General features: G+C 33.7%; 1 protein-coding gene across 1 annotated transcript; it reads left to right on the forward strand.

Moving 5' to 3' along the window:
• Positions 1-9,221: 9,221 nt before the first annotated feature.
• LOC144837931 (uncharacterized) lies at positions 9,222-13,765 on the forward strand. The gene is made up of 3 exons (XM_078693264.1): positions 9,222-9,364; positions 12,636-12,869; positions 13,448-13,765. The coding sequence occupies exons 2-3, from the start codon at positions 12,642-12,644 to the stop codon at positions 13,625-13,627; spliced, it is 408 nt and encodes a 135-aa protein (XP_078549390.1). The 5' UTR covers positions 9,222-9,364; positions 12,636-12,641; the 3' UTR covers positions 13,628-13,765.
• Positions 13,766-72,089: the final 58,324 nt, after the last annotated feature.

Here is a 72,089-nt window from a genome sequence, read left to right on the forward strand (position 1 = left end):
TGGGGCAAATCGTTGAACCTAAATTTGTTTTAATTGTCAATAACTAATTATCTAACTCAACTTATTTAGTAAACAGGGTTATGTTAGGTGGTTAAAATCAGTACCGAACGTATGAAGCAACTGTATATACCATCGAGTAAAAATACTATAAGTAACGCGCGATTTACCGAATTTTGCCCTTACGTAAATTTATATATAGATGTCTGTAATCGGATCGTAGTACTGAACACTGTGGTTTTTAGTTAGACCAATCGTTAAAACAAGTTGTCTTCAGTTAGAGCAATCGTTAAAACAAGTTGTCTTCAGTTAGACTAATCGTTAAAACAAGTTGTCTTCAGTTAGACCAAACGTTAAAACGAGTGGACTTTAGTTAGACTAATCGTTAAAACAATTTGTCTTCAGTTAGAGCAGGACGAATTCTGGTCGTTTAATACAATATTATCAATAACACCTTTCTTCTTTCTGAAATCAAAAATTAATTCTTTGGTCTTATCCGCGTTTAATATAAAAAATGTTTTCATACACCATGACTCAAACAACTTAAGTGTATTTCTATACTCATCTTCACAGTTATGCTGAATTATACCCGTAATAACAGAATCATCTGCATACTTAACTATACTAACATTTTTTATTTTTTTTTTATTTTTTTATTCAATTTCCAGGTATACAGACAGAAAGAAACCAACATTAACAAACAAAGTGTGGATGGAGTACCCTGTGGATTGCCAACAGTGCAAGCACTATCAAAGTGGCTCTCCAATACTCCAAACCACATACATAAATCACATAAAAATTGAAGACACACATAAACTTTAAAATATATAAAATACAGATCAAAAGATCATAAATATAAAAACTACAATATGACATAAAAGTAAAAATTCAAAACAAAAAAGGCAAAAACAAATTGAGCAATCAACAATTATAAGAAATAATTGTAATTACACAAAGAAATGTACAATTTAAAGTTCAGTTATAGTTGAATGAAGAGAATTTTTAAATTGACTGAAGCTAAATAATAATCGGTCTTTGATGGGGTCAGGGATATTTTGCCAAATACGTGGAAACTGATTGAATAACGAGAATTTTAGACAATTGGTTCTAGCAAATTTGTGTTTAAAAATAACTTTTTCAGGGTGTCTAGGGTTAAAATCAATATAATTGTGTATGTCAAAATCAATATGACCATAAAAACACTTAACTACAAAAATAATACTGAGATACTTTAATCTCTGGTCAATCGAAGGCAACTTTAACCTAAGTAATCGCTCCTCGTAACCACCAGGAACACATAACTTGGTGACTCGACGAAGGGATTTATTAATAGCAGTAATGTGCTGCTTTTGATGTGGAACCCAAACGGGGGCAGCATATTCCAGTAGAGGTCTACATAACCCATTAAAAAGACGAAGCATAATATCCGAGTCATTTACTGCAACAAAGCGTTTAATAAACCCAAGAATTTGGAGCGATTTAGTAGAGACGGTATTAAAATGCTTGGACCAAGAGAGGTCAGAAGAGAAATGGATACCAAGGTATTTGTGGGAGGAAACAGGAGAGAGTTCAACAGAACGGATACTATAAAAATTGTGGATGGGATTTCTCCTACGTGTAATATGAAGAACCTTGCACTTAGCGGCATTCAACTTCATGGCATTGTTTTCACACCACTCATCAATGCGATTTAAATCATTTTGGAGAGAAATTACATCATCATTAGAGCATATTGGCCGAAATATGACTGTATCGTCGGCATACTGCCTGAGTTTGGATGTGACAGACATTGGAAGGTCAAAAACAAACGCATTAAATAGGATGGGGCCCAAAACAGAGCCCTGTGGAACCCCGGAATTGACATCATTTCATTCGGACACCTGACCATTAATGAGGACATGTTGCCGCCGACCTGAAAGAATCACATTATTACATTATTACTTTCAATTTTAAAGTCATTTGTTTAAAGAGAGAAAAGAACAGGAGAAAGAACACATCCCTGAGGGACACCAGTGTTAGTGAAAAGAGTACTAGAAGAATGTACACCTATCCAAACCACCTGTGGTCTGTTTGATAGAAAATCACCAATCCACAAGATTATGTGTGAATTAATATTCATATCACAGAGTTTCCGGAGCAGAATATGTGATTGGATAGTATTAAAGGCTGAAGAGAAATCGAAGAACATAGAGCGAACATATGATCACGGTCTCTCGAGACCAGAATAAACAGAGTCAAGAAGAGTTAAGACTGCATCACTTACCCCTTTCTTACTCTTATACGCAAACTGACACGGATCACGTAACTCATTACATTCATTTAGCAGAAATGCTTAACATGGATTCTAGACACTTCATAATGATCGATGTCAAGGCAACGGGTCTATAGTCGTTGTTAATACTTGGTTTAGGTTTTTTAGGGAGTGGTGTTATTGAGGACTTTTTTCATATCACAGGTATAGTTAGACCAATCGTTAAAACAATTTGTCTTCAGTTAGACCAATCTTTAAAAGTTTTCCTCAGTTAGAATAATCGTTAAAACGAGTGAAGTTTAGTTAGACCGATCGGTAGAATAAGTGGTTTTAAGTTAGACCAATAATTAGAGCGAGTGTTTTTTAGTTAGACCAACCGTTAGAGCGAGTGGTTTTTAGTTGACCAACCAGTAGATTTAGTGGTCTTCAGTTAGACCAATCGTTAGAGCGAGTGTTTTTTTAGTTAGATCAACAGTTATAGCGTGTGGTTTTTAGTTGACCAACAAGTAGATTTAGTGGTCTTTAGTTAGATCAATCGTGAGAGTGAGTGTTTTTTAGTTAGACCAACCGTTAGAGCGAGTGGTTTTTATTTGACCAACCAGTAGATTTAGTGGTCTTTAGTTATACAAATCGTGAGAGCGAGTGTTTTATAGTTAGACCAACCGTTATAGCGAGTGGTTTTTAGTTGACCAACCAGTAGAGTTAGTGGTCTTTAGTTAGACCAATCATTAGAACGAGATTTTTTTAGTTAGAACAGCCGTTAGAGCGAGTGGTTTTTAGTTGACCAACCAGTAGAGTTAGTGGTCTGTAGTTAGAACGAGTGTTCTTTAGTTAGACTAATAATTAGAACGAGTGGAATATTACTTTCAGGAACTAGTTTGCTAAGCCGGAGATAAACACAGGTACCGTCTTATAACGTGACCTTTCTTTCTAATATTTGGTCAGTTGCCTTTGAGTTGTAAACAATGATCCCAATATTTGCCCCCAAAATAGTGCTAAATCTTATAAAATATCACTTTTGTTTTTATTGATATGCCTAATACAATAACGTTTAAAATAAAAAACGTTAAAGAAATGTAGCAATAAAACAATAACCAGCAGTATTATCAAGAAGTGGGTGACAAGGAATTATTCAGTGTTTGTAGTATATACAATGCGTTCACGACGTAATTACATTATTTTTTAGTATACTTACCTATTATTTACTCTTCCCTGTTGTTAAAACGTTTACAGGTCTATATTTTAAATAGAAGTTATGAACAATGCGTTAGCAATAGTGTTTTGAAAGTAATTTATTTTCTAAAAAAATGGCTTATGTGTACTGACACTACGGATCTGTATTGACAATGATGATTAAGTCGTGATTGTATTGTATCAACAATGTTGTGAACGATTCTATATACACATTGTATTTTTAGTATGTTCCACGAAAAACCTGTTAGCAAGGATACTGGTTCCTTTGTAACTAACGACAATATCCTGTATTGAGAATACCTACACAATTTTAACAAATCCATCTCTATTCAACTTTTTTGTAAATACATACTTTCAATTTTGAAAAATAATCCCCAAAGATATGCGAGTCAGTACCGTTATTCTAGTATCAGGGTTTAGAACGGCGCTTAACGGGTCGAATACAAGACTCGTCATATATTATTGAAAACTATAACGTTTTAAAAAGTATAGGCCTATCGTGTAAATATTTTGCTTCCAGTCAGCTAGTCTATTAAAAAAATGATTGTGTTTGCCACGTTTTGGGTATTTCCTAACAATGGGTAGGTTAGTAGGAATTTCTTTTCCAGACCAAAGTGGTGTTACCGGCAGAAAAAAAAAAATATACACACAAATGATGCAAAAAGTCTATATTTAAAAACACTTTTCATGTTTTCTTTTTATACCACCTAGGCTCACGCTAGCTATAAAAACTGTTTCGCAAAAAAGTGTAATAAATAAACATACGCCTAGGTTGTTTAGGCATATGCTACATAGGGCTGCTAGTAGCTGGCCTAGTGTAGCGAGTGTTTTTTTAGTTTGACCAATCGTTATAGCGAATGGCTTATGTAGCAGTCTGTGTACTAACACTACGGATCTGTATTGACAATGGTGATGATTAAGTCGTGATTGTATTGTATCAACAATGTTGTGAACGATTCTATATACACATTTTATTTTTAGTAAGTTCCACGAAGAACCTGTTAGCAAGGACACTGGTTCTTTTGTAACTAACGATAATATCCTGTATTGAGAATACTTACACAATGTTAGAAAATCCATCTCTATTCAATTTTTTTTTATAAATACATACTTTCAATTTTGAAAAATAATTTTAAAGATATGCGAGTCAGTACCATTATTCTAATTTTGTTATAACAAGATTAATATCTTAGCGTATCTGGGCTTAACGGGTCGAATACAATGCTCGTCATATATTATTGAACAGCTAAAACGATAATGTTATTGCCCACGATACCCAGCCATCAAACACGTCAAAAGTAAAAGTAAAACTTTGATGTTAAATAATAATAATTTAATACATTTCACACATTAAAGCATGTTATCAAAAACCTGACTTTCGTCTAAATGATCCAGTTATTGTGAACGTAGAAGCAAATTTGTGCCAAACAAGGCCAACAGCCATAAGTCGCGTGCTCTCAGAAAAAATAGCGAGTGGTTTTTAGTTGACCAACCAGTAGAGTTAGTGGTCTTTAGTTAGACCAATCATTAGAACGAGATTTTTTTAGTTAGAACAGCCGTTAGAGCGAGTGGTTTTTAGTTGACCAACCAGTAGAGTTAGTGGTCTGTAGTTAGAACGAGTGTTCTTTAGTTAGACTAATAATTAGAACGAGTGGAATATTACTTTCAGGAACTAGTTTGCTAAGCCGGAGATAAACACAGGTACCGTCTTATAACGTGACCTTTCTTTCTAATATTTGGTCAGTTGCCTTTGAGTTGTAAACAATGATCCCAATATTTGCCCCCAAAATAGTGCTAAATCTTATAAAATATCACTTTTGTTTTTATTGATATGCCTAATACAATAACGTTTAAAATAAAAAACGTTAAAGAAATGTAGCAATAAAACAATAACCAGCAGTATTATCAAGAAGTGGGTGACAAGGAATTATTCAGTGTTTGTAGTATATACAATGCGTTCACGACGTAATTACATTATTTTTTAGTATACTTACCTATTATTTACTCTTCCCTGTTGTTAAAACGTTTACAGGTCTATATTTTAAATAGAAGTTATGAACAATGCGTTAGCAATAGTGTTTTGAAAGTAATTTATTTTCTAAAAAAATGGCTTATGTGTACTGACACTACGGATCTGTATTGACAATGATGATTAAGTCGTGATTGTATTGTATCAACAATGTTGTGAACGATTCTATATACACATTGTATTTTTAGTATGTTCCACGAAAAACCTGTTAGCAAGGATACTGGTTCCTTTGTAACTAACGACAATATCCTGTATTGAGAATACCTACACAATTTTAACAAATCCATCTCTATTCAACTTTTTTGTAAATACATACTTTCAATTTTGAAAAATAATCCCCAAAGATATGCGAGTCAGTACCGTTATTCTAGTATCAGGGTTTAGAACGGCGCTTAACGGGTCGAATACAAGACTCGTCATATATTATTGAAAACTATAACGTTTTAAAAAGTATAGGCCTATCGTGTAAATATTTTGCTTCCAGTCAGCTAGTCTATTAAAAAAATGATTGTGTTTGCCACGTTTTGGGTATTTCCTAACAATGGGTAGGTTAGTAGGAATTTCTTTTCCAGACCAAAGTGGTGTTACCGGCAGAAAAAAAAAAATATACACACAAATGATGCAAAAAGTCTATATTTAAAAACACTTTTCATGTTTTCTTTTTATACCACCTAGGCTCACGCTAGCTATAAATACTGTTTCGCAAAAAAGTGTAATAAATAAACATACGCCTAGGTTGTTTAGGCATATGCTACATAGGGCTGCTAGTAGCTGGCCTAGTGTAGCGAGTGTTTTTTTAGTTTGACCAATCGTTATAGCGAATGGCTTATGTAGCAGTCTGTGTACTAACACTACGGATCTGTATTGACAATGGTGATGATTAAGTCGTGATTGTATTGTATCAACAATGTTGTGAACGATTCTATATACACATTTTATTTTTAGTAAGTTCCACGAAGAACCTGTTAGCAAGGACACTGGTTCTTTTGTAACTAACGATAATATCCTGTATTGAGAATACTTACACAATGTTAGAAAATCCATCTCTATTCAATTTTTTTTTATAAATACATACTTTCAATTTTGAAAAATAATTTTAAAGATATGCGAGTCAGTACCATTATTCTAATTTTGTTATAACAAGATTAATATCTTAGCGTATCTGGGCTTAACGGGTCGAATACAATGCTCGTCATATATTATTGAACAGCTAAAACGATAATGTTATTGCCCACGATACCCAGCCATCAAACACGTCAAAAGTAAAAGTAAAACTTTGATGTTAAATAATAATAATTTAATACATTTCACACATTAAAGCATGTTATCAAAAACCTGACTTTCGTCTAAATGATCCAGTTATTGTGAACGTAGAAGCAAATTTGTGCCAAACAAGGCCAACAGCCATAAGTCGCGTGCTCTCAGAAAAAATAGCGAGAGGTTTTTAGTTGACCAACCAGTAGAGTTAGTGGTCTTTAGTTAGACCAATCATTAGAACGAGATTTTTTTAGTTAGAACAGCCGTTAGAGCGAGTGGTTTTTAGTTGACCAACCAGTAGAGTTAGTGGTCTGTAGTTAGAACGAGTGTTCTTTAGTTAGACTAATAATTAGAACGAGTGGAATATTACTTTCAGGAACTAGTTTGCTAAGCCGGAGATAAACACAGGTACCGTCTTATAACGTGACCTTTCTTTCTAATATTTGGTCAGTTGCCTTTGAGTTGTAAACAATGATCCCAATATTTGCCCCCAAAATAGTGCTAAATCTTATAAAATATCACTTTTGTTTTTATTGATATGCCTAATACAATAACGTTTAAAATAAAAAACGTTAAAGAAATGTAGCAATAAAACAATAACCAGCAGTATTATCAAGAAGTGGGTGACAAGGAATTATTCAGTGTTTGTAGTATATACAATGCGTTCACGACGTAATTACATTATTTTTTAGTATACTTACCTATTATTTACTCTTCCCTGTTGTTAAAACGTTTACAGGTCTATATTTTAAATAGAAGTTATGAACAATGCGTTAGCAATAGTGTTTTGAAAGTAATTTATTTTCTAAAAAAATGGCTTATGTGTACTGACACTACGGATCTGTATTGACAATGATGATTAAGTCGTGATTGTATTGTATCAACAATGTTGTGAACGATTCTATATACACATTGTATTTTTAGTATGTTCCACGAAAAACCTGTTAGCAAGGATACTGGTTCCTTTGTAACTAACGACAATATCCTGTATTGAGAATACCTACACAATTTTAACAAATCCATCTCTATTCAACTTTTTTGTAAATACATACTTTCAATTTTGAAAAATAATCCCCAAAGATATGCGAGTCAGTACCGTTATTCTAGTATCAGGGTTTAGAACGGCGCTTAACGGGTCGAATACAAGACTCGTCATATATTATTGAAAACTATAACGTTTTAAAAAGTATAGGCCTATCGTGTAAATATTTTGCTTCCAGTCAGCTAGTCTATTAAAAAAATGATTGTGTTTGCCACGTTTTGGGTATTTCCTAACAATGGGTAGGTTAGTAGGAATTTCTTTTCCAGACCAAAGTGGTGTTACCGGCAGAAAAAAAAAAATATACACACAAATGATGCAAAAAGTCTATATTTAAAAACACTTTTCATGTTTTCTTTTTATACCACCTAGGCTCACGCTAGCTATAAATACTGTTTCGCAAAAAAGTGTAATAAATAAACATACGCCTAGGTTGTTTAGGCATATGCTACATAGGGCTGCTAGTAGCTGGCCTAGTGTAGCGAGTGTTTTTTTAGTTTGACCAATCGTTATAGCGAATGGCTTATGTAGCAGTCTGTGTACTAACACTACGGATCTGTATTGACAATGGTGATGATTAAGTCGTGATTGTATTGTATCAACAATGTTGTGAACGATTCTATATACACATTTTATTTTTAGTAAGTTCCACGAAGAACCTGTTAGCAAGGACACTGGTTCTTTTGTAACTAACGATAATATCCTGTATTGAGAATACTTACACAATGTTAGAAAATCCATCTCTATTCAATTTTTTTTTATAAATACATACTTTCAATTTTGAAAAATAATTTTAAAGATATGCGAGTCAGTACCATTATTCTAATTTTGTTATAACAAGATTAATATCTTAGCGTATCTGGGCTTAACGGGTCGAATACAATGCTCGTCATATATTATTGAACAGCTAAAACGATAATGTTATTGCCCACGATACCCAGCCATCAAACACGTCAAAAGTAAAAGTAAAACTTTGATGTTAAATAATAATAATTTAATACATTTCACACATTAAAGCATGTTATCAAAAACCTGACTTTCGTCTAAATGATCCAGTTATTGTGAACGTAGAAGCAAATTTGTGCCAAACAAGGCCAACAGCCATAAGTCGCGTGCTCTCAGAAAAAAAATGAACTTTCAAAAAGTAATGTGCGATAAAACGCATAGTGATACCGGACTGACAGACAGACCGACAGACCGACCGACCGACATAGTGAACTATTGAGTCGCGTCCAGCGACTAAAAATGTATTACGCCTTATGTCTTATGTCTTATTAATAAACAATTAATTGTGCCGTATTTTTAAATCAGACTGTTTTTTTAAATCTTTGTTGTGAAAACGAAATATTGATTTTAACGGAAATATGTTGGGATAATTATTTTCGATTAGGTCACATACCGCTCCAATTAACCAATCAACAGGTGAGAAATGATTCAAATGATCAACCAATTAGAAAACTAAGGGAGGGGCTATTTGATGTATATAAGCGTCGTTTTTCCATAGTTGTTGCTAACATTTGCTACTGACAATAAGTTCCAGACCACCAGTGAAAGCAAGACCTGACGATTTTATTCAATCATCTTTATCTTTATACAGGTGAGTACATGTAGCAGAATTAAGGTGTCAACGAATACGCGAGCAAGTAACAATATTTTAAATTCTTACGATAAAGACTTTTTATGTTAGGCCTATATTTCTATGTGCAGTAAGCCTATAGGCATATTTGTTTTTTATTGAATCTTCTCTTCAAAAGTTGTCATCGTCGTATAGTAATGTACTTGTTATTAATTTCTATTTGGAAAAGTTACAGTTCTTTATACATGTACATGAATAAGGCCGAGTTTATATTAATTTTTATTAATCTGTATATAAATTTACGTAGGGGCAAAATTCGGTAAATCGCGCGTTACTTCCTAACTTATGAGCCCTTGGGGAATAAACCTAAAATCTTTAGATATAGTATTGCACTACTTGGACAATCTATATATAAATTATGTTTAATTCTGACATAGGCGAGCACAATGGAAAAACTTCGGTACTAATCTCCGCCTTGGATACCTACCTTATGTATCTCTGATGTACCTAGAAACGTAGATTTGATAACATTAGTTTTCAGTACTACGCTATTGTTCCATATTTCTTTCTTAGGAAGATATTATAAAGGGTTTTATAAGAAATTTTCTGATTTCAATCGGTAAATTTTAACTCTACGCGCGGTAGAAGTAATTTCCGGGCTCATGGTAAGGTGTATCAATCACCTTGCAAGTTCGCTGCATGGTTGGTTTTCACCAGGGAGTTGTAAAAAACAACTTGCAAAACAACTCCCTGTTCAACTAAGTTGGCCGTTGGGCTTGGTGGCGATAGCAATTTTGGTTTTTGGTTTATTTTCGGACCGCGCGTGTGAAGGTTATAGTAGTACATAAAGATCAAACTAAATATATTCATAAAACATAAGAGTAAATTGTGGGAAATAATTATATAAAATTCCATCGAGAGAATTGATGATAAGAGCTTTTGTTTGAAATCGAATGAAACCCCGATAGCCGAGTTGTTGAGTAAGCTGCCAGGACTTTATGTATACTGTGCGCTATCTGTGTCCCGTCAGAACCCTGGGATACTTCTGCCCATGTTGCAAGCCGTCTAAAGCGTCTTCCTTCTTAGGCCAAAACGGCTCACTGTGTCGCGGAATAATGTATTAGGTATATCAATTAGGATGGTATTTATTTGAATAAACGCCCGGAACACCTCCACAATAAAACGTCAATTAAAATAATTATCGCCACCCCCCAACCCCATCCAAATACCATCTAATAAACGCCCATCCACATTTATACACACAATATTGTATTATATTTATAACACAATTATACTATTTTTAGTAGATTTCATCGAACTGTTATCTACAATTTACCAAGCATTTGTTATTCTTTTTTACCACTTTTCATATCTTCAATAAACACTATACGTAAAACGATATTAATCATCTAAGACACTGTGAAACAGGTTAGTGAGTAGGATTAGTTTTACGAATATCAAAAGCATTTAAATAATGGTAACCGACCGAAATCGTCAGGGCCAGAATGTCCTTCTAAACCTTTTTACCCGAGTCATTATCATTCCGAGAACCATCGTTTACACTTCCTAGAGGGGGAGCGAGCGAAGCGAGCTCACCCTCTAGTACTGTAAATACGTATTAACCATTTTTGGTCGCCATTTGAATTGAAAATTTCTTACTGTGAGTTTGGGTACTGTTAGATATATAAACACATGTATAAATACACTTATTAGTGTTACTGTTACTGTTAGATATATAAACGCATAATATACAATTAAACTTTATTACCGACAGTTGCTTCTCAACGTTTGTATTAATTAATAATTACAAAAAATATAAACGTCGTAGTGGTGTATCGTTACATGTACTATTTCAATCGACTATGACAGTTTTAACAAAGTATTAAATCGCAAATGTTTTACTGTATTTAGTGGTATATTATTTATAGGCCTATAAAACATGAAAAAAAACCCCGTTTCGTTACTGAGGGGATAAAGAATATATTTAAAAACTGTGTACCCATCCGCTTCCCCATCCCTCAATCCTAATGTTACATACAAAACACAAATTGGGTTTGTTTAAATGAGTCCAAATCAAAAACTCATTTTATGAAAAGTTTCTAATTAGTTTAGGCCTAATTCCCAGGGTGCTAATTTTAATTGACTACTTAAATCATCGTGTCTATTTATTCGTTTCTGTAAACGACAATGTATTATCGTGATGCGGTACGTACATTTTACGCTGAAATTACTGTGTATTCGAGAACCATCTAGTTAGGCCTATATGAAATTAATTAAAAATAAAATTACGTTGGTATTTGTGCGCGCGTGTGTATAGTCTTAGAAAAGACCAAATCGACGTCAGAATATGACGTATTGTGAGTCTGAAAACGGCTAATAAAGTGAATTTTCAGTGAAAACATGTTTCAATTTGTTATTTATTTATTTTATTATTGAATTTTTATTTTAAATTGATTTTTCCTACAAAGAAAAGTGGACGAACACATTGTGCATTGCAACGCAGAGAGATGTTTGTATCATTTGTGGATAACAATTGTGTTGTGTAACATCTGATTTGTATGTTAAATTTCGATTGAGCATAGTACAGGCATTTCTAAAATAAATTTGATTAAATACTTTCACTCATTATAACAAAAGATCAAACTTTATCACAAAATATAAACAAAAAATCCAAGTTTGCAAAAATAAATGGGTTATCCCAAATCAAGTTCGTAGAATTGGACTTCAAGAAAAAAACAATACGTCTCATCGAAATTAGGAACTAATAATTCCTTGTATGGCAAGCTTCCGTGTAATGACTTTTGCCGCAAACCCCGAAACTCCATTTATATGAAATTTAAATGTTCCATTGACAAGCTTTTTGTGCGTGTTTTACCAATAATTAAACCTGTTTTGAGTATAAACCCGTTAAATTGCATAATAGAAATACGTCAGTAACTTCAATTTGTGTGCAAAAGGATGTAGGCCTAAGCGGTAAAAATCTTTCTTTTACAAAAGAGGTCAAATGGACTTGCTGTGCTTTGCGCAAGAACTCTTCATATAGTGTATATGCTCATCCTGTTTACACACATGCCGGTGTAATAAAACTGAAAGTCTGCCATAACTGAGCGTCCGCCTGGGCATGCCTACCTTTTGTAATGGAATGAACGATGACCTTGTGGCAGAGCCACAATATTATTCATGTCGTACATTACACCTTTTGTGGTGTCAGATAGGCAGGCGGACAATCAGTTACATGGACGATCAGATTTATAACAGATAATAATCACATACATTTATTTCATATTTTCAGAGCACCATGGCTGCCATATCAGCTGCTTTTTCAGGGCAAACTGGTCAGTTTGATAGTGTTGTAGCTACCAAGACAATCCATTGGAAACAGGGTTCCGTGTTAGGGTTTGGGGGAGATCACTCCCAAACATACAGGGAGTGTCACTACAAGATGAGCAATAGAAAAATCATAGTTGTTTTCGTCCAATCGGATTGGGATATTCCGAAGCCTCTCCAGCTTGACAGCAAGCTCCAGGTAAGGACAGCTGTGTATTTCTCATCTCTTTCGTCTATACCTGTTCCTATGGTTCAATCTTAGCCAGTCATAATTATTTTCTTCCAGCCTTTCCAACCTACATCGCGTGACCATAACAGGCCGTTCTCTTCGTACAAAAAAATTGAAATCTAAATCTGTTTAATTTCAAACTAATTGGAGACCACTAACCTTAAAACTAGCAATGCCTGGCCGACTTGACTGCAATAATGCGATAGCTATCGTGGCTATGGCCATTTTTGCTCAACTCTCTTGCAATACGTGCAATTCATTTGGGCTGAAAAACTGTCAAAACTACCAAGTTAAAATATATCCTTCTTGAAATGTTGCTCCGGTTTTCAAAGAATTGCCGTGCTGTATTCACAAAACGAAGAGATGACTCGTATATACAGTTTTAATAGAAAGTTGGCTAGCCATCATAAAACAATATTTGCCATTGTGTATAATTTGCGGATAGTGTCGTGGCACAATAGAACAATGCCAGAACCATTGTATAGGTAATGGGGGACATTCTGTAGAAAAAAAAAATCATGCATTTATTTTCGTTTTAAATTTTTCAGTATGGATTGAACAATGGGAACATTTTCTTTGTGCTCCACGACAAAGACCAGACGCCCTATCAGCATCGTTTCCAGATGAATCCTATGCAGACTGGACTGTTCTATGCCAACGAAATTCTCAAGAAAATCAAGGGTTACGACGCGTCATGGATTGTCGGCGACTACCTCCACAACTTGTGAAGCAGCTAAATCACGGTTCGGCCGCGGTATCCGTGCTCCTTTTTCACCCTTAATTTGAATTTTAGATAAAAACATAATGTTTTAGCTTCATCACTTTTTAAATGTAATTTTTACAATTTTTAGTGTTTTACTCTTTTAGCACTTTAGTACTTGTTTTACTGATTTTCTTTTTTTACTCTATTTTAGCATTTTTATACTTTTTTAATATTTTGAACTGTATATTATAATAATGTCTTTGACCAAATAAATGAATGAATGAATGAATAATGTGAAGGCCTTAGACACTTTTCAGTTTGAATTTAGGGCACAATATTAAAATGATCTGACATTCTCAAACTTTTAAATCTTTTAATTGAATGTTCAAATGTTTTCGATTCATCAATCACATTAAATTTCATTCAAGGATTTTATTCAATATTCAATAAAACGAAGATTTTACATTGTAGCCAAAGGCTAGATTGTGTAAAATTTTACAAAATATTGCACACATTAAAAGTTATCACATTAAAAGAACATCTTATATAAAAATGGAATAAGATAAAGTACAGTAGAAAAACATTGAAAAATCAAAGAAATTGTTACAAATCATGGCCTAATAAAATATCTGTATTAAAACTTATGTATTGTTTGTTTATTATTTCACATTGGTTGATGACGGCAACGTTGGTTAAGTGTAATTATTCTTTATTATTCAACAGGTTAATTAGGTATGGCAAAGGGCTATTTTTATATCGTTTAGTTTTACATTTTATTTGTTGACATGGGTTGATCTTTCTTAAGTTGTACGGTTTATTTTTAGGCTGTAGCCATGATTGAAAATATGCTGACTTTTCGAGGTCTTCAGCAAACCTTAGACATAAGTTATTTCTTCTAGTAGCGAGGGTTTCTAAATTACATACACTGAGAGCATTTTCATAGCTTATATAATTTATACCAATAATTTTTCTTAATAATTATAAAGTACCTTTCATATCAGACACTTCAGTGATATATTTAGATCAAATACGGTACATTTTAAAAATACTTTATCGAAACTAAAAAATCGTACTGGTTTATGACCTGATAAATAATAGAAAACATATTTTGCAATAGTTCTCACCATTACTACACTCGGCAAAAATGTTCCTGCACTGTGAGTCAAGTATCTGCTATCCAAAAATTACTCAACCGAATCGCTTAGTTTAAAAATTCAGAACATACCATGACATACTAAATAAATTTAATAATAATGTAGTTATTGTTTATGATAATGCTTTTAGGCCTAGTTGACCAAAACGTATGAGGCAGAATAAAAGAAAATGTACATATTTGCCCTAATGTTTAAGACACGCAAGGGTATTTTTATCTTTTGTGGTTAACCACCACCTTTATTCATTCAATGTTTCATAACGACAATTACAGAATCTCTAAGCCTTTTCTACATTTTTTTTCTTATTTTTATCCTCTTTAATATTTATAATAATTTTAATATTTTGGCGTATACGTAGTACCCAAAGTTTTCTTAATGTATATATTTGTTTTGTCTACACGCAAGGGTATTAATATAATATTTTCGTTATGAATGTGAAATATTGCTAAAATGCATTATTGCTTATAAATTTTATTTACTACAATAACGTATGATTTTAGGCAGTCACTGCAACAAACGGTGTGTATGATTACCTCAAAATAAACTTTAAAAAGACAAATTATTGCAGTAAATATACAGTATAATGATTTTAACATGGTCATTTACATTTAAAGCTGATGCTTTTAACCGTACCGATGAACTGCATAATATTCTCTCCGATAACTAAACGATTAAAAAGAATAGATAGACAATGTATTGTTTCATGCAAGGGGCATTAAACTATCGATTTCACAAGCCTTCCCCTATTATCATAGTGTTTTTACGATAACTTCATGTTCACAGTGTCAGATGATTTTCAGAAATGTTGGTATAGATTTCTTAAATTTGCTGACAAATTTCAGCATTTTTTCCTGGAAGCTGAAAGCTCAATTATTATGGTAACATTGGATATGTTGTGTTAAAACTATATTTAGGGCAACATGTACTTATTTCAAGAGCTTGGCAATATTCGCCGAGTATATATGTTGTCTGACTCTCTCAACAATGGACATCCTAAAAACTGTAAATAGGCCTAACATTCGTCAGGATCCCGATCACGCTCTAAATAAATTCCTTAAGCTTAGCCAAACTGATAGACTGATCACTCTGAATCAAAATACTAAATGTTGCCAACAATAATTTGTCTATAATTCAATTCACGTATTTAATAGCAATTTTGTAATCTACTATTTGCTATGTACATCAATAATGTATATATAGTGTTTAGTGAGTAAACTCAAAATAGACAAATTGACTTACCAGTAATGTGTTTTCTATGTACGATCGTTTTCCAAGACAGAACAAAAGTTATTCATCTCAATTCAATTCCATTAAAAAAAACTAAGCTGCATTTATATTACAATGCGTTTATGATATTCTTCGTAATGACTACCCTCGCAAGGCACATAAGGCACACACACACAACAACTACCATGTAAGTAAGAAATGGTATACTCCACGCTCATCGGCGGCGCGAATGACTAAACAGATTGACAACTACACCTGTAATACACCTGCTAATTATGCATCAGGATGTTATGTGCCTAAAAAGCCGAATTTTAAATATGCATGAGAACGATTAAATGTGGATCCCAAACATTGTTGTGTATGGATAAAAAGAGGATAATCAACAGTATGCCTAATTGTAATCAGCAAATATAAAAATGAAAACACTCGGAAACTGAGTGAAGTACTTAGCGAAATATTTCCACAGAGGGCGCATGTTGATATTTCGGGCCATGTTAAGTTTAATGAACCGATTCCAGGCATGTTCTGTAAGTATATATAATTTACACCGAACAATTCAGAATAATAATTTAAAAATTTTAGGCGCTATACTTGGCAAAATAGAATTAACACTTAACAATTAAAAAAAAGATGCCATGTACAAAATGATTGTTCTCCTTCGATTTATTATATATAATTTACAGTGCGGTACTCAATATTAACAGTGACAATATTTGTGTATCGGTATGTCTCAAAAGACGGCATAACTTTAACTTTTTTACCTACTAGGCCCTCACACAACGTATTACTGACATTTGTTATACTAGAGGGTGAGCTCGCTTCGCTCGCTCCCCCTCTAGGAAGTGTAGACGATGGTTCGCGGAATGATAATGTTCTTCTTTTACGTTTTCTGTCGGTTACCATTACTGAAAATGCTTGACATTCGTAAAACTAAACTATTCTGTTTCACAGTGTCTTAGATGATTAATAACATTTTAAAGTATAGTCTTTATTATTTGGTAGGGCCCTTATATGGCGGAGGTGGGGAGGCGGAGTTCATTTGACTCGAGGGAGGGGCTTATTCGAGGGATATATGTTAATTTTTTTAGTTTTAATAATATGGTAACATTTATAATCAAATGAAATCCTCTATCTAATAGATATGAAAAGTGATAAAAAAGAGTAACAAATGCTTGGTAAATTGTAGATAACAGTGCGATGAATTCTACTACAAATAGTATAATTGTGTTATTATAAATGTGGATGGGATAGACGTTTATTAGATAGTTGGATTATTCAAAGTGATGTTTTATTGGAGAGGCGTTTATTCAAATAAATATCATCCTAATAAGTATTAATATATACGTTCCTAAAATAAACAAAAAACTAAAGTGGCTATGACTAATGGCCAACTTAAGCTCCAGTCCTACTATAGTATCTGTTTTTTTCTTCCGTCTTCCAAAGGGACACTGTATTGATTGATGGAAAGTGCCTGTTTCCAGTCACCTTTAGGGTCAAATCTATTATTTTAACTGCTCCCTTGTGTATAAAAGAGAGAAAATAGTTGAAACCAAGTTGCTGCAAGGTGAACTTATCATAAACCCGGAAATAACTTGACCGCCAAGAATTGAAATTGAGTAGAAAATCTACTGTTGAAATCATAAATGTTGTTAAAAAACTCTTTATAATATCTTGCTAAGATAGAAATATGGAAAAATAGCGTCGAACTGCACATTAATGTTATCAAATCTACGTTTCGCGGTACATCTGAGATAGATAAGGTAGGTATCCAAGGCGGAGATTTGTACCGAAGTTTTTGCATTGTGCTCGCCTATGTCAGAATTAACCATAATTTATATATAGATTGTTATGTCATATGGCAAATTCTCCTCATCAGCCTCTTTTCAACCTACTGAAAATATTTAGTTGCAATAAACTATGTTGTTTTGGTTCAGATGCAAGAAAAATTATATCAACTTCGTTTAATCTAAATAATATTTCGAACAGAGATTACATCCTTTAGGTTTGAAAGAAAACAATTTTAAATGCAAGAAAAAAGCAACTAAATTAACCTAAACATATGTAGTAAGATAGATTCTTTGAAGTACATTCGTATACAAATATTATTTGTTTTAGTTAAATTAACAGTCCTCGATGTCTCCTTCAAATGGTATTTCAAGTTCACTTCCAACTGATATTAACGATTCAATAATTGTATCTTCAGCAGTTGGTGGCTTCGTATTTTTTAAATTATCTACAATCTTTTGTATTTCATCAGCAGCTTTTTCTAGATTACCCTTATGTATGTCAATTGATGTTTTGACGATTGTGTATATATCAACTCCAATTGCCAATGCACTAAACGCTATTCCAACTATTTTGAATGACATACCAACTATCCTCAATCCGATTTCATCAAGATTTTGTCCGACTAAATAAATTGAATAATAATGTAATTATTGATTTAACTTAATTAAACATTATTTTGAATTTATATGGTTTAATAATTATAGAGCGATACGATACTGACTTTAGTTTTTTAGTTCAGATAGTGCAATAGAAATCTTACCAGATGATACGGTCGTTTTTAGTATTCCAGTGAAGACCTTGCCGCTTTCGGTTACTATCTCGAAAACCTTTTGACGACCACATTCAACGACTAAAATAAAAATAGATATTCAATTTAGTGTTTTACTAACCCATCATTTGGAAACACAAGTAATCGAGAACAAGTCCGATCGTATACTGTACCTGAATTAAATTCACTTTCGTCGGATTATATCTATTTAAAAATATCCGAAATCGTCATACCAGTATTACCGGGGAGAACTAGAGATTACTATCTTGCTTCTAAAAGCAATGTTTGGGATCAAGTCAGAATTATTCTGCTAAAATGTTTTATTGCCTCCATCGAATAAAGAACGTCTCCCTCGAATAAAGAACGCCTCCCTCGAATAAAGAACGCCTCCCTCGAATAAAGAACGCCTCCCTCGAATAAAGAACGCTTCCCTCGAATAAATGACGCCTCCCTCGAATAAAGAACAACTCTCTCGAGTAAAGAACGCCTCCCTCAAATAAAGAACGCCTCCCTCGAATAAAGAACGCCTCCCTCGAGTAAAGAACGCCTCCCTCGAATAAAGAACGTCTCCCTCGAATAAAGAACGCCTCCTTCAAATAACGAACTCCTCCCTCGAATAAAGAACGCCTCCTTCAAATAACGAACTCCTCCCTCGAATAAAGAACGTCTCCCTCGAATAAATGACGCCTCCCTCGAATAAAGAACGTCTCCCTCGAATAAATGACGCCTCCCTCGAATAAAGAACGCTTCCCTCGAATAAATGACGCTTCCCTCGAATAAAGAACAACTCTCTCGAGTAAAGAACGCCTCCCTCAAATAAAGAACGCCTCCCTCGAATAAAGAACGCCTCCCTCGAGTAAAGAACGCCTCCCTCGAATAAAGAACGCCTCCCTCGAATAAAGAACGTCTCCCTCGAATAAAGAACGTCTCCCTCGAATAAAGAACGCCTCCCTCGAATAAAGAACGCCTCCCTCGAATAAAGAACGTCTCCCTCGAATAAAGAACGCCTCCCTCGAATAAAGAACGCCTCCCTCGAATAAAGAACGCCTCCCTCGAATAAAGAACGCCTCCCTCGAATAAAGAACGTCTCCCTCGAATAAAGAACGCCTCCCTCGAATAAAGAACGTCTCCTTCAAATAACGAACTCCTCCCTCGAATAAAGAACGCCTCCCTCGAATAAAGAACGCCTCCCTCGAATAAGGAACGTCTCCCTCGAGTAAAGAACGCCTCCCTCGAATAAAGAACGTCTCCCTCGAATAAAGAACGCCTCCCTCGAATAAAGAACGTCTCCCTCGAATAAAGAACGCCTCCCTCGAGTAAAGAAAGCCTCCCTCGAATAAAGAACGTCTCCCTCGAGTAAAGAACGCCTCCCTCGAGTAAAGAACGCCTCCCTCGAATAAAGAACGTCTCCCTCGAATAAAGAACGCCTCCCTCGAATAAAGAACGTCTCCCTCGAGTAAAGAACGCCTCCCTCGAGTAAAGAACGCCTCCCTCGAATAAAGAACGTCTCCCTCGAGTAAAGAACGCCTCCCTCGAATAAAGAACGCCTCCCTCGAGTAAAGAACGCCTCCCTCGAATAAAGAACGCCTCCCTCGAATAAAGAAAGCCTCCCTCGAATAAAGAATGCCTCCCTCGAATGAAGAACGCCACCCCCCCCCCCCCCCCCCCTTAAAACCTTCGGAACAATAAACGCCCTAAAATCATGCCGACATCAGGATCAGCATGTTGAGGTGATGTCTTTAATAGTAAACTTCTTAAAAAATTGATCGTTTCACATACCACACAGCAGAGGGTCGATGTCAAACTTTTTTCGCGCTATTTTCGACACATTGCTGCTTTTCTCACGATGGCTCTAAAAGATAGAGGCACAACAAGCCAAACATTGTGTCAAACTAGATAGGCCTATCTGGTGTTTTAAACATATTAATAAAGATCATCATCTAGACACCTCCGCAACGGCCCAGCAGATCCAGATAATGAAATCTATGCGAGAGTTTTTAAAAGTTTTTTGTTGTAATTCTCTTAAGGTTTCATAAAGCATGAATTTCGATCTCTAAGATAGTCTTCGTTTTGCCGTATGCCTTATCGGCATTTTTTGCCGACATAGAAGATCTAGACCTAGATTGCGTGATCACGCGCTATTGGATTTTTTTTTGCTTTTCAAGCAAACAACGCAATTAAAGTTAAGGGATCGTCTAAATTGGACTTTAATTGACTATATGGTGTGGGTGTGGTGAACACCACATGGAATTTATGATCCCTGAAGTTCACTCTTCTTCCCTAGGCAAACAAAGATAGATGGCCCTATAGCGTTTATGATAATCGAAAGTACCACCTTCATCGGGGACTTCCCCTCTGACGTTCGCATTAAACGCAAACAAGGCCATATTCATGGCTGCAGTCGAGTGTGCTAATTTGATTTGAGTCGAGTATAAATCTTCCAATAGTAACCCACACTCTAAAAGTAACTCCCCTTCTAATAGTAACCCACCTTATAAGTCAAATCTATAACAATAACCCACTACTCTAATAGTAACCCATGGGAGTTACAATTAGAGTCACAAAAACAATTAAAAAAAAAATAACTAGTCGTTTATGATGCAGCCGTATTTTGAAAACAAAGAGATAACGCATGTTGATCTCAGGAGTGGAGGAGGATTGAGTGTTTTTGAGTTTATAAAATAAAGTTCAACGAAATTTGTTTATTTGTATTGTTTTATTATTTTGCTATGAGTTGCTGACCGGAAACGTTGGGGATGGGCTACTATTTTCAGGTTCCTAATTTAAGATTAGTAATAGTAACCCACTACTCTAATAGTAACCCTCCTTCTAATAGTAACCCACCCTAAAAAACAATCAAAGAACAATAACCCAGGGTTACAATTAGAAGATTTACGGTAGTGTTTACCGACCGACCGCCGACATAAGCTATGCTCGTTTTGCTATTAGTATTAGCTATAAGGAAGTGTAAGTTCCGGCGAACTGTTTATCATAATTTATTTAATTTTACGTGAGAGAGTACCATTTCCGGCCGGCCATCTAGAAGGGATGTCCTTTTAATGAATAAAATGAAAAAAAAAATTAAAAAAAATTGTGTTATTTAATAATAATAATAATAATAATAATAATAATATTTATTCGGTCATTTTTATACTATATTTCGATATCTGTTTTTGTGATAAGTGAGCAGTGCAATTTTCAGTTTATTTGGACAATAAAAGTTATCTGTATCTGTAAAAATTCGTTTTACCACATACCCCACAATTTTCATTTTTTTAATCACGTATTCACACTACTACCACTACTTTGTTTATGTTTCATGGCAACAATTTCGTACTACGCGCGTATCTGCTACTTGGTTCTACGTCCTCGGTCACCGAATCATTCCAGTAGCACAATACATTTGATAACACGCCTCAATAATATAAATTATTAACAATAGTAAAAATTACTAGAATTAAATGGAATGAGTTATACTTATGATATATACTAATACTACAGAATTTGAATTAATTGATTAATACGATAATCAATATAGTTTTTTTGTAAAGCAAACAATTGTTTTATGACGTCGACAGTAACGCGTATTTAGAACATAAATCCGCCGGACACGCGATATTGTTTTTATGACGTATAAGTGTGGCACGCACACTGAAATGTATAAAAGGCACCGAGAGAACAGCGGAGCTCCTCATCATCAGTCGTCAGAATTGTTTTTTTCTGGTTTTAAATACGACGAATTAATTTACCTTTACGCATCCTAAATATTTGTATTTATACGTCTAAGCTAGAAATATGAATTCTAGCATCAATCTGCTTCCTTTTTGGCGCCGTTCACGACGGTAAAGTTTTAACCACCAGCCTCTAGCTTTTTACTTTTAGGGCCTAGCCTACCCGCTAGGCCTAGCTAGGCCTAGCCTAGCTAGGCTAGGTAGGCCTAGGTTAGGCTAGCTAGGCCCTAGTAGGCTAGGCCTAGCTAGGCTACTACTAGGCTAAGCTAGCTAGCCTAGGCTATTATGCCTAGGCCTAGTAGGCTAACTACCTCTAGTAGGCTATAGGGCCTACCTACTAGGCCGGCTAGGCCTAGGCCTAGTAGCTAGGGCCTAGGCCCCTCTAGACTTCTAGGCCTAGCCTTTTGGTAGGCCTACTAGGCCCTACCTATAAGGTAAGCCCAGAGGTTTTTAGCCTTCTTTAGTTAGGCCTAGCCTACCTACTAGGCCTAGGCTAGGCCTATAGGCCTACTACTAGCCTAGTACTGTAGTAGTAGGCCTACCTAGCCTACTAGGCCTAAGCCCTAACTTAGCCTAACTAACTAAAATGCCTACCTAATACTAAAATAGTAATAAGGGCCTCTACTACCAGCTAGGAGGCTAGGCTAGGCAATATTATAAATAAAAAAGTATTCCTCTATATGTATGAATATGGACATGGACTAGCCTAGGCCTAGGCTTAGCTAGTACTAGGCCTACTGCCTCTATGTAGCATTGTTGCTAGACTAGGGCCTGGCCTGGTTAGGCTAGACTAAGCCTACCTCTAGGTAGGCCTACCTAGCCTAGATATTAGGGCTAGGGCCTAATTTTCTGCTCTTCCTACACATGCCTTTCCTGACCCAGCATAGGCCTGGGTTATTTTTTTATTTCCATTAGCTTTACATCTAGTAGGCTGCTAGGCCCTACCTAGGCCTAGGCCTACTTAATACTATACTATAGTAATTACTTAGTAATAGAAGCCCATGTAATTTATTTTCAAATTTGTTGAATTTGATCAAATAAAACAATGTCTGGATTTATTCTATTTGTACTGTAGCTTTGATCCGCAACTGCATACAACAGGAATGAATCTGTTGAAGAAGCCAGTAACCGGATCATTCCAACCAGATGCCAATCCACTTTCAGCATCAAAAAGAAATACTGTTAATCCAGGTGATTTGGTATTTATGCGGACAATGGAAGACAAGAAGGTAGGAAAAGACTCCTTACACGTCTTGCAAGTTTCACATTATTATTATCACTATTAATTAACTTTCTTTCAACAACATTTTATTTTATCTAACACATATTAATTCAATTTGTTATTAAATAATTGTTTTAAGATCATAAGTACATTCCTGTGTCAAGTTGAATGTGCTTCAACTAAGAGAAACGATATGGAAGCTATTGAAATGGAAGCAGAGAAATTAAGAGAAAAGTATGAACAAAATAAAAACAACTAAAAGGAACAATTATATTATACAATATTGTGTCCTTATTTTTATAATAGTATCAAAATGTAATGTGTTAATTGTTATATACCTGAATGTTTTATATTATTATTATTATGTTTATAGAAAAAAGGCAAGTGAAAGGCTAGTAAAAGAGTTTAAGAAAAGAAACGGAGAGCTGAAGAAAGTATTAAATGAGAAGAAAGCCAGAATGATGGAAGTGTTTACAAACAAAGATGAGGAAATAAAGAAAGTTGGAAATGAAAAGAAAGATTTACAGAAAGAGTTGGAAGCTGTAAATTCCAAGTAAATATTGAAAAGTTCATCTTTGTAACAAATTTGAATAGTAAAAATGGAGCTACAGTTATGCTACCTATATTTTTGAATTGATAATTTGTCAACACTTCGTTGATTTTTATTTTTTTAGAATGATGGAAGAGTTTAAAAACAAAGATGATGAAATAAAAAGTTTGTTAAGTGAAAAGAAAGATTTACAGAAAGAGTTGGAAGCTGTAAATGCCAAGTAAGTATTGATCAGTTCTTTGTAACATATTTATTTGAATAGTAATGAAGCTACAATAACAATTTATTAAGTTCGCCCTATATCATTTTTCAATACTACACTAAGAACATTTTATTATATTTTCAGAATGATGGAAGAGTTTAAAAACAAAGATGATGAAGTAAACAAAGTATTAAGTGAAAAGAAAGATTTACAGAAAGAGTTGGAAGCTGTAAATGCCATGTAAATATTATTGAAATGTTTATTTTTGTATCTAAGTTTAATATTAATAGAGCTACAGTTTATTAAGCTAACCCTATGTTTGATAACATTGCAACACATCCAAAATGTTTATTGTAATTTCAGAAAGATGGAAGATTCTAGAAACAATAGTGAGGAAATAAAGAAATTGTCAAATGACAAGAAAAAACTACAGAAAGAGTTAGAAGCTGTAAATGCCAAGTAAGTATTGAACAGTTTTATCTTAACTTTTGCAATTATTTATTAAGCTAACCTTATTTATTATTTGATAATTAATAATAATTAATAAATACATTCAAACATTTTTATCTTAATTTTAGAATGATGGAAGATTCTAGTATCAATAATGAGGAAATAAAGATATTGTCAAAAGAAAAGAAAGAGTTGAAAGCTGTAAATACCAAGTAAGTATTAAAAGTATATCAGTTCATCTTTGTAACAAATTTGAATAATAATGAAGCTACAATAACCATTTATTAAGCTAGCCCTATATCATTTTCAATACCTCAAACATTTCTATCTCAGAATGATGGAAGAGTTAAAAAATAAAGATGATGAAGTAAAGAAAGTTGGACATGAAAAGAAAGAGTTAGAAGCTGTAAATACCCAGTAAGTATTGATCACTTCATCTTTGTAACATAATTATTTGAAATAATAATGGAGCTACAATAACCATTTATTAAGCTAACACTATATCATTTTCAATACCTTGAACATTTCTATTTTAGGATGAAGGAAGACTTGAAAAATAAAGATGATGAAGTAAAGAAAGTTATACATGAAAAGAAAGAGTTAGAAGCTGTAAATACCCAGTAAGTATTGATCACTTCATCTTTGTAACCTAATTATTTGAATAGTAATGGAGCTACAATAACAATTTATTAAGCTAACACTATATCATTTTTCAACACATTTTCATTTCAGAATGATGGAAGAGTTTAAAAACAAAGGTGATGAAATAAAGAAAGTTGGAAATGAAAGGAAAGAGTTACAGAAAGATTTAGAATGTCTAGAAGCTGTAAATGCCAAGTAAATATTATTGAAATGTTTGCTTTTGTATCTAGGTTTAATAGTAATGAAGCTACAGTTTATTAAGCTAACCATATTTTTGATTTGATAATATTGCAACACCAACATTTTTATCTTAATTTCAGAATGATGGAAGATTCTAGAAACAATAGTGAGGAAATAGAGAAATTGTCAAATGAAAAGAAAAAAGTACAGAAAGAGTTAAAAGCTGTAAATGCCAAGTAAGTATTGAACAGTTTTATCTTTGACAACTTTTACAGTTACTTATTAAGCTAAACCTATTTGTTATTTGATAATTTTTCAACTCATTCAAACATTTTTATTTTTAATTCAGAATGATGGAAGAGTTTAAAAACAAAGATGATGAAGTAAAGAAAGTGTTAAGTGAAAGGAAAGACTTGCAGAAAGAGTTTGAATGTCTAGAAGCTGTACATGCCAAGTAAATATTCAAAAGTTAAATACTAGGAGCTACAGTAACCATCAATTAAGCTAATGCTATTTTCAACACATCTAACATTATGTGCAATTGTCAATTCAGGCTGAATGAGAAATATTGCCAACAGAGCAAAGAGAAAAAAGGAATTGAAAAGCTTGTAGAGGAGTTAGAGAAAAAAATGAGCAGTTGAAGAAAGTTTTGAAAAAGAGAACAGAATTACTTAATGCTACAAACACTAAGTAAGTATAATGTTTTTATTGAAAAAGCTAACCCCATGTTGTGATAATTCACCACATCCAACATGCAAAGGATTTGTTAGCTAAATCAATTGATACCATTGAATAAAAAGCTAACCTGGTATTTATTGATTATATCATTATTATCACAACTTGTTTCCACTATTATTATCGTTATGATTATCTTCAACACCAACAATTTCATCATCATCTTCTCATCATAGTCTTCATTATCAACATTCAATAATAATCATAAATACAACAATATTGTTCACATCTTTTTCTCAAAGTTTTTGAAATTACATGTTGTAAAAATAAAAAATATATCTTATAACTTATTAAAATATAATTCAAAACAGATATGAAAGTAAATATAAGGAAGCAAAGGAACAACTAAACGAAGCCAAGAAGATGTTAAAGAGTAAACAACGTACAGAAAGTGCAAGAAAACAAGGGTATGTGTAGGGTCCGTACAATAATAACCAAAATAGATCTAACCCCCCAGTCGGAGGGTCAACTAATGAATTTAAAATATTATATTTATAACGATGAGCTGAATTTTTTTAAAAAACTATAGATAAAATGCAAAGGAAATTAGAATAATAACAATTACACGTTAATTACAAGCTAATTCAAAGCAAATCATTCAGGTATTTATGTTTATTCAGTTTATTTTTTTAGCTGTGTTGATTGCGATCAAAAAGAAAGAGAATTAGAAAAGCTCAAGAAACTTTTAAAGAATGAAGAGAATAAGGTTATGGAATTGTTTGAAGAAGTTCAAAGGTAGGATTATCTTATATCATCACAAGCCCATAAATAGGATTCTGATGTTGACTTTTTTAAAAACTGAGAATGCTATTGCTTGGCTTCTTCAAGTGTTAGGAAAAAGTCTCCTCATTATTTGTTATTGTAGGCCTAACAATTTATATAAGCAGGCAATATATTATCAAAATGGTAAATTATTTAACTTCTTTACTTAAAAAAATAGAATTCAGCTATCAGCTCAAACAGATTCAAACCAAGGAAAAGACAAGACAGATGTATTACTGAGTCTCCTGCCAACCGTGAACGTGATCAACCAGAAGGATCTAAAACCAGTCGACAAGACGAAAACACCTGTGGTGATCGGTCAAGGCGCTTTCGGTGAAGTGTCTCTCATGAGACACAATCCAACCAACTCACTGGTTGCTGTCAAAACCATCTTGAATGGCAGTGCAGATAACATCAACCTAGAGGCTCGCACAATGCAACTATGTTCTGCTCACCCATCATTTCCGTTCATGTTTGGCGTAGTAAGAGATGATAATAACATCATTCAAATTGTCTCTTCATTTGTTGGAGTTGACAGTTCATCTCTTACTCTTAGAAAAGCAATAAAGAGTAAATTCGCCAACATGAATAGGAGGTCAATTCTTAACATCCTATTGACAGTATCTGATGGTGTGAAGTTTCTCCACCGGAACAAAATTGCACACAATGACATAAAGGCAGAAAACATTCTCCTTTCACATGAAAGTGAAGAATGGATGGGCAAGATTATTGACATGGGTGGAATAACATCACCACTTGTGGAACCACCTGCTGCTGAAGTAACATCAAGCGACATCTTTGCCCTCTGCTTTGTTATTTGTGAAGTAGCCCAGGCATGCCATTGGCAGCAACTTAATGAGTTGGCTGTGAGATGCAAGAAAACTCGACCACCGATTGACGATCTCATCTCTCTTCTATCCAAACTTAATATCTAAAAGTAAAACTCTTACCAGTATAACACATTCATTATGTTCAAATTCAATAATCAATATTACATTTTATACTGAATCTCTGTTTTAATCATATTTGCAACTTTCAAAATGTGCAATATTTGGATTGTAATAATTATTTATAGATTTTTATACAAAGAAATGTATTAAAACAATACGGTATATATATTTTTATGGCAAATAAATATTTTGGTGAAACTTTACTATCAAAATGATATCTAAAATGTGTTTGTTGTTTGTTTAGACAATATTGGTAGGCCTACAGTAAATCGTTTCGTTGTAAAAACAGAAAGGGTTGCTTTCCATGACAGATCCTAGCTACAGAGACAGCGGTGGCAATGACTGGAGCGGTAATAACGCAAGCTGTTTAAAAAAAAAATAACCGTAGTTACATTGACAAAAAAAGTTGCGCCGTTCAGCGGAATCACCCAGGTTTTTTGAGTACATAAAACAAATTGTAATTGAAAATTCTTTAGCAAACAGAAACTAATCTAAACAGTTGATGCCAAGCCATCGTTTTACCATGCAGGATATCCATTTCCGTTTTTTTCCTAAAACAATATCTATGTACACATAGTCATATATTATACAAATAATGAATGTTTATGAGTGTAATGGTACAAATAATGGCATGAGGTGAATGATGAAAGGTTATATATCAATGAGGCATTGATATTTAACCTTTCATCATTCACCAAATATCATTATTGTACCATTACACGAATATAAAACATTCATTATTTGTTTTATATAACATCTAAATAGATTCCTGTCATTTGAATCAAATAAAGGGCATACATTTCATTCACATTGATTAAAACAGTAACATTTGGTTTTTAATAATATTATATTAAATGTTATATTTATATGGATTTTATAAACACACCTACTTTAGTGTTAATTATGTCAACAAACGACCAAACAATTCTAGGCCTAGCAAGGCTAAAACGCCTAGAAATTTCCTTTCCTAGATTCTGTAAACTTTGGAATGGTCTTCCCTCAGATTTAAGAGACCTTGCTCTCCTTGGCAGGTTTCGAGAATTTGTGACTAGTCTTCGCCAACACTATTTCCATTCCTGATTTCTCCTCTCCTTGCCTCTCTTCCTTTTGATTTTCCCTGGTCCCTGCTGTTTTTTTTTTGTTTTTTTTGTTTTTTTTGCGTTCTTAACTTTAATTTTTTTAACCATTTTTTTTTCTTTATTTTGATTTTTTTTACTTTTAATTCAACCGTCATTTTGCCTATATTATATTTATATTATATTTTATTTCTGTTAAAGGAAAGTCTTTAAACAGTGATTGGGTTCGCTTTTGACAATCCTGGCTTTTTGTTTCATTTTGTATTTTTATGTATTCTGTTGTAATTGTTATGAGCCGATATTGAATAAATCAAATCAAATAGGCTAGGCCGAGCCTGATACTAACCGGCCTAGGCTAGACCTAGTACTAGCTTGGCTTAAAGGCAAAACTTAGACAGTCTTGTAGAGATGATCCAATTAATTAATAAAATCCTACACACGATCTAAAGCTAATTTAAATGCCTTTTTATCTAAATTAGTACATATATCTCTCCAGAAATGTACTACTTCCATCGCGAAAATATAACAAAACATTCAAATCGCTGCTAAAATACAAAATAGGTGGCGCTGTTGTATTTCAAAAGCCAGAGAGCCATAATAAAGAGTTACGACATTGGATTATAGTCACGTGATATGCAGATCAATTTGTGTCAAACTTGTCTCCGTTAATGCATGTAAAGTATAGCAGCAAGAAAATACTTTAAACTTTTTTTTATATTTAAAAAAATGTAATTGCACATTTTACGGTGAAATATCGATGTGCACAGCGTACAGAAGTACTTGCGGCAAAGAATATTGCGCGCGCGTGCGCTAGTACATTATAAAGTTCGATTGATTGATTTTGGAACGAAACATCCCATAACTACGTCCTATTAATAACAATTATGTAATATTTTCAATTTATAATGCATGCTTTGATGACTAAATAAAATAATAAAGTGTCGTGGATATATTTTTTAATATATTGAATAGGGTATGAACAATATTAAAATAATAAAGGCAAATTATTACAAATCAAATGATGAACGAGTCTCTGAAAGTTTGTGTCAAAAACACACAGAGAGCCATATACTGTATACAAAGAGGGGTGAATTTGTGTGTTTTTTGTATTGGTTCATGCTTTGATGTATCCTGACTTGCATGTAGGCCCTAGCATTTATTCTTTTGTTATTTTAGACACAATATATATATGTTGCCAAATTAATACCATTAATAAAATTAATTACTAAAATAAAAACGGAATATAAGCGTTATTTCAAAGACAAAAAAATCTAAAAATAATGCATGAACTATAGGAAAACGCTATACAAAAGAGACGCGCGCGCCCTCAGCGTGCGAATTCTTTGACACAAAAATGGCTTCTAATTTTCAATGTCGTAACTCTTTATATATATGGCTCTGTCAAAAGCAATAGTATAAACAAAATATTTTCCAAAGGCGAAAAGATTTTTTTTTGTAGACGATGGTTTAATAGTGCGTACTATTTCACGCCATGTGGCCGACATTCGTCCAATCAAATGACAGGAATTTATTTAGGTGTTATATAATATAAATTATGTGAAGTATGGGTTAAGTTATCTTTTCTTTTCTGCCTTCTTTTCGTTTCACCTCCTTTTTGTTGTCCGATATAACATTTAATAACAATATTGTTGAGACAATGAAATTTCAATTAATTAATTATTTGTAGTTCATGCGTCGCTTAATATAGAAAATAGAGAACTATTGAATGGATAGAAATAAATATATAAATTTCGCAAAAAGTAATGTAAAAGATAGAACATCGAATTAAGCTCAGCTCTTCACCATTTTTAGGTCCCCCTATTTCACAATCCTGGATTCGCCACTGTCATCCTGCCATCAATTTTCTTTCTCAAGTAGATTTAATGACGCATTCAATTGATATGTCATATATGAACATGCATTAAGTATGATAATCTCTAATTTTTAGTTTGATTACTAAAATATTGTTTAAAAAAAAAAAAAAAGATTTCTAGACCGGAAGGAATAACAACGGGACGCGAGTCTTTCTATCATATGCATGATAAATTACGAAGGCCTCGAGACATGGAAAGGTCACATGAACAAAGAAAGGTTTGAAAACATTTTATTTTTATTTATTCAATGTAAATCCTAACCTTAACGCAATGCATGTCACATTCACATCTGTCTACACTATCATTTATCAAAATAGTTTTACAAAAAAGTGTGATGTGCCCAAATAATGGTAGTGATATGACATCATCCATGTCCATATGGGCACATCACAGTTATTTGTCACGTAAAGTGTAGAAAGAGCTTTAAGCTATCAAACTTCGTGACAAAAAATGTGATGTGTCCATATAATGGACACGATTATGTCATCTAACATATTTGGGCAAATCACACATTTTTTTTGTAAAAGCAGAGCGTAAATAGTATATTTATCCTCTCCACCTTGGCCAAACTTAGCTGCAGATAATATTAAGAAATATATTAAGATTTGCTTTTTTTTTTGTTTTCTTTCAGGACTCATTTAAGCGAGACCGTCTAACTGGTTTGGACACCTTACAATATGAACTTATTCGTACGCATAAGCTGAAAATAGAGGGCGCTTCATGTACAATATATCCAGAGCCATATATAGAGAGAGTTACGACTTCGAATGGATTAGAAGCCATGTTTGTGTCCAACTATTCCTATGTAGCGTATGGAGTTAAGTCTTTTGTTTTGAAAATGTATAACGTTCGAAAGGCTTTAATTATCGAATTTAATATCAAAACAATCAATTTGATTAAAGGTTTTTGTTAAAATAATAAAAAAATTATAAAGTTACTGCGAACATGATTTAAAACAACAAAAATAGCAATTTCGGAACGGCTCTGGTTGTGCGCTCCATGCACGCTCTACGCGTGCGCGTTTAGTTTGTACAGCGATTCTCTATAGTAATGCATTGTTTTTACATTTTGTTGTTTAAAATCATGTTCGCAGTAACTTTATGATTTCGTTATTATCTTACCAAAAACCTTTAAACAAATTGATTGTTTTGATATTAAATTCGATTTTTAAAGCCTTGTGAATGTTATACAATTTTTAAGCAAATGACTCGACTCCATACGCTACATAGGCATAGTTGGACACAAACATGGCCGGCGTGCACACCACGTGACTTTCTAAAATCTGTGAACGCAATGCCGTAACTCTCTCTATATATGGCTCTGAATATATCCAGAGCCATATATATAAAGAGTTACGACATTGAAAATTAGAAGCCATTTTTGTGTCAAAGAATTCGCACGCTGAGGGCGCGCGTGTCTCTTTTGTATCAGAGCCATATATATAAAGAGTTACGACATTGGATTATAGTCACGTGATATGCAGATCAATTTGTGTCAAACTTGTCTTCGTTAATGCATGTAAAGTATAGGAGCAAGAAAATACTTTAAACTTTTTCTTATATTTAAAAAAATGTAGTTGCACATTTTACGGTGAAATATCGATGTGCACAGCGTACAGAAGTACTTGCGGCAAAGAATATTGCGCGCGCGTGCGCTAGTACATTACAAAGTTCGATTGATTGATTTTGGAACGAAACATCCCATAACTACGTCCTATTAATAACAATTATGTAATATTTTCAATTCATAATGCATGCTTTGATGACTAAATAAAATAATATAGTGTCGTGGATATATTTGTTAATATATTGAATAGGGTATGAACAATATTAAAATAATAAAGGCAAATTATTACAAATGAAATGATGAACGAGTCTCTGAAAGTTTGTGTCAAAAACACACAGAGAGCCATATACTGTATAAAAAGAGGGATGAATTTGTGTGTTTTTTGTATTGATTCTTGCTTTGATGTATCCTGACTTGTATGTAGGCCCTAGCATTTATTCTTTTGTTATTATAGACACAATATATATATGTTACCAAATTAATACCATTAATAAAATTAATTACTAAAATAAAAACGGAATATAAGCGTTATTTCATAGACAAAAAAATCTAAAAATAATGCATTAACTACAGGAAAACGCTATACAAAATAGACGCGCGCGCCCTCAGCGTGCGAATTCTTTGACACAAAAATGGCTTCTAATTTTCAATGTCGTAACTCTTTATATATATGGCTCTGTTTTGTATCAGAGCCATATATAGAAAACGCTATACAAAAGAGACGCGCGCGCCCTCAGCGTGCGAATTCTTTGACACAAAAATGGCTTCTAATTTTCAATGTCGTAACTCTTTATATATATGGCTCTGAATATATCCAGAGCCATATATAGAGAGAGTTACGACTTCGAATGGATTAGAAGCCATGTTTGTGTCCAACTATTCCTATGTAGCGTATGGAGTTGAGTCTTTTGTTTTGAAAATGTATAACGTTCAAAAGGCTTTAATTATCGAATTTAATATCAAAACAATCAATTTGATTAAAGGTTTTTGTTAAAATAATAAAAAAATTATAAAGTTACTGCGAACATGATTAAAAACAACAAAAATAGCAATTTCGGAACGGCTCTGGTTGTGCGCTCCATGCACGCTCTACGCGTGCGCGTTTAGTTTGTACAGCGATTCTCTATAGTAATGCATTGTTTTTACATTTTGTTGTTTAAAAATCATGTTCGCAGTAACTTTATGATTTCGTTATTATCTTAACAAAAACCTTTAAACAAATTGATTGTTTTGATATTAAATTCGATATTTAAAGCCTTGTGAATGTTATACATTTCTGGGGCGGATCCAGAGGGGGGGGGGGGGGGGGGGGGGGTCCACGGGGTCCGGACCCCCCCCTAAATTTTAAGGGTGCCCTTTTTTTAGAGGTTCAATATTTTATTTGTGTGACATATTTGTGTGTATATTAGTATGCACAGAGTAGGCTACACTAACCCCAAAAATAAAAACAGAAATTTATCACAATGAGCGCGATGTTAAGTTACGGCGGCCGATCAAAGAGCATCGTGAGAGGTGGTGACGCGTGATGATCTCTACTTAAACTTCTAAAAATAGATCGTTTCACATACTACAGAGGGCGCATGTAAACTTTTTACGATTCAACACCGCGTACGTTACCATGCGCGCTATGTCATTGACTCGATTATTTGTCCATTGGTAAACACATTTTTATGTATTATTATTCTGAAAATAATTGAACTGTAAACATAATTCTTTTGAGTATTTGTTTATTTACATATCATTCCATCAGATCAACTATTTTTTATTTCCATTACATCCAACCAAACATGTAAAAAATGTAGTTAAAATATCGTACTATCTAGCGCGTACGACCATACGCGGTAGATTGTTTACTAAAAAATCATCGAAATTAGACTATTCAACCTTGTTTTTGTAGTTGAGCCTCTCATGACCTGGGATTTGTTTGTCTTCCTATGCCAAGATAATATAGTTCTACAAGTTGAAGCCATGTGCTTTTTTCTCTGAGAAATATTTATTATAAGTGCCAAAAAAAATGTTTTTTTCTCGATATGAAGCCTTTATTATTCAAATCTTTTAAAGAAAAATCACACATACCATAAAGAAGGTTCATTTATTTCATTTTTGAAACAATATTTGTGAAAATTACGTGAGGCTCAACTACAAAACCACCATTTTGTGATATGATGTCATCGTAAGCCAATCAAAGCTGAGCTTTCCCGCGATCGGCAGAGCTCACGGTTGAATGATTTTGGATTCTGGCTATTTGATTGGTGGACGCGAATCACCCACAGCGGAATGTTTTCTCTCGCGTGTACCAAGAAGTCACGTGATCTCTCTGTACTGAACGGTACTACACAAATTTAGAGCAATGAATTTGTACGAATTCCGTTAAATAAACAACTCTATATATTTTATAAACATTTAATAACATATTTTATTGATATTTCCAATGTTGATATATAAAAGAAATTACTATAAAACGTAATTATATGTAATTATTTCAGCGTGCGAATTCTTTGACACAAAAATGGCTTCTAATTTTCAATGTCGTAACTCTTTATATATAATAATGGCTCTGAATATATCCAGAGCCATATATAGAGAGAGTTACGACTTCGAATGGATTAGAAGCCATGTTTGTGTCCAACTATTCCTATGTAGCGTATGGAGTTGAGTCTTTTGTTTTGAAAATGTATAACGTTCAAAAGGCTTTAATTATCGAATTTAATATCAAAACAATCAATTTGATTAAAGGTTTTTGTTAAAATAATAAAAAAATTATAAAGTTACTGCGAACATGATTAAAAACAACAAAAATAGCAATTTCGGAACGGCTCTGGTTGTGCGCTCCATGCACGCTCTACGCGTGCGCGTTTAGTTTGTACAGCGATTCTCTATAGTAATGCATTGTTTTTACATTTTGTTGTTTAAAACAGTCGGAGAGCCGCGTTGGGAAATATGACCGTTATCGCTGAATTTTCGACTTCGCATGACGTCATAAATTTTAGAAGCCCTCTCTCGGCACAGAAGCATCAACGTTTCGCGCGAAAACATTAGCATAAAGTATACGTCATTTAATAGCTGTTTAATAAACATTAGTAGGCGAAAAATTAACCATATATGGTAAGATCAGTTCCTTATATGTTTAAGATGTCGCAGGTCACCTAATTTTCTGAATAATTTGTTGGATTTGTTGTCAGCGACAATTTCTTTCCAAAGTTCGTGTGCGTCCGTCAAAACTGAAGTTTTCTAACAGGTGTTTGTTTACAAATTTTCCATTAGTGGGATTTGCATCCCATACAGTGAATTACCAAAAAACCGACGTATATGGATAGAGTAAGTATCAATAGTCTGTTTTACGTTAAAATTGGCTTGAAACCCTATTTAAGCTTCCTATAGCGAACATTTTAAAAAAGGTCCTCATGTCATATATTGTTACGTCTCGCGGCACTAGTTCCGTCGTGTGTGGTGCATGGTGTGTTGATTGTGGTTGTTGTAGGTGAGTATATGCACGACCTGGTGGATCGTTGTCGTATTATATCGGCCTAGGCCTAGTAACATGTTCTGTTAATAATTTAAATACTTTAGTTACAATTTAGTATTATTAAAGTATCGTTACAATCCTACTCTATATTGAAGATCCATTGGGAAGTTTTAAAAAGATAATTAAGCAAATCGCAGCCTGATACAGGTATAGGCCTACCTATTCTATAGTTAAATATTTATTTATAGTAAAATTATGGACAACTGAGGGGTACAATTTATTTATAATATTAATAATTATTATTACAATAAACAGACATAAGGAAATTTTGTATTTGCTGCTTTTTCATGGTAGGCCTATATCTGAAAATGTTTTCAGGTTGTTGAATAATTATACTGTATAACGATGCAATGTTTTGTTCATATCATAGTGACAATTATTTAAATAGTTTCATTCATTACATTTCAGCTATTCATTTTCATTTTAGGTTTTTTGTTGGTATCAAGACTCGACGATTTTCTGTCTCGTTCTTCAATATGAGGTTGGACGGTGGAAGCTGTAATGGTTTTCTCGATTTCAATATCATTGCTGCAGCTGATAGTTTTTCATTTTATTCGCTAATAATAATATAACATATACATTCATACGCATTCAAGTTTTAGAAGCGTTTCAGATCAGTCAATGATAAGATATAAATTAAGTTGCAATTGATTGATTGATTTACTTTATTAACCAGAGTCACACAGATACATACAATATAAACATATAAAACAATCATAAAATCAGTACAACCGTAAGATGCACGTAAGTTAATATGATATAGGCCTAGCTAGTTTGTTATGTTTGATGAACAAGGTGCTATTTAAATAAAAGCAAGTTTTTATATACAGTAGTAGTATTTACTATTTATATCAGTATTGTTTGAAAGATATTTGTATTAAAAACTGCTTTTTCACATTCTGTATACGTAAAAAAAAAATTGGTTGCTTGTGTGAAATGCAAGTTGTATCTAATAAAGTAATATTTATATACAAGTGTGACATTTACTGCCAGATACTGAAATACTGAGTACCAACCAATCACTGTAACAATACTCAAGTAAATGATGGACTTATATTTTTATATCTTGGTTTCAGCTGGGCCCATAATTATCTTTTTTAAAAACATGACCATATAAAAATACACGTTTGAGTCTCTGAAACAAACATGCCCGATTTTATAAAACATTCCCCATATATAAATTGAAAATGGGTTATTTTTTTTTTTTTCCATTTATTGTTTTTTTAACAGTTTTTTATTTGTTCTGGGCCTAGTTTCTCCTTCAGGCTTCTTCTTGCTTGGTATATGAGCAGAGCTGGGATAGACCTACCACCAGCCTAGACTATAGAATACCCAGCTACTATTATTAACACTCACTAGGGTAGGCCTACCTATCTAATATTAGTATTATATCAGAATTACTCAGCCTAGCTAGGCCTAGAAAATACTATTTTTAGGCCTAGCTAGGCTAGAAATCAAGTAAGTAATTATAGTAGGTAGCCTTTCCTAGCTCAGAAACCAAATAGAACAATAATCGGGGAGCAAATTGAAATCTTAGGCCTATGACGTAATACACCTGCATGAAAACCGTATTGAACACAGACACGATTCGGTCCGGGACGATTCGTACCAGCTTCGTAAAACGTAAACAAAGTTTCAAAATGGCGATTTTTCGATCGAAACAGAACAGAAATGTAGTAGGTTTGGTTTGATTAGTGGGAGTTGCATCCCAAGAAAGCTTAAAATTAGATTTTTATTTTAATAGATAGCTTAATAGTTTATCTTGAAAGGATTTTAAATTCGCTTTGAAACCTTATCTAGAAAATATGAAATTTAATGATTTTTTACCATCATTTAAAAAAAAATTAAAGTAAAAAAGTTTATACATAAAATAATGATATTTCTTGAAACAAAAAATCTGTGGAATTTAGATCACAGTTTTTATCATTATTTACGCTTGTAGTTCAACTATTGAAATACGTTTATTGATTTCATTTAATATCAAAATTATACCATTTTCTAAGTGTACTAAAATAGCAAAAATTCCAACATTTTCCACGAAGCGCGCCCTCACAATGAATGAAATCAGTGATGCGTTACCAACGCGGCTTTCCGACTGAAAAATCATGTTCGCAGTAACTTTATGATTTCGTTATTATCTTAACAAAAACCTTTAAACAAATTGATTGTTTTGATATTAAATTCGATATTTAAAGCCTTGTGAATGTTATACATTTCTGGGGCGGATCCAGAGGGGGGGGGGGGGGGGGGGTCCACGGGGTCCGGACCCCCACTAAATTTTAAGGGTGCCCTTTTTTTAGAGGTTCAATATTTTATTTGTGTGACATATTTGTGTGTATATTAGTATGCACAGAGTAGGCTACACTAACCCCAAAAATAAAAACAGAAATTTATCACAATGAGCGCGATGTTAAGTTACGGCGGCCGATCAAAGAGCATCGTGAGAGGTGGTGACGCGTGATGATCTCTACTTAAACTTCTAAAAATAGATCGTTTCACATACTACAGAGGGCGCATGTAAACTTTTTACGATTCAACACCGCGTACGTTACCATGCGCGCTATGTCATTGACTCGATTATTTGTCCATTGGTAAACACATTTTTATGTATTATTATTCTGAAAATAATTGAACTGTAAACATAATTCTTTTGAGTATTTGTTTATTTACATATCATTCCATCAGATCAACTATTTTTTATTTCCATTACATCCAACCAAACATGTAAAAAATGTAGTTAAAATATCGTACTATCTAGCGCGTACGACCATACGCGGTAGATTGTTTACTAAAAAATCATCGAAATTAGACTATTCAACCTTGTTTTTGTAGTTGAGCCTCTCATGACCTGGGATTTGTTTGTCTTCCTATGCCAAGATAATATAGTTCTACAAGTTGAAGCCATGTGCTTTTTTCTCTGAGAAATATTTATTATAAGTGCCAAAAAAAATGTTTTTTTCTCGATATGAAGCCTTTATTATTCAAATCTTTTAAAGAAAAATCACACATACCATAAAGAAGGTTCATTTATTTCATTTTTGAAACAATATTTGTGAAAATTACGTGAGGCTCAACTACAAAACCACCATTTTGTGATATGATGTCATCGTAAGCCAATCAAAGCTGAGCTTTCCCGCGATCGGCAGAGCTCACGGTTGAATGATTTTGGATTCTGGCTATTTGATTGGTGGACGCGAATCACCCACAGCGGAATGTTTTCTCTCGCGTGTACCAAGAAGTCACGTGATCTCTCTGTACTGAACGGTACTACACAAATTTAGAGCAATGAATTTGTACGAATTCCGTTAAATAAACAACTCTATATATTTTATAAACATTTAATAACATATTTTATTGATATTTCCAATGTTGATATATAAAAGAAATTACTATAAAACGTAATTATATGTAATTATTTTAGCGAAAAATGGCGCAATTTGTTTACAACGTTCGTGGCTAAAAACGATCATTTTCGGCAATGTTTTAGACCCTATATTTCGAAAACTACAAGTCAGATTTTCGTAATTCTTTCTTTATTGGAATATTGAAACAAAATACCAACAGATAATGTTTAAATTGATTGAAAAATAACAACTTTTAATTTTGCATCGTTATACCCTGCTGCTAATAAGTGTCATTTCCGGCGAACTAGAAAGGTGCCATTTATCATGGATTTTGCGTGCGAGAGTGCCATTTCCGGCCATCTAAGTGTGTCCTGTAACAAAATTCGCTTCGCCACAACCCCCACCATGGGGGGGGGGGGGGGGGGGGGGGCTGTGGCTCAAATACTCAATATCTGATGTGCCCTTTTTATCGGCGGACCCCCCCCCCCCCCCTCTCAAAAATGTCTGGATCCGCCCCAGCATTTTTTAAGCAAATGACTCGACTCCATACGCTACATAGGCATAGTTGGACACAAACATGGCCGGTGTGCACACCACGTGACTTTCTAAAATCCGTGAACGCAAAGTCGTAACTCTCTCTATATATGGCTCTGAATATATCCAGAGCCATATATAGAGAGAGTTACGACTTCGAATGGATTAGAAGCCGTGTTTGTGTCCAACTATTCCTATGTAGCGTATGGAGTTGAGTCTTTTGTTTTGAAAATGTATAACGTTCAAAAGGCTTTAATTATCGAATTTAATATCAAAACAATCAATTTGTTTAAAGGTTTTTGTTAAAATAATAAAAAAATTATAAAGTTACTGCGAACATGATTTTAAACAACAAAAATAGCAATTTCGAAACGGTTCTGGTTGTGCGCTCCATGCACGCTCTACGCGTCGTGCATGTTTAGTTTGTACAGCGATTCTCTATAGTAATGCATTGTTTTTACATTTTGTTGTTTAAAATCATGTTCGCAGTAACTTTATGATTTCGTTATTATCTTAACAAAAACCTTTAAACAAATTGATTGTTTTGATATTAAATTCGATATTTAAAGCCTTGTGAATGTTATACATTTTTTAAGCAAATGACTCGACTCCATACGCTACATAGGCATAGTTGGACACAAACATGGCCGGCGTGCACACCACGTGACTTTCTAAAATCCGTGAACGCAATGCCGTAACTCTCTCTATATATGGCTCTGAATATATCCAGAGCCATATATATAAATTCTAATTTTCAATGTCGTAACTCTTTATATATATGGCTCTGAATATTATCATGTCAAATTAATATGTGATGAGAACCTCACCCCATAGTGTGTATCGACCCCAAAAAGGTGACAATAGCCAAGCTGTACATTTAATTGTTAAAAGTTGTTTTATTTTGTACAAATCATTTACCTCATTTTGTATTGTCTTCTGTTTTACAGTAAATTCCACCGATCCTTTATAAAAATAAATGTTCGTTTTTTAAGTATAAGAATAATAATAGGGCTAGAAATTTACGTTTGCTAGTTGTAAACAAATATAACTGGCAAAATCCATTGAACCAAATTAATTCTGAACAGATGAAAATGGAAATAACATCCAATATGGTATGTGTCGGTGTCTAGTATCAGTGTCTAATGTTTTTATTAGATTGGGCTTGCAATCTCTTTTCTGAAAAATGAAAAATATTATCAGTTACTGTAATTTATTTAGGCAATTAACAAATATTAGTTATTTGTCATTGTAATTGTTTTGTCTTTTCAGAATGATCAGAAATTAAATATTAATATATGATAATTGTATATTATGGTACAAAGGTATTGTGAACACTAGGACCTTCAACATGCCATTGTTTTAATGATAATGTATGTGCCATAATATTAATATCTGAATAACTTATTGGCTTAGCAGAAATAAAGCTTACTGTTAATACAATTCCTGTCACAATAATTAACACTAAAACAATGATTGGATAAAAATCAATTTATCGTCATAGGTATAATTACGTACGTAACCATATAATAATAATAACTATATAATAGTAAACCTAGATTTATTTTAATTGGTGCTTGCATGTTTGTAATTTAGAAAATATTTTCTGATTATTTAAGATAAATGTACTTTTATAAATAGAAAAAATGTAAGGAAAGTTACTAGAAATTATTTCTTTCAAATAAAAAACTTCTCCCTCAAATAAACAACGCCTCCCTCAAATAGAGAATGCCTCCCTCGAATAAAGAACGCCTTCCTCAAATAAAAAACGCGTCCCTCGAATACAGAACGCCTCCCTCGAATAATGAACGTCTCCCTCGAATAAAGAACGCCTCCCTCGATTAAAGAACGCCTCCCTCGAAGAAAGAAAGCCTCCCTAGAATAAAGAACGCCTCCCTCGATTAAAGAACGCCTCCCTCGATTAAAGAACGCCTTCCTCGAATAAAGAAAGCCTCCCTCGAATAAAAAACGCCTCCCTCGAATAAAGAACAACTTCCTCGAATAAAGAACGCCTCTCTCGAATAAAGAACGCCTCCCTCGAATAAAGAACGCCTTCCTCAAATAACGAACTCCTCCCTCGAATAAAGAACGCCTCCCTCGAATAAAAAACTTCTCCCTCAAATAAAGAACGCCTCCCTCGAATAAAGAACGCCTTTCTCGAATAAAGAACGCGTCCCTCGAATAAGGAACGCGTCCCTCAAATAAAGAACGCCTTCCTCGAATAAAGAACGCCTCCCTCGAATAACGAACTCCTCCCTCGAATAAAGAACGTCTCCCTCGAATAAAAAACTTCTCCCTAGAATAAAGAACGCCTCCCTCGAATAAGGAACGCCTCCCTCAAATAAAGAACGCGTCCCTCGAATAAGGAACGCCTCCCTCAAATAAAGAACGCCTCCCTCGAATAAAGAACGCCTCCCTCGAATAAAGAACGTCTCCCTCGAATAAAGAACGTCTCCCTCGAATAAAGAACGCCTTCCTCGATTAAAGAACGTTTCCTTCGATTAAAGAACGCCTCCCTCGAATAAAGAACGCCTCTCTCGAATATAGAAAGCCTCCCTCGAATAAAGAACACCTCTCTCGAATATAGAAAGCCTCCCTCGAATAAAGAACGCCTCCCTCGAATAAAGAACAACTTCCTCGAATAAAGAACGCCTTCCTCGAATAAAGAACGCGTCCCTCGAGTAAAGAACGCGTCCGTCGAATAAAGAACGTCTCCCTCGAATAAAGAACGCCTCCCTCGAATAAAGAACAACTCCCTCGAATAAAGAACGCCTCCCTCGAATAAAGAACGCCTTCCTCGAATAAAGAACAACTCCCTCGAATAAAGAACGCCTCCCTCGAATAAAGAAAGCCTCCCTCGAATAAAGAACGCCTCCCTTAAAACCTCCGGAACAATAAACGCCCTAAAATCATGCCGACATCAGGATCAGCATGTTGAGGTGATGTCTTTAATAGTAAACTTCTTAAAAAATTGATCGTTTCACATACTACACAGCAGAGGGTCGATGTCAAATTTTTTTCGCGCTATTTTCGACACATTGCTGCTTTTCTCACGATGGCTCTAAAACGTAAACAAAAAGATAGAGGCACAACAAGCCAAACATTGTGTCAAACTAGATAGGCCTCCTATCCGGTGTTTTAAACATATTATTAATAAAGATCATCATCTAGACACCTCCGCAACGGCCCAGCAGATCCAGATAATGAAATCTATGCGAGAGTTTTTAAAAGTTTTTTGTTGTAATTCTCTTAAGGTTTCATAAAGCATGAATTTCGATCTCTAAGATAGTCTTCGGTTTGCCGTATGCCTTATCGGCATTTTTTGCCGACATAGAAGATCTAGACCTAGATCGCGTGATCGCGCGCTATTGGATTGTTTTATCTTTTCAAGCAAACAACGCAATTAAAGTTAAGGGATCGTCTAAATTGGACTTTAATTGACTATATGGTGTGGGTGTGGTGAACACCACATGGAATTTATGATCCCTGAAGTTCACTCTTCTTTCCTAGGCAAACAAAGATAGATGACCCTATAGCGTTTATGATAATCGAAAGTACCACCTTCATCGGGGACTTCCCCTGACGTTCGCATTAAACGCAAACAAGGCCATATTCATGGCTGCAGTCGAGTGTGCTAATTTGATTTGAGTCGAGTATAAATCTTCCAATAGTAACCCACACTCTAATAGTAACTTCCCTTCTAATAGTAACCCACCTTATAAGTCAAATCTATAATAATAACCCACTACTCTAATAGTAACCCATGGGAGTTACAATTAGAGTCACAAAAACAATTGAAAAAATGACTAGTCGTTTATGATGCAGCCGTATTTTGAAAACAAAGAGATAACGCATGTTGATCTCAGGAGTGGGGGAGGATTGAGTGTTTTTGAGTTTATAAAATAAAGTTCAACGAAATTTGTTTATTTGTATTGTTTTATTATTTTGCTATGAGTTGCTGACCGGAAACGTTGGGGATGGGCTACTATTTTCAGGTTCCTAATTTAAGATTAGTAATAGTAACCCACTACTCTAATAGTAACCCACTACTCTAATAGTAACCCTCCTTCTAATAGTAACCCACCCTAAAAAACAATCAAAGAACAATAACCCAGGGTTACAATTAGAAGATTTACGGTAGTGTTTACCGATCGACCGCCGACATAAGCTATGCTCGTTTTTCTATTAGTATTAGCTATAAGGAAGTGTAATTTCCGGCGAACTGTTTATCATAATTTATTTAATTTTACGTGAGAGAGTACCATTTCCGGCCGGCCATCTAGAAGGGATGTCCTTTTAATGAATGAAATGAAAAAAAAAATTTAAAAAAAATTGTGTTATTTAATAATAATAATAATAATAATAATAATATTTATTCGGTCATTTTTATACTATATTTCGATATCTGTTTTTGTGATAAGTGAGCAGTGCAATTTTCAGTTTATTTGGACAATAAAAGTTATCTGTATCTGTAAAAATTCGTTTTACCACATACCCCACAATTTTCATTTTTTTAATCACGTATTCACACTACTACCACTACTTTGTTTATGTTTCATGGCAACAATTTCGTACTACGCGCGTATCTGCTTCTTGGTTCTACGTCCTCTGTCACCGAATCATTCCAGTAGCACAATACATTTGATAACACGCCTCAATAATATAAATTAATAACAATAGTAAAAATTACTAGAATTAATGGAATGAGTTATACTTATGATATATACTAATACTACAGAATTTGAATTAATTGATTAATACGATAATCAATATAGTTTTTTTGTGAAGCAAACAATTGTTTTATGACGTCGACAGTAACGCGTATTTAGAACATAAATCCGGACACGCGATATTGTTTTTATGACGTACAAGTGTGGCACGCACACTGAAATGTATAAAAGGCACCGAGAACAGCGGAGCTCCTCATCATCAGTCGTCAGAATTGTTTTTTCTGGTTTTAAATACGACGAATTAATTTACCTTTACGCATCCTAAATATTTGTATTTATACGTCTAAGCTAGAAATATGAATTCTAGCATCAATCTACTTCCTTTTTGGCGCCGTTCACGACGGTAAGTTTTAACCACCAGCCTGTAGCTTTTTACTTTTAGGGCCTACCCGCTAGGCCTAGCCTCTAGGCTAGGTAGGCTTAGGTTAGGCTAGCTAGGCCCTAGCTAGTAGGCTAGGCCTAGCTAGGCTACTACTAGGCTAAGCTAGCTAGCCTAGGCTATTATGCCCAGAGGTTTTTAGCCTTCTTTAGTTAGGCCTAGCCTACCTACTAGTAGGCCTAGGCCTAGGAGGCTAGGCCTATAGGCCTACTACTAGCCTAGTACTGTAGTAGTAGGCCTACCTAGCCTAGGCCTAGGCCCTAACTTAGCCTAACTAACTAAAATGCCTACCTAATACTAAAATAGTAATAAGGGCCTCTACTACTAGCTAGGAGGCTAGGCTAGGCAATATTATAAATAAAAAAGTATATTCCTCTATATGTATGAATATGGACATGGACTAGCCTAGGCCTAGGCTTAGCTAGTACTAGGCCTACTGCCTCTATGTAGCATTGTAGCTAGACTAGGGCCTGGCCTGGTTAGGCTAGACTAAGCCTACCTCTAGGTAGGCCTACCTAGCCTATAGGCCTAGATATTAGGGCTAGGGCCTAATTTTCCGCTCTTCCTACACATGCCTTTCCTGACCCAGCATAGGCCTGGGTTATTTTTTTATTTCCATTAGCTTTACATCTAGTAGGCTGCTAGGCCCTACCTAGGCCTAGGCCTACTTAATACTATACTATAGTAATTACTTAGTAATAGAAGCCCATGTAATTTATTTTCAAATTTGTTGAATTTGATCAAATAAAACAATGTCTGGATTTATTCTATTTGTACTGTAGCTTTGATCCGCAACTGCATACAACAGGAATGAATCTGTTGAAGAAGCCAGTAACCGGATCATTCCAACCAGATGCCGATCCACTTTCAGCATCAAAAAGAAATACTGTTAATCCAGGTGATTTGGTATTTATGCGGACAATGGAAGACAAGAAGGTAGGAAAAGACTCCTTACACGTCTTGCAAGTTTCACATTATTATTATCACTATTAATTAACTTTCTTTCAACAACATTTTATTTTATCTAACACATATTAATTCAATTTGTTATTAAATAATTGTTTTAAGATCATAAGTACATTCCTGTGTCAAGTTGAATGTGCTTCAACTAAGAGAAACGATATGGAAGCTATTGAAATGGAAGCAGAGAAATTAAGAGAAAAGTATGAACAAAATAAAAACAACTAAAAGGAACAATTATATTATACAATATTGTGTCCTTATTTTTATAATAGTATCAAAATGTAATGTGTTAATTGTTATATACCTGAATGTTTTATATTATTATTATTATGTTTATAGAAAAAAAGCAAGTGAAAGGCTAGTAAAAGAGTTTAAGAAAAGAAACGGAGAGCTGAAGAAAGTATTAAATGAGAAGAAAGCCAGAATGATGGAAGTGTTTACAAACAAAGATGAGGAAATAAAGAAAGTTGGAAATGAAAAGAAAGATTTACAGAAAGAGTTGGAAGCTGTAAATTCCAAGTAAATATTGAAAAGTTCATCTTTGTAACAAATTTGAATAGTAAAAATGGAGCTACAGTTAACCTATATTTTTGAATTGATAATTTGTAAACACTTCGTTGATTTTTATTTTTTTAGAATGATGGAAGAGTTTAAAAACAAAGATGATGAAATAAAAAGTTTGTTATGTGAAAAAAAAGATTTACAGAAAGGGTTGGAAGCTGTAAATGCCAAGTAAGTATTGATCAGTTCTTTGTAACATATTTATTTGAATAGTAATGAAGCTACAATAACAATTTATTAAGTTCACCCTATATCATTTTTCAATACTACACTAAGAACATTTTATTATAATTTCAGAATGATGGAAGAGTTGAAAAACAAAGATGATGAAGTAAACAAAGTATTAAGTGAAAAGAAAGATTTACAGAAAGAGTTGGAAGCTGTAAATGCCATGTAAATATTATTGAAATGTTTATTTTTGTATCTAAGTTTAATATTAATAGAGCTACAGTTTATTAAGCTAACCCTATGCAACACATCCAAAATGTTTATTGTAATTTCAGAATGATGGAAGATTCTAGAAACAATAGTGAGGAAATAAAGAAATTGTCAAATGACAAGAAAGAACTACAGAAAGAGTTAGAAGCTGTAAATGCCAAGTAAGTATTGAACAGTTTTATCTTAACTTTTGCAATTATTTATTAAGCTAACCTTATTTATTATTTGACAATTAATAATAATTAATAAATACATTAAAACATTTTTCTCTTAATTATAGAATGATGGAAGATTCTAGTATCAATAATGAGGAAATAAAGATATTGTCAAAAGAAAAGAAAGAGTTGAAAGCTGTAAATACCAAGTAAGTATTCAAAGTATATCAATTCATTTTTGTAACAAATTTGAATAATAATGGAGCTACAATAACCATTTATTAAGCTAGCCCTATTTCATTTTCAATACCTCAAACATTTCTATTTCAGAATGATGGAAGAGTTAAAAAATAAAGATGATGAAGTAAAGAAAGTTGGAAATGAAAAGAAAGAGTTAGAAGCTGTAAATGCCCAGTAAGTATTGATCAGTTCATCTCTGTAACATAATTATTTGAAATAATAATGGAGCTACAATAACCATTTATTAAGCTAACACTATATCATTTTCAATACCTTGAACATTTCTATTTCAGGATGATGGAAGACTTGAAAAATAAAGATGATGAAGTAAAGAAAGTTGGAAATGAAAGGAAAGAGTTACAGAAAGATTTAGAATGTCTAGAAGCTGTAAATGCCAAGTAAATATTATTGAAATGTTTGCTTTTGTATCTAGGTTTAATAGTAATGAAGCTACAGTTTATTAAGCTAACCATATTTTTGATTTGATAATATTGCAACACCAACATTTTTATCTTAATTTCAGAATGATGGAAGATTCTAGAAACAATAGTGAGGAAATAGAGAAATTGTCAAATGAAAAGAAAAAAGTACAGAAAGAGTTAAAAGCTGTAAATGCCAAGTAAGTATTGAACAGTTTTATCTTTGACAACTTTTACAGTTACTTATTAAGCTAAACCTATTTGTTATTTGATAATTTTTCAACTCATTCAAACATTTTTATTTTTATTTCAGAATGATGGAAGAGTTTAAAAACAAAGATGATGAAGTAAAGAAAGTGTTAAGTGAAAGGAAAGACTTGCAGAAAGAGTTTGAATGTCTAGAAGCTGTACAGGCCAAGTAAATATTCAAAAGTTAAATACTAGGAGCTACAGTAACCATCAATTAAGCTAATGCTATTTTCAACACATCTAAAATTATGTGCAATTGTCAATTCAGGCTGAATGAGAAATATTGCCAACAGAGCAAAGAGAAAAAAGGAATTGAAAAGCTTGTAGAGGAGTTAGAGAAAAAAAATGAGCAGTTGAAGAAAGTTTTGAAAAAGAGAACAGAATTACTTAATGCTACAAACACTAAGTAAGTATAATGTTTTTATTGAAAAAGCTAACCCCATGTTGTGATAATTCACCACATCCAACATGCAAAGGATTTGTTAGCTAAATCAATTGATACCATTGAATAAAAAGCTAACCTGATATTTATTGATTATATCATTATTGTCACAACTTGTTTCCACTATTATTATCGTTATGATTATCTTCAACACCAACAATTTCATCATCATCTTCTCATCATAGTCTTCATTATCAACATTCAATACTAATCATAAATGCAACAATATTGTTGACATCTTTTTCTCAAAGTTTTTGAAATTACATGTTGTAAAAATAAAAAATATATCTTATAACTTATTAAAATATAATTCAAAACAGATATGAAAGTAAATATAAGGAAGCAAAGGAACAACTAAACGAAGCCAAGAAGATGTTAAAGAGTAAACAACGTACAGAAAGTGCAAGAAAACAAGGGTATGTGTAGGGTCCGTACAATAATAACCAAAATAGATCTAACCCCCCAGTCGGAGGGTCAACTAATGAATTTAAAATATTATATTTATAACGATGAGCTGAATTTTGTTTAAAAACTATAGATAAAATGCAAAGGAAATTAGAATAATAACAATTACATGTTAATTACAAGCTAATTCAAAGCAAATCATTCAGGTATTGTTTATTTTTTTAGCTGTGTTGATTGCGATCAAAAAGAAAGAGAATTAGAAAAGCTCAAGAAACTTTTAAAGAATGAAGAGAATAAGGTTATGGAATTGTTTGAAGAAGTTCAAAGGTAGGATTATCTTATATCATCACAAGCCCATAAATAGGATTCTGATGTTGACTTTTTTTAAAACTGAGAATGCTATTGCTTGGCTTCTTCAAGTGTTATGAAAGAGTCTCCCCATTAACAGATAATTATTTTGTATTGTAGGCCTAACAATTTATATAAGCAGGCAATATATTATCTGATATTTCTGTAAACAAAATGGTAAATTATTTAACTTCTTTACTTTAAAAAAAAATAGATTTCAGCTATCGGCTCAAACAGATTCAAACCAAGGAAAAGACAAGACAGATGTATTACTGAGTCTCCTGCCAACCGTGAACGTGATCAACCAGAAGGATCTAAAACCAGTCGACCAGACGAAAACACCAGTGGTCATCGGTCAAGGCGCTTTCGGGGAAGTTTCTCTGATGAGACACAATCCAACCAACTCGCTGGTTGCTGTCAAAACCATCTTAAATGGCAGTGCAGATAACATAAAAATAGAAGCTCGCACAATGCAACTATGTTCTGCTCACCCATCATTTCCGTTCATGTTTGGCGTAGTAAGAGATGATAATAACATCATTCAAATTGTCTCTTCATTTGTTGGAGTTGACAGTTCATCTCTTACTCTTAGAAAAGCAATAAAGAGTAAATTCGCCAACATGAATAGGAGGTCAATTCTTAACATCCTATTGACAGTATCTGATGGTGTGAAGTTTCTCCACCGGAACAAAATTGCACATAATGACATAAAGGCAGAAAACATTCTCCTTTCACATGAAAGTGAAGAATGGATGGGCAAGATTATTGACATGGGTGGAATAACATCACCACTTGTGGAACCACCTGCTGCTGAAGTAACATCAAGCGACATCTTTGCCCTCTGCTTTGTTATTTGTGAAGTAGCCCAGGCATGCCATTGGCAGCAACTTAATGAGTTGGCTGTGAGATGCAAGAAAACTCGACCACCGATTGACGATCTCATCTCTCTTCTATCCAAACTTAATATCTAAAAATAAAACTCTTACCAGTATAACACATTCATTATGTTCAAATTCAATAATCATTATTACATTTTATACTGAATCTCTGTTTTAATCATATTTGCAACTTTCAAAATGTGCAATAATTGGATTGTAATAATTATTTATAGATTTTTATACAAAGAAATGTATTAAAACAATACGGTATATATATTTTTATGGCAAATAAATATTTTGGTGAAACTTTACTAACAAAATGATATCTAAAATGTGTTTGTTGTTCGTTTAGACAATATTGGTAGGCCTACTGTAAATCGTTTCGTTGTAAAAACAGAAAGGGTTGCTTTTCGTGACGGATCCTCGCGAATTATTGTGCAACCTGATACAGAGACAGTGGTAGTGATGACTGGAGCGGTAATAATGCAAGCTGTTTACATGCTCTTTTTTTATCATGTGCTTCAGTAGTGTGTGATATCTTAATAACAGATACCTCTGAAAGCTATCGGTTTAACGACACATAGGTTTGAGAGATCACACAAGCACGTCGGTTTTAAGTTTGTAAAGTACAGTGCTTATAGTGTGTGATATAACATAAGCCCCTTCTACCTAGTACATTTCCCAAACACTGATTCGAAAAAATATTGTCAATACATTCGCTTTTATTTGCACACCTAAACTAAATAAAAGAACGTACTGGCAGTAACCCGAGCTCCGCCTTAATATGTGGTTGTATATTAATTCGCATAGGATGAGTAAGTATAATAAAAGCACAACACTCTTCCCTGATAAAAGTACTCTGACAAATTATTAAAAAAAAAAAATTGTCAAGAATAAAATCATTGATTTGTTTATGCATTTGATTTCGCCATGCAAACCTTCAAACAATTATCATTGATTTTGTTATACATAAAGTATTCCTTCACTTTGAAATATCTGTAAGCCCAAAATGAAAGCAATCCTGGATATGGGACTTTACGAACATAAAAGACGCTGTGAATATTAATCTAGGGTGCACATTATAAATTGACAACATGCATGAGAGGGACATGCACGTTGAACTCTGTCAGTCAGTCGGCAGTTTAAAACATTTCAATGATAACATATGAATGAGTAATTTATAGAATTAAGATTGAAAGTATTGGAATAAAACAACTGCTGCTTACGGACTTGAAATCAACAATAAAAATGTGCACATGGTGGTGGTAGTCGAAATTAGATGATGAACGCGCCACTAAAGTATACATTACCAAACTATATATTTTTCATGGTGTATTTTATTTAATATTTTTTTGTTTCTTTGTGTGAGAGCTTTGTTTTTAATTATGCTCAGAAATAGTGATGTGTATGCAATAAGTCACATTTACCTATAGATAGAATAAAAAAGTGGACATAAATCGAATGAGAAATACATTTCTGGGGAAACACGACCTAAACACAATTGTTAATAGCAGCTGGTCACTGAAAATCCAAGGTACTACTTGTCTATACTACTTTTAACATTTTTGGATCATTTTACTTTAAAAAGCAATGCCAACGATGTTTAATAAAATTATTAAATTGTAGCTAATTAATTAGGCAAAACAATCGGTAGTTACATTGAAAAAAATGTTGACCGTTCAGCAGAATCGCCTGGATTTTTTTAGTTGTAATTGAAAATTCTTTAACAAACAGTAACCAGTCTAAACAGTTGATGCCAAGTCCTCGTTTTATCATGCAGGATATCCATTTCTGTTTATTTCTTGAAACATTATCTATGTATCTAGTCATAGGCTTGCTATATTATAAATTATGTGAAGTATGGGTTGAGTTATCTTTTTTTTTCTACCTTTTTTTCTTTTCACCTCCTTTTTGTTGTCCGATATAACATTTAATAACAATATTGTTGAGACAATGAAATTTCAATTAATTAATTATTGGTAGTTCATGCGTCGCTTAATATAGAAAATAGAGAACTATTGAATGGATAGAAATAAATATATAAGTTTCGCAAAAAGTAATCTAAAAGATAGAACATCGAATTAAGCTCAGCTCTTCACCATTTTTAGGTCCCCCTATTTCACAATCCTGGATTCGCCACTGTCATCCTGCCATCAATTTTCTTTCTCAAGTAGATTTAATGACGCATTCAATTGATATGTCATATATGAACATGCATTAAGTATGATAATCTGTAATTGATTGATTACTAATATATATATATTTTTTTTAAAGATTTCTAGACCGGAAGGAATAACAACGGGACGCGAGTCTTTCTATCATATGCATGATAAAGTACGAAGGCCTCAAGACATGGAAAGGTCACATGAACAAAGAAAGGTTTGAAAACATTGTTTTTTTATTTATTCAGTGTAAATCCTAACTTTAACGCAATGCATGTCACATTCACATCTGTCTACACTATCATTTATCAAAATAGTTTTACAAAAAAGTGTGATGTGCCCAAATAATGGTAGTGATATGACATCATCACGTCCATATGGGCACATCACAGTTATTTGTCACGTAAAGTGTAGAAAGAGCTTTAAGCTATCAAACTTCGTGACAAAAAATGTGATGTGTCCATACATGGACACGATTATGTCATCTAACATATTTGGGCAAATCACACATTTTTTTTGTAAAAGCAGAGCGTAAATAGTATATTTATCCTCTCCACCTTGGCCAAACTTAGCTGCAGATAATATTAAGAAATATATTAAGATTTGCTTTTTTTTTTGTTTTCTTTCAGGACTCATTTAAGCGAGACCGTCTAACTGGTTTGGACACCTTACAATATGAACTTTAGTCTGGGCTCCAGACGGAGTTTTGTAAAAATATAAATATTTTTGCACATATGGCGTTTCATACGTGTATTACTTAAGTTTGGATACTCCGTCTGGGGAAACACGCATAAGTCACGTGGTTTGACACCAAGAATTCTTGGTGCATAAATTATCCAGTTGACTAGTTTCAGCCGCATGCCATTGGCTACTCACTCGTACGTCGTTTTAATATTCATATTTCAGACTTTCAAAGACTCAACATCTAAGACGATGCGCATGCGCTATGTTACGTTTAGACAATGTGTACTTGGTTGGGTACATTGATGAAAGTTTCTGAAGGCTAGAAATGATTTTATATGCCTAGTAGTCTGGTAAACATTTGATGAGATTTTTCCCAAGAACATGAAAACTCGTCTTGATATGATAGGCTAGCTTCTCCGCCAAATCAAACTTTGAATGGATCATTTATTATGCGGAGAAAATTTGATTTAATTCCCACCCAGACCCTGTTCTGTGTGGTGGTGTAGCCCTTGTGTGCCGGTCGGTAGTGGTATGTACCTTATTGGCGTTTTATTTGGCAGGTCATACGTACGAGTTGAGTAGCCCTACGAAGGAGGCCTAGGCCAGGACTAAACAATTAATAAACAAAACAACTTGGCAACACGATTTTATATTTCAACAGTTGTTCAGTCTCGATCGTACATTCAGCACTGTACGTACGTACTCGATCTTTTTCATTTTGAAACAAAATGATCATTGGTTGATTCGAAATCCATATTTACATACCGCCCGCCCCATATAGCCAAATACGGTATGATAACCTACGTCATTCTTATCGGATGTTTGCGGTCTGCAAATCGATTTCTATACGTGTTTCACAAGTCTGTATTTTCAGACAAAAATCGCGGTCGAAATAAAAACAAATAAATAAAAAAAAAAGACAATAAATACAGACTTGGGGCAAGTCTATATGAACTTATTCGTACGCATAAGCTGAAAATAGAGGGCGCTTCATGTACAATATATCCAGAGCCATATATATAAAGAGTTACGACATTGAAAATTAGAAGCCATTTTTGTGTCAAAGAATTCGCACGCTGAGGGCGCGCGCGTCTATTTTGTATAGCGTTTTCCTGTAGTTCATGTATTATTTTTAGATTTTTTTGTCTATGAAATAACGCTTATATTCCGTTTTTATTTTAGTAATTAATTTTATTAATGGTATTAATTTGGTAACATATATATATTGTGTCTATAATAACAAAAGAATAAATTCTAGGGCCTACATGCAAGTCAGAACACATCAAAGCATGAACCAATACAAAAAACACACAAATTCACCCCTCTTTTTATACAGTATATGGCTCTCTGTGTGTTTTTGACACAAACTTCCAGAGACTCGTTCATCATTTCATTTATAATAATTTGCCTTTATTGTTTTAATATTGTTCATACCCTATTCAATATATTAACAAATATATCCACGACACTTTATTATTTTATTTAGTCATCAAAGCATGCATTATGAATTGAAAATATTACATAATTGTTATTATTGGACGTAGTTATGGGATGTTTTGTTCCAAAATCAATCAGTCGAACGTTATAATGTACTAGCGCACGCGCGCGCAATATTCTTTGGCGCAAGTACTTCTGTACGCTGTGCACGTCGATATTTCACCGTAAAATGTGCAATTACATTTTTTTAAATATAAGAAAAAGTTGAAAGTATTTTGTTGCTCCTATACTTTACATGCATTAATGGAGACAAGTTTGACACAATTTGATCTGCATATCACGTGACTATAATCCAATGTCGTAACTCTTTATATATATGGCTCTGAATATATCCAGAGCCATATATATAAATTCTAATTTTCAATGTCGTAACTCTTTATATATATGGCTCTGAATATTATCATGTCAAATTAATATGTGATGAGAACCTCACCCCATGGTGTATCGACCCCAAAAAGGTGACAATAGCCAAGATGTACATTTAATTGTTAAAAGTTGTTTTATTTTGTACAAATCATTTACCTCATTTTGTATTGTCTTCTGTTTTACAGTAAATTCCACCTATCCTTTATAAAAATAAATGTTCGTTTTTTAAGTATAAGAATAATAATAGGGCTAGAAATTTACGTTTGCTAGTTGTAAACAAATATAACTGGCAAAATCCATTGAACCAAATTAATTCTGAACAGATGAAAATGGAAATAACATCCAATATGGTATGTGTCGGTGTCTAGTATCAGTGTCTAATGTTTTTATTAGATTGGGCTTGCAATCTCTTTTCTGAAAAATGAAAAATATTATCAGTTACTGTAATTTATTTAGGCAATTAACAAATATTAGTTATTGGTTATCCGCACTTGGCGGATAACCCCTTGTTATTGTCAGGATCTTTTTTTTCTTTTTTTTTTTTTTTTTTTTTTTTTCTATATTCTTCTTTCTTTCCACGAATTTTGTTCGCAGCGTATCTCAAATTCTGGCTAACATAAGATTGTATAACTTTGTCATAAGATTGACCTGCAGCTGTAGATGTGCAAGAAACTTTTTTTTATGAATTTTGAGTCGCGCAGCGTAAGTTACACGCGATTTTATGAATTTCAATGATTGATCATAGATTAAAAACCAAAAGTCATTTTGTATTGAAACTTGGTGAAAATTTAAGTCATATCAAGCGCAAACTTTCTATGGATTAAAAATGGCAGGTTGCGCAAAAAGTTACGCGCGCACGCGCGTTTAAAATTTCAAATTGCGAAAAATTCATTTCTAATCAACTTTCTACGCGTTTCATGTCATTTTGAGCATTTCAAAATTTCCCACGCGTGCGCAATATTTTTACGCGCGCGTGCGCACATAGGGCAAAAACATGTTTTTTTTGCTTGATTTTTGTTTTTTCAGCCTTTTCTAGTAATTTTACCAACTTTCAAACAATTTCGACTTAAAATCACGTCATACGAGCACGTAGAATTGAACAATTTGCGCGCGTTTTTGATAAACAATTTCAAAAATTTGTCAAAATTATACCTTTGTTTAAACAGTCATAGATTCTAAACTACATGGTCAATTTTATTTTTTTTTACATATTCTGAAAGTAGATGAGTTGTAGATATAGAATCGTGCATCCATTTGGCTAACCGGACATTGTGACGTCATCGTATGGCCACTCGAATATAAAATATTGGATTTTTGTCTCTTTCTTCATAGCTCGTCACATTTAATAGAGCGCATCTCCACTTATCCGTATTCCAGTTTCCTCCATTTTTTTTATATGTCTAGGTCAATCAATTATCTTTCGCATGATTTACCATTGTTAAAATTGTTTTGACGTCATCGTGTGCAAAAGCGTCAATAACTTTGGTCACTTATTTTCACCTATTCTGCACTGTATGTAGTACATATACAGTATATAGTGTATACCGTATATGCTTAGACGTGACAAAAAATAGAGAGCACAGTAACATTTTTTCAAGGGCATAATCGTTTTTCTGCGCGCAATATTCTAACGTATGACGTGCGCGTGGCTTTTGCGCTGCGGATAACCTAACTCGTCCGTAGTGACGAGTTCAAATCTAGTTGGTTATCCGCACTTGGCGGATAACCCCTTGTTATTGTCAGGATCTTTTTTTTTTTGGTTATCCGCACTTGGCGGATAACCCCTTGTTATTGTCAGGATCTTTTTTTTCTTTTTTTTTTTTTTTTTTTTTTTCTATATTCTTCTTTCTTTCCACGAATTTTGTTCGCAGCGTATCTCAAATTCTGGCTAACATAAGATTGTATAACTTTGTCATAAGATTGACCTGCAGCTGTAGATGTGCAAGAAACTTTTTTTTAAGAATTTTGAGTCGCGCAGCGTAAGTTACGCGCGATTTTATGAATTTCAATGATTGATCATAGATTAAAAACCAAAAGTCATTTTGTATTGAAACTTGGTGAAAATTTAAGTCATATCAAGCACAAACTTTCTATGGATTAAAAATGGCAGGTTGCGCAGAAATTTACGCGCGCACGCGCGTTTAAAATTTTAAATTGCGAAAAATCCATTTCTAATCAACTTTCTACGCGTTTCATGTCATTTTGAGCATTTCAAAAATTCCCACGCGTGCGCAATATTTTTACGCATGCGTGCGCACGTAGGGCAAAAACATGTTTTTTTTGCTTGATTTTTGTTTTTTCAGCCTTTTCTAGTAATTTTACCAACTTTCAAACAATTTCGACTTAAAATCACGTCATACGAGCACGTAGAATTGAACAATTTGCGCGCGTTTTTGATAAACAATTTCAAAAATTTGTCAAAGTTATACCTTTTTTTAAACAGTCATAGATTCTAAACTACATGGTCAATTTTTTTTTTTTTACATATTCTGAAAGTAGATGAGTTGTAGATATAGAATCATGCATCCATTTGGCTAACCGGACATTGTGACGTCATCGTATGGCCACTCCAATATCAAATATAGGATTTTTGTCTCTTTCGTCATAGCTCATCACATTTAATAGAGCGCATCTCTACTTATCCATATTCCATTTTCCTCAATTTTGTAATATTGTCTAGGTCAATCAATTATCTTTTACATGATTTACCATTTTTAAAATTGTGATGACGTCATCATGTTCAAAAGCGTCAATAACTTTGGTCACTTATTTTCACCTATTCTGCACTGTATGTAGTACGTATACAGTATATAGTGTTATACCGTATATGCTTAGACGTGACGCAAAATAGAGAGCGCACTAACATTTTTTCAATGGCATAATCGTTTTTCTGCGTGCAATATTCTAACGTATGACGTGCACGTGGCGTTTGCGCTGCGGATAACCTAACTCGTCCGTAGTGACGAGTTCAAATCTAGTTAGTTATCCGCTTAGTAGCGGATAACTCCTTGTGATTGTATTGGATCAATATTTTTCTGTATTATTAGTTATCCGCCGCATTCAGCGGATAACTCCTTGGAACTGTCCTGTTTCATCTTTTTTTTTTCTGTATTCTTCTTTCTTTCCGTCATTTTTGTGCAGAGCGTATCTCTAAAACGTGTACAGTTAACATTCCATAACTTTGTCAACATATGGGCATTCACGTGAAGTTGTGCACCTCTTATTGTGAATGACGTCAGAGTTGCGCAACGTGAATTACGCGCGTTTTTACGTTTTTCGCGTATTTAACATAGATCGAAAACCATATAACAATTTCAAATGAAACTTAGCAAAAGTTTAATTTTTATCATGCGCTAACTTTCTGTGGACAAAAAATGACATGTTTCATACGAAGTTACGCGCGCACGCGCGTTTAAAATTTCAAAATGCAAAAAATCAATTACTAATCAACTTTCTACGCGTTTCATGTCATTTTAAGCATGTCAAAAATTCCCAGGCGCGCGCAATTTTTTTACGCATGCGTGCGCACGTAGCGCAAAAAACTTTTTTTTTCGCGTGATTTATGTTTTTCCAGCCTTTTCTAGTAATTTTACAAACTTTTAAACAATTTCGACTTAAAATCACGTCATACGGGCACGTAGAATTGGATAATTTTCGCGAGTTTTTGATGAAAAAGTTAAAAAATTCGTCAAAATTTGTCAAAATTAAGCCTTTTTTTAAACAGTCGTAATTTCTAAACTGGACGGTCAACTTTTTGTGGATGACATATTCTTGAAGTTAATGAGTTGTAGATATCGGATCATGTATTAATATGGTTAACCGGACATTGTGACGTCATCGTATGGCCACGCGAATATAAAATTTAGGATATTTGTATCTTTCGTCATAGCTCATCACATTTAATAGAGCGCATCTCTACTTATCCGTTTTCCATTTTCACCCCGATTTTGATACTGTCTAGGTCAATCAATTATCTTTTGCATGAGTTAAAAATATTTTAATTTTTATGACGTCATCATATCTAAAAATGTAAATAACCTTGGTCACATATTTTCATCTTTACAGTAAATTTTAATCTGTTATAGCTCGTCAGAATAAAAAGTGATAATCATGATTACAACGTTTTCTGGAAGCTATTGGATTGTAGATACGAATTCATGTAAACATTTTGCCAATTGGATGTTGTGACGTCATCATATGGCCAGCTGAATAAAAAAAGTCGTATTTTCATATTTTGCGTAATAGTTCATCACATTTAAAAGAGCGCGCATCAATATTTTACGTATTTAAATTTCTTCTACACATTAATATGTGGTTGCTGATATAATTCCTTCCGAATTTGCTATCTTAGTGTTTCATTTTGATACCGCCGCCATGTTAAAAATTGGAATAAATAGCGGGTCCCGTAATTTCACCTATTCTACACTGTATGTGATATGTATACAGATTATACTGTGTATACTATATGACACAAAATATACAGCATTCAGCACTAACAACACATCATATTCTTCAGTTCAGGTAATAATGCCATAATCTTTTTCTGTGTGCAATATTCCAACGTATGACGTGCATGTGGCGTTTGTCGTGCGGATAACTAACTCGTCAAAGTGACGAGTTTCATGTCTAGTTCTTCTTTCTTTCCTTCCTTTTTGTGAGGAGCGTTTCTCTAAAATGGGTAAACATAACATTTCATAACTTTGTCAACACATGGGCATTTACGTGAAGTTGTGCACCTCCTATTTTGAATGACGTCAGAGTTGCGCAACGTGACTTACGCGCGATTTTATGATTTTTTATGATTGATCATAGCTTAAAAACCAAGAGTAATTTTTTTTTTACCCTTTATGAAAATTTAAGTCATATCAAGGGCAAACTTTTAGTTAACTAAAAATGGCGTGTTTTACAAGAAGTTACGCACGCACGCGCATTTAAAATTTTAAAATGCGCAAAATTAATTTCTAGTCAACTTTTTACGCCATTCATGACATTTTGCGCATGTCAAAATTTCCCGCGCGCGCGAACAATTTTCCGCGTGCAGTGCGCACGCAGCATGAAAATCATGTTTTTTTCTATTAAATTGTGATTTTCCAGCCTTTCCTAGTCATTTTTAAAAAGATTGACATCATTTCAAATTAAAATGACGTCATACGTACACGTTGATTTAGACCATTTGCATGCGTTTTAGTTGCAAAAGTTACAAAATATTGTCAAAATTATGCCTATTTTGAATCTATTATAGCTCCTCAGGATCAACCGTTACCCCCGAGTTTTTTAACTTAATATGTAAGCAGATATGTTGTAGATATGAATTCATGCAGAATTTTTTCCTTACGGATGTTGTGACGTCATCGTATGGCCACACAAATGTAAAAAATAGGATTTTTGTCTCTTTCGTTATTGCTCATCACATTCAATGGAGCGCATCACGCTTATCCGTCTTCCATTTTCTCCGAGATTTTAATATTATCTAGGTCAATCAATTTTCTTTCGCATGAGTTAAAAATATTTTAATTTTTATAACGTCATCATGCCTAAAAATTTAAATTACGTGGGTCATTAATTTTATCTTTACAGTAAATTTTAATCTGTTATAGCTCGTAAGAATAAAATGTGATAATCACGATTAAAACGTTTTCTGGAAGCTATTGGATTGTAGATACGAATTCATGTGAACATTTTGTCAATCAGATGTTGTGACGTCATCATATGACAAGTTTAATTAAAAAGGTCAAATTTTCATATTTTGCGTAATAGTTCATCACATTTAAAAGGGTGCGCATCTATATTTTATGTATTCAAATTTCTTCTACACGTTAATATGTTGTTCCTGAGATAATTTCCTTCTGAAATTGCTATCCAAGTGTTTCATTTTGATACCGTCGCCATGTTAAAAATTGGAATAAATGGCGGGTCCCGTAATTTCACCTATTCTACACTGTATGTAATATGTATACAGATTATACTGTTTGCATGTATATGCTATATGACACAAAATTGACAGAATTCAGCACTAACAGCATATCATATTCTTCAGTTCTTGTCATAATGCCATAATCTTTATCTGTGTGCAATATTCCAACGTATGATGTGAACGTGGCGTTTGTCGTGGTGCGGATAACTAACTCGTCAAAGTGACGAGTTTCATGTCTAGTCTTCTTCTTTGTTATTCTTCTTTCTTTCCCGGATTTTTGTGCGTCGCATATCCCCTATTGCTTGTGAATATATCTTTTGTATAACTTTGTCATTATATGGACATTTACCTGAAGTTGTGCACCTCCATATTTTGAATGACGTTAGAGTCGCGCAGCGTAAGTTACGCGCAATTTTATGAATTTCAATGATAGGTCACAGATTATAAACCGAAAGTCATTTTGTATTGACACTTGGTAAAAATTTAAGTCATATCAAGGGCAAACTTTCTATGGATTAAAAATGACATGTTTCACAAGAAGTTACGCGCGCACGCGCATTTAAAATTTTAAAATGCGCAAAATTAATTTCTAATCAACTTTCTACGCTGATCATGACATTTTAAACATGTCAAAAATTCCCACGCGCGCGAAAAAAATTACGCGTAAGGTGCGCACGGAGCATGAAAATCATGTGTTTTTTTCTTGACTTATGATTTTACAGCCTTTCTTAGTCATTTTAAAAAAGATTTACATCATTTCAAATTAAAATGACGTCATACGAACACGTTGATTTAGACCATTTGCGCGCGTTTTAGTTGCAAAAGTGACAACATATTGTCAAAATTAAGCCTATTTTTAATTGGTTATCCGCAACTTAGTTGCAGGATAACCCATGTGATTGTAAATATCTTTTTTTTCATCTTCTTTGTTATTCTTCTTTCTTTCCCGGAATTTTGTTCGCAGCGTATCTCTAATACTTGTCAACATTAGATTATATAACTTTGTCAGAAGATTGACCTCTAACTGTAGATGTGCAAGAAACTTCGTTTTATGATTTTAGAGTTGCGCAATGTGACTTACGCGCGATTTTATGAATTTCAATGATTGATGATAGATAAAAAACCAAATAGAATTTTTTATTGAAACTTGGTGAAAATTTAAGTAATATCAAGCGCAAACTTTCTATGGATTAAAAATGGCATGTTTTACAGAAAGTTACGCGCGCACGCGCGTTTAAAATTTCAAAATGCGCAAAATTAATTTCTAATCAACTTTCTACGCTGATCATGACATTTTGAGCATGTCAAAAATTACCACGCGCGCGAAAAAATTTACGCGTAAGGTGCGCACGGAGCATGAAAATCATGTGTTTTTCTCTTGAATTATGATTTTACAGCCTTACCTAGTCATTTTAAAAAAGATTGACATCATTTCAAATTAAAATGACGTCATACGAACATGTTGATTTAGACCATTTGCGTGCATTTTAGTTGAAAAAGTGACAAAATATTGTCAAAATTATGTCTATTTTGAATCTATTATAGCTCTTCAGGATCATCCATGACCCCCAATTTTTTAAATTTAATATGCAAGCAGATATGTTGTAGATATGAATTCATGCAGAATCTTTACCCCTCGGATGTTATGACGTCATCGTATGGCCACACGAATGTAAAATATAGGATTTTTTACTCTTTCGTTATTGCTCATCACATTAAATAGAGCGCATCTCGCTTATACGAATTCCATTTCCTCCGATATTTTAATACTGTCTAGGACAATCAACTATCTTTTGTATGAGTTAAAAATATTTTAATTTTTATAACGTCATCATGTCTAAAAATGTAAATAACGTGGGTCACTTAATTTCATCTTTACAGTAAATTTCAATCTGTTATAGCTCGTCAGAATAAAAAGTGATAATCATGATTAAAACGTTTTCTGAAAGCTATTGGATTGTAGATACGAATTCATGTGAATATTTTACCAATCAGATGTCATGACGACGTCATAAGGCCAGTTGAATTCAAAAAGTCATATTTTCATCTCTTGCGTAAAAGTTCATTGCGTTTAAACGAGAACGCATCTCACTTTTACGTGCCCAAAATTCTTCAAATTTGTATTAATGTAATTAATTAGATAATTATCTTCTAAAATTGTTATTTTATATGTTAATTTGATGATGTCATCGTGTTAATAATTGGATTTAAAAGATGTGTCTAGTAATTTCGTCTATGCTACACTGTATATAACATATACAGTGTATTCTGTAAATACTGTAATATGATGTATGCTACAAAATAGGTACAATTCAGCACTGTAAACATATTTATTTCATGTCATAGGATGGCATAATAATTGTCGAGGTTCATATAGTTTAAAGTATGTGCATGTTGCGTTTGCGCGGATAACCCGAACTCGTCAAAGTGACGAGTTCAAATCTAGTTGGTTATCCGCACTTGGCGGATAACCCCTTGTTATTGTCAGGATCTTTTTTTTTTTGGTTATCCGCAACTTAGTTGCGGATAACCCTTGTGATTGTAAATATCTTTTTTTTCATCTTCATCATCATCTTCTTTGTTATTCTTCTTTCTTTCCCGGAATTTTGTTCGCAGCGTATCTCTAATTATGGTCAACATAAGATTGCATAACTTTGTCATAAGATTGACCTGTAGCTGTAGATGTGCAAGAAATTTCGTTATATGACGTTAGAGTCGCGCAGCGTAAGTTACGTGCGATTTTATGAATTTTAATTATTGATCATAGATTATAAACCAAAAGTCATTTTGTATTGACACTTGGTGAAAATTTAAGTCACATTAAGGGCAAACTTTCTATGGATTAAAAATGGCATGTTTCACAAGAAGTTACGCGCGCACGCGCATTTAAAATTTCAAAATGCGCAAAATTAATTTCTAATCAACTTTCTACGCTGATCATGACATTTTGAGCATGTCAAAAATTCCCACGCGCGCGAAAAAAATTATGCGTAAGGTGCGCACGGAGCATAAAAATCATGTGTTTTTCTCTTGAATTATGATTTTACAGCCTTTCTTAGTCATTTTTAAAAAGATTGACATCATTTCAAATTAAAATGACGTCATACGAACACGTTGATTTAGACCATTTACGCGCGTTTTAGTTGCAAAAATGACAAAATATTGTCAAAATTATGCCTATTTTTAATCTATTATAGCTCCTCAGGATCATCCACGACCCCCAATTTTTTTAATTTAATATGTAAGCAGATATGTTGTAGATATGAATTCATGCAGAATCTTTACCCCTCGGATGTTATGACGTCATCGTATGGCCACACGAATGTAAAATATAGGATTTTTTACTTTTTCGTTATTGCTCATCACATTAAATAGAGCGCATCTCACTTTTACGTGCCCAAAATTCTTCAAATTTGATTTAATGTAATTATTTAGATAATTATCTTCTAAAATTGTTATCTTTATATGTCAATTTGATGACGTCATCGTGTTAATAATTGGATTTAAAAGATGGGTCTCATAATTTTGTCTATGCTACACTGTATATAACATATACAGTTTATTCTGTAAAATACTGTAATATGATGTATGCTACATAATAGGTACAATTTAGCACTGTAAACATATTTATTTCATGTCATAGGATGGCATAATAATTGTCGAGGTTCATATGGTTAAGTATGTGCATGTTGCGTTTGCGCGGATAACCCGAACTCGTCAAAGTGACGAGTTCAAATCTAGTTTTTCCATGTTATTCTTCTTTCTTTCCCCGAATTTTGTTCGCAGCGTATCTCTAATTCTGGCCAACATAAGATTGTATAACTTTGTCATAAGATTGACCTATAGCTGTAGATGTGCAGCCAAGCTTTTCGACGATTTCGGAGTTGCGCAGCGTAAGTTACGCGCGATTTTATGAATTTCAATGATTGATCATAGATTAAAAACCAAAAGTCATTTTGTACTGACACTTGGTGAAAATTTAAGTCGTATCAAGCGCAAACTTTCTATGGATTAAAAATGGCAGGTTGCGTAGAAAGTTACGCGCGCACGCGCGTTTAAAATTTCAAAATTTGAAAAATTAACTTCTAATTAATTTTCTACGCGTTTCATGTCATTTTGAGCATTTCAAAAATTCCCACACGCGCGCATTTATTTTACGCGCGCGTGCGCATACAGCGCAAAAATATAATTTTTTCTCGTGATTTATGTTTTTCCAGCATTTTCTAGTAATTTTACCAATTTTTTTCCAATTTCGCCTAAAAATTACGTCATACGAGCACGTGGAATTGGATAATTTGCGCGCGTTTTTGATGAAAAAGTTCAAAAATTCGTCAAAATTATGCCTTTTTTTAAACAGTCATAGATTCTAAACTACAAGGTGAATTTTATTGTTTATTACATATTCTGAAAGTAGATGAGTTGCAGATATCGAATCATGCATCGATATGGCTAACCGGATATTGTGACGTCATCGTGTGGCCACTCGAATATAAAATAGAGGATTTTTGTCTCTTTCGTCATAGCGCATCACATTTAATAGAGCGCATCTCCACTTATCCGTATTTCATTTTCCACCATTTCTTTATATTGTATAGGTCAATCAATTATCTTTCGCATGATTTACCATTTTTAAAATTGTGATGACGTCATCATGGTCAAAAGCGTCATTAACTTTGGTCACTTATTTTCACCTATTCTGCACTGTATGTAGTACGTATACAGTATATAGTGTATACCGTATATACTTAGACGTGAAGCAAAATAGAGGGCACACTAACACCTTTTCAATGGCATAATCGTGTTTCTGTGCGCAATATTCTAACTTATGTCGTGCGCGTGGCTTTTGTGCTGCGGATAACCTAACTCGTCCGTAGTGACGAGTTCAAATCTAGTTTTTCTTTTTTTTTTTTTTTTTCTATATTCTTCTTTCTTTCCACGAATTTTGTTCGCAGCGTATCTCAAATTCTGGATAACATAAGATTGTATAACTTTGTCATAAGATTGACCTGCAGCTGTAGATGTGCAAGAAACTTTTTTTTATGAATTTTGAGTCGCGCAGCGTAAGATACGCGCGATTTTATGAATTTCGCGTATTTAACATAGACTAAAAACCAAAAGTCATTTTGTAATGACACTTGGTGAACATTTAAGTCATATCAAGGGCAAACTTTCTATGGATTAAAAATGGCATGTTTCACAGAAAGTTACGCGCGCACGCGCGTTTAAAATTTCAAAATGCGAAAAATCAACTTCTAATCAACTTTCTACGCGTTTCATGTCATTTTGAGCATTTCAAAAATTCCCACGCACGCGCAATTATTTTACGCGCGCGTGCGCATACAGCGCACAAATATAATTTTTTTGCGTGATTTATGTTTTTCCAGCCTTTTCTAGTAATTTAACAAATTTTTTAACAATTTCGCCTTAAAATCACGTCATACGAGCACGTGGAATTGGATAATTTGCGCGCGTTTTTGATGAAAAAGTTCAAAAATTCGTCAAAATTATGCTTTTTTTTAAACAGTTATAGATTCTAAACTACAAGGTGAATTTTATTGTTTATTACATATTCTGAAAGTAGATGAGTTGTAGATATCGAATCATGCATCGATATGGCTAACCGGATATTGTGACGTCATCGTATGGCCACTCGAATATAAAATAGAGGATTTTTGTCTCTTTCGTCATAGCTCATCACATTTAATAGAGCGCATCTCCACTTATCCGTATTTCATTTTCCTCCATGTTTTTATATTGCCTAGGTCAATCAATTATCTTTCGCATGATTTACCATTTTTAAATTTTTTGTGACGTCATCATGTCCGAAGGCGTCAATAACTTTGGTCACTTATTTTCATCTATTCTTCACTGTATGTAGTACGTATACAGTATATAGTGTATACCGTATATACTTTGACGTGAAGCAAAATAGAGGGCGCACAAACATTTTTTTCAATAGCATAATCGTTTTTCTGCGCGCAATATTCTAACGTATGACGTGCGCGTGGCGTTTGCGCTGCGGATAACCTAACTCGTCCGTAGTGACGAGTTCAAATCTAGTTAGTTATCCGCTTAGTAGCGGATAACTCCTTGTAACTGTCCTGTTTCATCATCTTTTTTTTTTTCTGTATTCTTCTTTCTTTCTGTCATTTTTGTGTCACGCGTAACTCAAAAACGTGTAAACATAACATTTTATAACTTTGTCAACATGTGGGCGTTCACGTGAAGTTGTGCACCCGCTATTGTGAATGACGTCAGAGTTGCGCAACGTGACTTACGCGCGTTTTTATGAATTTCGCGTATTTAACATAGATCGAAAACCATATAACATTTTAATTTGAAACTTAGAAAAAGTTTAAGTTATATCTTGCGCTAACTGACTGTGAGGAAAAAATGGCATGTTTTACACGAAGTTACGCGCGCACGCACGTTTAAAATTTCAAAATGCGAAAAATCAATTTCTAATCAACTTTCTACGCGTTTTATGTCATTTTGAGCATGTCAAAAATTCTCACACGCGCGCATATTTTTATGCGCGCGGTGCGCACGTAGCGTTAAAAACAATTTTTTCCTCGTGATTTATGTTTTTCCAGCCTTTTCAAGTAATTTTACCAACTTTTAAACAATTTCGACTTAAAATTAACGTCATACCAGCACGTCGAATTGGATAATTTACGTACGTTTTTGATGAAAAAGTTCAAAAATTCCTTAAAATTTGTCAAAATTATACCTTTTTTAAAACAGTCGTAGTTTCTAAACTAAACGGTAAAAGTTATTTTTATTACGTATTCTGGAAGATGATGAGTTGTAGATATCGTATCATGCATCAATATTGCTAACAGGACATTGTGACGTCATCGTATGGCCATGCGAATATAAAATATAGGATTTTTGTATCTTTTGTCATAGAGCATCACATTTAATAGAGCGCATCTTCGCTTATCCGTTTTTCATTTTAACCCAGATTTTGATATTTTTTAGGTCAATCAACTACCTTTCGCATGGGTTAAAAATATTTTAATTTTTTTGACGTCATCATGTCTAAAAATGTAAATAACGTGGGTCACTTATTTTCATCTTTACAGTAACTTTCAATCTGTTATAGCTCGTCAGAATAAAAAGCGGTAATCATGATTAAAACGTTTTCTGGAAGCTATTGTATTGTAAATACGAATTCATATCAAAATTTTTCCAATCCGACGTTGTGACGTCATCATATGGCCAGTTGAACAAAAAAAATTGTATTTTCATCTTTTGCGTCATAGTTCATCACATTTAAAAGAGCGCGCATCTATATTTTACGTATTCAAATTTCTTCTACATGTTAATATGTTGTTGCTGAGATAATATCCTTCCGAAATTGGTATTTTAGTGTTTCATTTTGATACCGTCGCCATGTTAAAAAATGGAATAAATGGCGGGTCCCGCAATTTCACCTATTCTACACTGTATGTAATATGTATACAGATTATACTGTTTATACTGTATATACTATATGACACAAAATTGACAGAATTCAGCACTAACAACATATCATATTCTTCAGATCAGTTCATAATGCCATAATCTGTTTCTGGGTGCAAAATTCTAACGTATGACGTGCACGTGGCGTTTGTCGTGCGGATAACTAACTCGTCAAAGTGACGAGTTTCATGTCTAGTTAGTTATCCGCTTAGTAGCGGATAACTCCTTGTTATTGTAGTGGATCATTATTTTTTTTCTGTATTATTCTTATTTCTTTCCCGTTTTTTTGTGGCTCACGTATCTCTAAAATGTGTAAACATAATATTTCATAACTTTGACAACATGTGGGCATTTACGTGAAGTTGTGCACCTCCTATTTTGAATGACGTCAGAGTTGCGCAACGTGACTTACGCGCGATTTTATGATTTTTAATGATTGATCATAGCTTAAAAACCAAGCGTAATTTTTTTTTTACCCTTTATGAAAATTTAAGTCATATCAAGGGCAAACTTTTAGTTAACTAAAAATGGCGTGTTTTACAAGAAGTTACGCGCGCACGCGCATTTAAAATTTTAAAATGCGCAAAATTAATTTCTAATAAACTTTTTACGCCATTCATGACATTTTGCGCATGTCAAAATTTCCCGCGCGCGCGAACAATTTTACGCGTGCAGTGCGCACGCAGCATGAAAATCATGTTTTTTTCTATTAAATTGTGATTTTCCAGCCTTTCCTAGTCATTTTTAAAAAGATTGACATCATTTCAAATTAAAATGACGTCATACGTACACGTTGATTTAGACCATTTGCATGCGTTTTAGTTGCAAAAGTTACAAAATATTGTCAAAATTATGCCTATTTTGAATCTATTATAGCTCCTCAGGATCAACCGTTACCCCCGAGTTTTTTAACTTAATATGTAAGCAGATATGTTGTAGATATGAATTCATGCAGAATTTTTTCCTTACGGATGTTGTGACGTCATCGTATGGCCACACAAATTTAAAAAATAGGATTTTTGTCTCTTTCGTTATTGCTCATCACATTCAATGGAGCGCATCACGCTTATCCGTCTTCCATTTTCTCCGAGATTTTAATATTATCTAGGTCAATCAACTATCTTTCGCATGAGTTAAAAATATTTTAATTTTTATAACGTCATCATGCCTAAAAATTTAAATTACGTGGGTCATTAATTTTATCTTTACAGTAAATTTTAATCTGTTATAGCTCGTAAGAATAAAATGTGATAATCACGATTAAAACGTTTTCTGGAAGCTATTGGATTGTAGATGCGAACTTATGTGAACATTTTGTCAATCAGATGTAGTGACGTCATCATATGGCCAGTTGAATAAAAAAAGTCGTATTTTCATATTTTGCGTCATAGTTCATCACATTTAAAAGAGCGCGCATCTATATTTTACGTATCCAAATTTCTTCTACACGCTAATATGTTGTTGCTGAGATAATATCCTTCCAAAATTGGTATTTTAGTGTTTCATTTTGATACCGTCGCCATGTTAAAAAATGGAATAAATGGCGGGTCCCGTAATTTCACCTATTCTACACTGTATGTAATATGTATACAGATTATACTGTTTATACTGTATATACTATATGACACAAAATTGACAGAATTCAGCACTAACAACATATCATATTCTTCAGATCAGGTCATAATGCCATACTCTTTTTCTGGGTGCAAAATTCTAACGTATGACGTGCACGTGGCGTTTGTCGTGCGGATAACTAACTCGTCCGTAGTGACGAGTTTCATGTCTAGTATTTATTTCTTTCCTTCCACCCTTCTCCCCCATTTTTTGTTCGCAGCGTATCTCTAATTCTGGCCAATATAAGATTGTATAACTTTGTCAAAAGATTGACCTATAGCTATAGATGTGCAGCCAAGCTTTTTGACGATTTCGGAGTTGCGCAGCGTAAGTTACGCGAGATTTTATGAATTTCAATGATTGATCATAGATTGAAAACCAAAAGTCATTCTGTATTGAAACTTGGTGAAATTTTAAGTCATATCAAGCACAAACTTTCTATGGATTTAAAATGGCAGGTTGCACAAAAAGTGACGCGCGTACGCGCGTTTAAAATTTCAAAATGCGAAAAATCAACTTCTAATCAATTTTTTACGCGTTTCATGTCATTTTGAGCGTTTAAAAAATTCCCAGGCGTGCGCATTGTTTTTACGCGCGCGTGCGCACGTAGCGCAAAAACATGTTTTTTTTGCTGGATTTTTGTTTTTTCTGTCTTTTATAGTAAATTTACCAATTTTCAATCAATTTTGCCTTAAAATCACGTCATACGAGCACGTAGAATTAAACAATTTGCGCGCAATTTTGATGAAAAAATTCAAAAAATTGTCAAAATTATGCCTTTTTTTAAACAGTCATAGATTCTAAACTACGTGGTGAACTTTTCTATAATTACATATTCTTGTAGTAGATGAGTTGTAGATATTGAATCATGCATCAATATGGCTAACCGGACATTGTGACGTCATCGTATGGCCACTCGAATATAAAATATAGGATTTTTGTCTCTTTTGTCATAGCGCATCACATTTAGTAGAGCTCATCTCTACTTATCCGTATTCTATTTCCTCCTATTTTTATATAATGTCTAGGTCAATCAATTATCTTTTGCATGATTTACCATTTTTAAATTTGTGATGACGTCATCATGTTCAAAGGCGTCAATAACTTTGGTCACTTATTTTCACCTATTCTGTACTATAGTACGTATAAAGATTATACTGTATATACTGTAACGGCATTTGGTATAGCCCAAATCATTTATTTCCTACCTACTGCTATAATGTAGCAGGCCAAATAAGACTAAGTACTGATTGGCTATTTGTGATAGACAAATAGGTCCAGGGACCTATAGTATAGTATAATAGTCATAATAATCTTTTTCTGTGTGCAATATTCTAACGTATGACGTGCACGTGGCTTTTGGGCTGCGGATAACCTAACTCGTCCGTAGTGACGAGTTCAAATCTAGTCTTTCTTATTCTTCTTTCTTTCCCAGAATTTTGTTGCGCGTGTATCTCTAAATCTTCTCAACATAACAGTGTATAACTTTATCAAAAGATTGACCTCTATCTGAAGATGTCGTAATAAGGTTTTCAGTCCCGTGCGAGTTGCGCAGCGTAAGTTACGCGCAATTTTATGAATTTCGCGTATTTAACATAGGTTAAAAACCAAAAGTCATTTTGTATTGACACTTGGTGAAAATTTAAGTCATATTAAGGGCAAACTTTCTATAGATTAAAAATTTCATGTCTCAAACAAAGTTACGTGCGCACACGCGTTTAAAATTTCAAAATGCGAAAAATCAATTTCTAATCAACTTTCTATGCGTTTCATGTCATTTTGAGCATGTAAAAAATTCCCACGCGCGCGCAAATTTTTACGCGCGCGGTGCGCACGTAGCGTTAAAACATGCTTTTTTCGCGTGATTTATGTTTTTCCAGCCATTTCTAATAATTTTACCAACTTTTAAACAATTTCGACTTAAAATCACGTCATACGAGCACGTGGAATTAGATAATTTACGCGCGTTTTTGATGAAAAAGTTCAAAAATTCGTCAAAATTATGCCTTTTTTTAAACAGTCATAGATTCTAAACTACATGGTTAATTTTATTTTTTATTACATATTCTGAAAGTAGATGAGTTGTAGATATCGAATCATGCATCGATATGGCTAACCCGACATTTTGACGTCATTGTATGGCCACTCGAATATAAAATAGAGGATTTTTGTCTCTTACGTCATAGCTCATCACATTTAATAGAGCGCATCTCCACTTATCATCGGTATTCCATTTCCCGTTATTTTTATATAATGTCTAGGTCAATCAATTACCTTTCGCATGATTTACCATTTTTAAA

The sequence above is a fragment of the Antedon bifida genome, chromosome 3 (assembly GCF_963402885.1).
Source record: "Antedon bifida chromosome 3, ecAntBifi1.1, whole genome shotgun sequence".
Lineage (NCBI taxonomy): Eukaryota > Metazoa > Echinodermata > Crinoidea > Comatulida > Antedonidae > Antedon > Antedon bifida.

Excerpts from the sequence above, each read along its gene's own strand:
- LOC144837931 (XM_078693264.1), top strand. The coding sequence starts at position 12,642 with ATGGCTGCCATATCAGCTGCTTTTTCAGGGCAAACTGGTCAGTTTGAT. Across the intron at positions 12,870-13,447 it reads AGCTTGACAGCAAGCTCCAG|TATGGATTGAACAATGGGAA; the intron begins GTAAGGACAGCT and ends TAAATTTTTCAG.